The sequence below is a fragment of the Dermatophagoides pteronyssinus genome, unplaced genomic scaffold, assembly GCF_027571235.1.
Source record: "Dermatophagoides pteronyssinus isolate colony J.1.1.1.1 unplaced genomic scaffold, Derpt_VIB-CSIC_2022.12 sq0001, whole genome shotgun sequence".
NCBI lineage: Eukaryota > Metazoa > Arthropoda > Arachnida > Sarcoptiformes > Pyroglyphidae > Dermatophagoides > Dermatophagoides pteronyssinus.
Genome location: NW_027461525.1, coordinates 553,306 through 610,204, shown reverse-complemented (window position 1 = coordinate 610,204; position 56,899 = coordinate 553,306). Strand labels below are relative to the sequence as shown.

The 56,899-nt window shown below is 29.4% G+C and overlaps 13 protein-coding genes and 1 long non-coding RNA gene across 15 annotated transcripts; 8 read left to right on the top strand and 6 right to left on the bottom strand.

Moving 5' to 3' along the window:
* The first annotated feature begins 2,502 nt into the window (after positions 1–2,502).
* LOC142645036 (uncharacterized) lies at positions 2,503–3,440 on the top strand. Its single transcript, XR_012846212.1, has 3 exons — positions 2,503–2,717; positions 2,853–3,036; positions 3,093–3,440. It is a non-coding gene; the product is annotated as an uncharacterized LOC142645036 (long non-coding RNA).
* A 12,640-nt stretch (positions 3,441–16,080) lies between these two features.
* On the bottom strand, positions 16,081–17,259 carry LOC113790294 (uncharacterized). Its single transcript, XM_027339942.2, has one exon. The coding sequence runs from the start codon at positions 17,198–17,200 to the stop codon at positions 16,322–16,324; it is 879 nt and encodes a 292-aa protein (XP_027195743.2). The 5' UTR covers positions 17,201–17,259; the 3' UTR covers positions 16,081–16,321.
* A 438-nt stretch (positions 17,260–17,697) lies between these two features.
* LOC113790305 (uncharacterized) lies at positions 17,698–18,757 on the bottom strand. The gene has a single exon (XM_027339952.2). The coding sequence runs from the start codon at positions 18,660–18,662 to the stop codon at positions 17,880–17,882; it is 783 nt and encodes a 260-aa protein (XP_027195753.2). The 5' UTR covers positions 18,663–18,757; the 3' UTR covers positions 17,698–17,879.
* A 134-nt stretch (positions 18,758–18,891) lies between these two features.
* On the top strand, positions 18,892–34,561 carry LOC113790304 (uncharacterized). Of its 2 annotated transcripts, XM_075822598.1 has the most exons (8): positions 18,892–18,989; positions 19,049–19,841; positions 20,027–20,138; positions 20,307–20,797; positions 21,629–22,048; positions 24,394–24,460; positions 26,099–26,455; positions 26,874–26,992. In XM_075822598.1, the coding sequence occupies exons 2-8, from the start codon at positions 19,736–19,738 to the stop codon at positions 26,914–26,916; spliced, it is 1,596 nt and encodes a 531-aa protein (XP_075678713.1). In that variant the 5' UTR covers positions 18,892–18,989; positions 19,049–19,735; the 3' UTR covers positions 26,917–26,992. The 2 variants fall into 2 exon arrangements, with proteins under 2 accessions (XP_075678713.1, XP_075678714.1); XM_075822599.1 differs by lacking the exons at positions 24,394–24,460; positions 26,099–26,455; positions 26,874–26,992 and adding an exon at positions 34,463–34,561.
* Positions 26,945–29,663, top strand: LOC113790293 (uncharacterized). The gene is made up of 2 exons (XM_075822595.1): positions 26,945–28,719; positions 28,799–29,663. Exons 1-2 carry the CDS (start codon positions 26,945–26,947, stop codon positions 29,427–29,429), a joined length of 2,406 nt encoding a protein of 801 aa, XP_075678710.1. The 3' UTR covers positions 29,430–29,663.
* On the bottom strand, positions 30,611–32,576 carry LOC113790301 (uncharacterized). Its single transcript, XM_075820131.1, has 3 exons — positions 31,152–32,576; positions 30,933–31,078; positions 30,611–30,864 (listed from the first exon to the last, which is right to left on the bottom strand). Exons 1-3 carry the CDS (start codon positions 31,828–31,830, stop codon positions 30,631–30,633), a joined length of 1,059 nt encoding a protein of 352 aa, XP_075676246.1. The 5' UTR covers positions 31,831–32,576; the 3' UTR covers positions 30,611–30,630.
* Positions 34,534–35,872, top strand: wol (Dolichyl-phosphate beta-glucosyltransferase wollknaeuel). Its single transcript, XM_075822605.1, has one exon. The coding sequence runs from the start codon at positions 34,671–34,673 to the stop codon at positions 35,778–35,780; it is 1,110 nt and encodes a 369-aa protein (XP_075678720.1). The 5' UTR covers positions 34,534–34,670; the 3' UTR covers positions 35,781–35,872.
* On the bottom strand, positions 35,799–37,083 carry mRpL46 (mitochondrial ribosomal protein L46). The gene is made up of 3 exons (XM_027339949.2): positions 36,743–37,083; positions 36,536–36,675; positions 35,799–36,467 (listed from the first exon to the last, which is right to left on the bottom strand). Exons 1-3 carry the CDS (start codon positions 37,000–37,002, stop codon positions 35,878–35,880), a joined length of 990 nt encoding a protein of 329 aa, XP_027195750.2. The 5' UTR covers positions 37,003–37,083; the 3' UTR covers positions 35,799–35,877.
* Positions 37,084–37,750: 667 nt separating this feature from the next.
* On the top strand, positions 37,751–43,223 carry LOC113790295 (uncharacterized). Its single transcript, XM_027339943.2, has 7 exons — positions 37,751–38,328; positions 38,418–39,031; positions 39,110–41,104; positions 41,775–41,987; positions 42,059–42,281; positions 42,355–42,816; positions 42,881–43,223. The coding sequence occupies exons 1-7, from the start codon at positions 37,919–37,921 to the stop codon at positions 43,095–43,097; spliced, it is 4,134 nt and encodes a 1,377-aa protein (XP_027195744.2). The 5' UTR covers positions 37,751–37,918; the 3' UTR covers positions 43,098–43,223.
* Positions 43,224–43,284: 61 nt separating this feature from the next.
* Positions 43,285–43,847, top strand: LOC113790296 (histone H3). Its single transcript, XM_027339944.2, has one exon. It carries the CDS (start codon positions 43,365–43,367, stop codon positions 43,773–43,775), a length of 411 nt encoding a protein of 136 aa, XP_027195745.1. The 5' UTR covers positions 43,285–43,364; the 3' UTR covers positions 43,776–43,847.
* LOC113790297 (uncharacterized) lies at positions 43,806–44,920 on the bottom strand. The gene is made up of 4 exons (XM_027339945.2): positions 44,611–44,920; positions 44,330–44,535; positions 44,104–44,258; positions 43,806–44,040 (listed from the first exon to the last, which is right to left on the bottom strand). Exons 1-4 carry the CDS (start codon positions 44,681–44,683, stop codon positions 43,977–43,979), a joined length of 498 nt encoding a protein of 165 aa, XP_027195746.2. The 5' UTR covers positions 44,684–44,920; the 3' UTR covers positions 43,806–43,976.
* A 60-nt stretch (positions 44,921–44,980) lies between these two features.
* Positions 44,981–45,532, top strand: LOC113790298 (histone H4). The gene has a single exon (XM_027339946.2). The coding sequence runs from the start codon at positions 45,057–45,059 to the stop codon at positions 45,366–45,368; it is 312 nt and encodes a 103-aa protein (XP_027195747.1). The 5' UTR covers positions 44,981–45,056; the 3' UTR covers positions 45,369–45,532.
* A 283-nt stretch (positions 45,533–45,815) lies between these two features.
* Positions 45,816–46,428, bottom strand: LOC142645693 (histone H2A). The gene has a single exon (XM_075822630.1). It carries the CDS (start codon positions 46,344–46,346, stop codon positions 45,972–45,974), a length of 375 nt encoding a protein of 124 aa, XP_075678745.1. The 5' UTR covers positions 46,347–46,428; the 3' UTR covers positions 45,816–45,971.
* Positions 46,429–46,617: 189 nt separating this feature from the next.
* On the top strand, positions 46,618–47,218 carry LOC113790292 (histone H2B). Its single transcript, XM_027339938.2, has one exon. The coding sequence runs from the start codon at positions 46,697–46,699 to the stop codon at positions 47,069–47,071; it is 375 nt and encodes a 124-aa protein (XP_027195739.2). The 5' UTR covers positions 46,618–46,696; the 3' UTR covers positions 47,072–47,218.
* The last annotated feature ends 9,681 nt before the right edge of the window (positions 47,219–56,899 follow it).

The following is a 56,899-nucleotide window of genomic DNA, read 5'->3' as shown; positions in this document are numbered from 1 at the left end:
GAATCGAATCTTGTATACGAACCTCACATCTCTTTTTGCTACTACCTTTTTTTCAAAAAAAAATTTTGAAATTCCGGAATTTTGAAATTTTGAAATTTTCGTTTGTTTCTCTTTCTTTCTTTCTTTCTTGCAAATGGATTACGTAATTTATGAATTTTTTTTTTTTACTTTTTTTCTCGTTTGGCTTTCATCAGATTCTGAATGATTTTTTTTTGTTCACAGAATCACGAGAATCAAATGTTTATGTTTTCATCGACCAAAAGAGAAAAAATGACCCGTCGTTCGCCATATCGAAAGCAAAAAAAAAAAAAAAAAAAAAAACGATAAGAATTTCCAGAATTCTGTGTATGTGTGTGAGTGTAACACACGCTATTTTCGACACATATGGTATTTGCTGGTTTGCTTGTATCAGCTGGTGGTGGTGATGGTGATGATGGTGGTCATCATTCAAACATCATCATTAGTCGAGAGAGAGAGAGAGAGAGAGAGAGAGAGAGAGGGAAAGAATATCGCAAGTTGAGGACAAAGGACGACGACCTATCGACATGACACGAAACAAAGCTAAACTTAACGAATCTGAATTCCAACAACAACAAAAAAATTCCTTACAATCTCCGAAAGAAAAAAATGTTTCACCATAATGAATGGTTGAATATAAAGAGAATCGTTTCATTTTTTGTTTTTGTTTGTTTGTTTGTTTCCAAAGAATCGTTTGTCAAATACATCATTATTCGTTTACAAGAGCTTCAGTTTGATTTGATGATTTGATTTAGATATTCGAAATCAAACTTGCATGAAATTGTTGGGACAATTTCACACAACAGAATCATCACAGAATCAGCAAATTTGATAGCAGAATTTTTAGATAGCAGCCGGTAGTCAATTTTTTTCTGTTTTTTTTTGTTTGTTTAAAACGTTTGCAAACCGATATTTTTTTTCAACATTGCAAATGACAGATTCATAGTTGTTTTTCATTCAAATTTTCTTCTTCGTTTTTTGGATCGATCCATCCATATCTATCCAAATCTCCATCTCTATCTTTTTTCGATGGCAAGATATTCATCTGGTTTTATTCATTTTGATATGCACGCATCCAATCGATATCAAAAAACAACAACAACAACAAATGTTACCAACTATCACTCTCAACAAAAAAGAAGCATTCCAAATCAAAAATTGTGAAAAAAATGGATGTTTTCGATCTACCATTGTTTTGCTGTTGTTTATATTCAGTTTTTCAAACAAACAAAGCAAAAAATGATGCTTCGACTAATTCAGTCAAGTAAGATTCTTATTCACTGTATGTCTATGCAGAAAAATTTCATTTTATTTTTTGGTTTTTTATTGGGTGTGTGTCCGTATGTAAAACTTGAAGAAGATGTTCAGTTCAGTTGTTGTTTCAATAGTTTTTTTTGTTTGTTTGATGTTCATTTAGTTCGTGTTGTTGCATATAAACAACCATCGACGACATAGCATAATATTTCGTAAGAAACGATCTCAAGAATTTGTTTACGAAAAACAAACACATCAAACAAGCAAAAACAAAAACAAACAAACTTGGATGAAAAAGCTCGGATAGACATAAAGGTCAATCGTTTGGAATTGTTTTGTGGGCAAAAACTTTGAATGGTAAAATTGTTATGGGTCATAGGGACAAATGATGGTCAGGTTACATATCGGTTTTAACCATAAATGTAGACTAAATATAGAAGTTTGTTTTTCTGACCATATATTCAGACATGGTTAGTTTACATTTGGAAAAATTGATGATCATCATCATGATCATGAAGTTAATATAAATCACACACACACAAACATCGAAAATATACAAATGTGATCATCAACCCACACAGCGAAATCAGACATTTTTTTTGTTTTTCGTTTTCCATCAAATCAAATGACCATAACGAAACAAACGAAAAAAAGCTGAATGACATGGCTACCAGAAAAAAAAATTATTGACAAGATTGATTACTTGTGATTTTCAGAAATAAGCGAAAGAATTTCTCACTACTGGTAGATTCTACTTGTTTAAGAAAAAAATGAAAATTTTTGGTTGTTACAAGAATTTTTGAAATTGAAACTGTGAAATGTTTCTTTCTATTGTGACCTTTATGGCTATTTAAGTCATGTCAATAATGATTTTTCTGTGTTTCTGTGCCTATTTCTACAAAATTGGTTGTGGTTTTTCTCGTTTAATTTCATTTTAAAATGATGTTTTTTTTCGTTTGGTCTTAAAAAACCTGATGGATGAATCCCTGCTGATTGCCAATAATAATAATAAAAATATCGATCCGTTTAACAAGGAAAAAACCAAAGAAAACAAAACAAAAATGGATGTTTAACGGCTGCGTTTTTTAATGGCAAAAGCTTTGGTTTATTTCAGTTGTCATCATTTGTTTGTCCTAGAAAAAAAGTGTCCTACCCTTGTTCTTTGATGAAAATAAGATCCGTGATTGTTGGTTGGTTGGTTGTCGTTTACATTCAACAATCATCATTGAATTGAAATGAAATGAAATGAATGGAATGTGTCGAAGAGAAAGAAAGAAAAAAGCAACTATCATCATCATCAATGACTGCGAAATAAAAAAATAAAGGTAAAAGACAACAACAACACACATATGTTGCACCTAAGGTCAGGATTGAAAGATTGGAAATTGGAAAAAGAAGAAGAAAATTTTAAATAACAAAAAGACTACCTGCCGATAATGTGAAAAGTAATTTTTATTTTTAAACTTTTTCCATTTTCATTTTCATTCATTGAATGTCTCTATGGTCTTTTTTTCTTTCTTTTTGTCCCTCTTTCATTTAGGTCTTCTGGTATTTTTTTATTTCTACCTTTTATTCAGTAGCTTGCGGCATTGAAGAGGCAGATTTTTTTTTCTGTTGCTGTTGGCCGACGATAACGATCGTCAACGAGATGGCCCTGTGGACACAAGCCGTAACCACATCATCATCATCATGATTATTACCTTAGTCAACCCGATTTTCATCCATAAAATGAAGATCGAAAATCCTCCCATATAAAAAAAGCCGGTAAATAGAAACAAAAAAGTGAAAAAAGACAATAAAAATATATATTTTTACAAAAGCAGGATCTCAGAGGATTGGCTTCATGGTACTGAACATTGATTTGATTTGATTTTCCAATGATGATGATCATAATCAAAATATTTCATTGAATGCTAAATCAGAGCAAGGAAAAATCTCATTCATTCTGGTGACATCTTTTTGAAAATGTTTTAAAAAAAGAGAAAACAAGAAATGATTTGGTTCAACAATCGCACACACACTGTATTCATGATTCAACTTTTGGTTTGGTATGGTTCAATGATAATAGACAAGTATAGTCGTTGTATACGAAAAACAATGACATCAGACCTAATAACTATAGTGAGAAGAAGAAAAAAAATCAATTGATTTGATTGATTGATCTTGATCTTTTGACCATCGTAATCATCATAGATTCTATGATGATTCGACAAAAAGTCAAAATTTTGATTTTTGACTTTTTTTTCGAAAAAATTATTATCATTTCAAAAACTTGTTGTTGTTGTTGTCAATTGGACGGACAATCAAAACAGATCAGAAATTTTTTTCCAATTTTTTATTTTTCATTCAAAAAATAAAATCGAAATATTGCGTGTCACTGGCTAACAAGCGAGCGAAACATTCCCAATATATCCTTTTCATTTTGAGAAAATGAAAAACCAATTCGATGACCAATTCATTCAACATCGACAACAACAATAAAAAACAAATTATCAACACGAATATTATTCATTCATAATTTGGAAAATGGAATTTTTTCAACAAAAAAAAACCCGAAGCCGATTGACTGAAATAGTTAATCTTCAATCGGCTTATTAACTTTCCATTTTTATCATCCTTCAAATCATCATCAATGTTTGAAAATCGACTTTTTTTTTACATAACAATAATGATCTTCCGAAAGTCAAATCCGGATTTTCTTCCAAGAAGATGAGAACCGAAAAAAAATTCAACAAACTGATGTCATTCAATGACACAAGGTCATATATTGTGTCAAAAATCATACACGTGACAATGTTTTTCTGTTTGAAAATCTGTATGTTTGTCGATAATGATAGTGATAATAAGCGTTGAATTCACACACTCACAGAGATGATAGTTCATCAGACAATTCATGGGTTGTTTAAATAAATGATAACGAATCATCATCATCTGCCCTATGAATTAACTAAGGAACAATAAGAAAGATTTTGACAACCATAAAACGTTCATTAATCAATCAAAATTATAATTGAAAGTTTTTCGTTTCTCGATTTAGATTAACGGTCGAAAAATGTGAAAAACTGTAACTGCGTGTGTTTTGTTTGATTTTATCTATTTATATACCGGCAGCAGCCGTATTCAATGATTTTTCTGACGAAATTCAATTGAAATCAATTGAAATCTAATCAAATCAAATATAAAGTGATTATAAATGAATGAACAAAAAAGGGGTAATTCCTCTCTTTTGATTTATATTGATATTATTAAATTCAATTTAATTAACTCGTTCAATTTCGTTATAAATGTGTACGATCAAAAAGATAATAATGGTCAAACTTGAATCAATTTGACCAACGACTACTGTTTGCAAGCGTGTGTCTGCATTGTATCCAAATTGATATCACAGACCATGCAGACACACGATCGATTTCGATGAGAATTGATTGAATCCAATTGTGAATCCTAACAATGCAAAACAAAACAACAAAAGAAAATAGAAAGGATTTCAGAATCATTTTCACTGTGTTTTCCCGAGAAACAATGATGATGATGATGATAAAAATCTTGGAAATTCAATTAAAAATAATCCAAATCGATTAATCAGAAATAATCAGGCTCAGCTCAATGCGATTATTCAATTTGATCAAAAATTTCTGATTGAATCAAAGATTTGAATGAAACCAAATCTGTATTTTTCTATGAATTATTCAAATGAAAATTTTCAAATTTTTTTTTCCTTATTGTTTCTTAACGAGGTTATGTTCACTCATTGAATTACCCATCATTGGAAAAAAATGACGCTGATTGGCCACCGTGATGATGATTCCAAACAAAAAAAAAAAAACAACCCGGCTGTCATATTTCATGTCATGTCCTGTTCTGTCATCGTCATATCATAACATCTTCGTATCCGTAACAAGGTACTACTAACCTAATTTCATTTTTTAATTTCATCATTTCATCCTGGCCATATTTACCCAAAAATCATCATCAAAATTTGTTTTTTTTTTTGTTAACATATTTCATGATCAGATTGACGTTAATTGATTTTCATTTTTTTTAATTCCTAAATGAACAAGCAACAATTTTTCTTCTTGATTTTTGTTGTTCATATAAATAACCAAACAGGATCATCATAAACAAGATCAATCAGTCAATCATCAAAAAAATTAGCTTTTTAAAATTCAATTAATTTTTCTTGATCAAATGAATTGCATGTTCATGTTTTAACCCCAGTGAAAATCGATTCAAATCGAATAAACACCTTTAAATCGATATTGAACCTTTTCAAATGAATAATATTCTTTCTTTTTGGCTGAAAAAATCACAGTTTTTTCACAGCTAATCTATCATTCATTAAGGTTAAACCATATAACGAATACAGGTAAAAAAAACAAAGAAACATTATTATCATTTAGAGTGGCACACACACACACAATTACATAATCATTATCATTATAACAACAACGAAAAAAACCATCCATGAATGGATGGGTGATACAAAACAAAAATGAAACCAATTAATCTTAATTTGGTTATTATTATGGATCTTCAGTTGCTTGTTGTTGTTTATGGTAAAGTATGGAAGGCAAAATAAAACAAAAACATTCATATAACCAGAATGTAGCAAAGCTATTAAGTAAGTAATATTAATTAAAACTAATAGGTTTATCTAGCTAGCTAGGGAAAAAACATAACATTTCCATATAGTGTGTTATGGATAGTGCTTTAGTTGGCTGCTTCACTTGTAGAAAATAAAATTGTTGTTGTTGTTGTTGTTGTGGTATGTGTTATGTAATGGGGTAAACAAGTTTGTTTGTTTACCTTGAATTAATCCATAAAAAATAAATGAAATGTTATACAATGTTGTTGTTGTTTTGTTCTTCTAAATTTAAATAATTAATATCATTTGAAAATATGAGAATTTTCGCCTTGAATTAAGGTGTAAAAGATGAAAGATTTTTTCCTGCTTTTTTTCAAATTTTCCAGATCAAATCGTTTCAAAGGAAAAAAATCCATTCAAAGTTGTTGTCGATTATCGATTGTCGTACTGCAAGCAAAAAAACCATTGATAACCAAAACAAAAAGACCATACATAAATTGGGAGAATTGGACAATTGAAAATTTTTCAGCATAAATATTGTGCATGTAAAAAAAAATTTCCATTATTTTTGCATTGAAAAACATTAAATAAATGTGTGTGTGGATGGATGGCCGTAAAATGCTAAAATGGAACCACATTTATTATTTTGTCTGGCCTTTATTTAGCCAAAAAAAAAAATAAAACGACCGGTAATATTTAACACCAACAAAAAATAAATAAAATTCTATGGTTGAATCAAAACAAAACAAAAAAATCCATCAAAAAATTTTCCATTTGACTGGAACAAAAGATACAATGGTGTATGACTCTTCTCTCTTGAAAATCTAGTCTACCGTTATCGTATACCAATATCGCTTTTGTTGTTGACCGGGCCCATAGAGATCCTATTTACCTAGCTTTTTCATTGATTCATTCAGCCATTCGGTCTACTGTTGTTATTGTTGGATCAGTTTATTTATGAGTCTAGTCTCGTCAAATTTGAATGCTGTATTTTTTCGATTACAGTTCTTATTGAAAATCTTTTTGCGTTTTTTCCAGCAACAAATGATAGACTGGAATCGATACAATTACCAAAAAATAGGGCCTCGAAATGATACAATTTTTTTTTGTTTCAGTTAATTCGATACAAATTACAAATCATTATCGGTAATTAGTGAAAATAGTGAAACAAAAAAACACAAAACTAAAGCAGAGACAAACTCTTTCATTTGATTATATCTTTGTGCGATCGAAATTATCATCATCATAATCGTCAAACAGAGATTGAATAGTGATTGTGAACACATTTTGAATGAAGATTATTATATTTAGTAGTTGTAGGGAAAGAAAAGAAGAAAAAACCCATTATAAATAATTATCTTCACATTGTGAAAGACCATATGGACGAGAAAAAATTTTCTTGCCAAAAGGAATCTGAATCGAACGACTAAAACGACGACGACGACAAGACCAGACTAGATTTTTTTTTTTTTTTTTTTTGGTTATTCTAATGAGGAAAATATTTTCATTTTCGTTTTGGCAAAATAATTATTCAGACATTCAATATAATGATAATAATGATCATTGATGTGAAATTCATCAATGAATGTTGGACAAATTATTGCCATTGTTATTGTTGAATCATTGTTGTAATAATCATAATAATCATGTCATTCTTTACTATTATGGTTCGTGTTTTTAACACTATGGTTGGTTAATAACAAGTTTGTTTTTTTTAAAAAATTGAGTATAGAGGGTTGTGGAACATTTGATATTGGGAAAAATAATCGAGAAATGAACCTGGAGGGCATCATTATCATCGAGATGTTCAAAGATCACTCAGATAAACTAATATGTATAGAAGAAGGTCGTGGAAACAAAAAAAAATTTTACAATGTTTAAAAAATTTGTAACAAAAAATGTAAAATCAGAACCAAAAAAATTGAAATAAAAATCAGCGCCATCTATTTTATCGATCGATTAAACAAATTATTTGTGAAAAACAAAATGATTCGTGTTTTTCATCGATTTAAATCCATTGTCATTTCAGCAAACAAAAAAGATGCTTGATACCATGTTTGGCTGTTTCATTTCGAACAATAAGAAGAAATTTTATTGAACAAAAAAATTTTTTTAATCTTAAAAATGGAACATCGATAATAAAATGTCCAAATAAGTTACAAAAGGCCAACAACAACAACAACAACAATCAAAGATTATCATATTTGGTTGATAAATTGACAGAACAACATCATCATTTTTTAGATTTAAAATTTCATCGGGTGGGTGGACGACAAGATGTTTTTTTTGGGCAAATGAATGATCATAATGATCATCATCATTCATTTTTACTTAAAAAAATATGAAATCTTTGAATTTTAAACGAGAAAAACTGAAAAAAAATCAAATCAAATTTTCTATTCTAAATGGATATCATCAATTGATCATTGATAGTGATGGCTGGGTAGGTGGAATGAATGGGGGGTTATTTTTGAATTTTTCCTCCATTAAAAATTGAATTTTCGAAGAAAAAAAAACATTAAAAACCCACTGTTCAAAATTCAATTACAATATGTAAGAAGAAGAAGAAGAAAAAAAAAGTCAAGAAAATGATGATGATAATGATGGTGCCCGGATGATAATCAGATCAGATTTTTGTCTTCTTCTTCTGATCTGATCAAGTTATTCTTCGGGGCAAGATTTATCATCGAATGAATGATACCAGAAAATGCCAGAAAATGGACCATTTAATATGAGAAAAAAAGCACAAGGCAATAAATTGGAATCCAGAAAAATAATAATAAAATTTTCCTGTTCATTCCTATGTCATTGACTTTGACTTCTTCTTCTTCATATTTTCCATTCTATGATAAATCTTGTTATCATATATTTTTTTTCAGGCTCCCCCTGTGTTAAAAGTATTATTCATCATCATTGATGATAATGTCGTTATTTATTTCCCTTTTCCCCTTCAAAATCTTCATTATCAAATTTTCGTTATTATAATAGCCCTAAATGATGATGATGATGGAAAATAGAATGACAAAGTTTGAATGTTCTGCACGTTTTTGTTTCTCTCTGGCCATTATATTAGTGTATGGATTCTGGATTCTGGATTCTAGAGTTTCAACCAAAAAACAAGAAGAAAAGAATATTATACCAGAAAAAAATGACGCCCGTTTGAAAATGCATTGTATAATGGCAATGATGGTATCTTAATATTATTATTATTATTATCATTATAAATGTGGTACTCTATACTCCTTAATACCATCATTTTCATTTTATTGATGGCCAATGTTGTTGTTGTTGTTGTTGTTTTTTTCCCCTTTTACTTCTACTTCTTCATAAAAATAAATCAAATAATTAATGCCGATCACGATGAATCATTATCACAAAAGACATTCATTCATTCACAATTCTACGGGTTTCCATTTTTGCTTTTGTTTTATGAGTTTCATCAGTTCAGTTCATCATCATCATCATTTGGGGTCATTCATAGCTTTTTTCTGTACGGAATTTAACATTTTTTTATTTCATTGGATTGTTTTGCCAGCGAAATTCTTTTCATTTTATCAATGAAAAGACAATTAAAACATGAAATGAAAAATGGCTGATCAAATGAATATTCAGTGGAATTTACATTCCTAATCTGACATTATTATTATTAACACTTCATTACTCTAGTTTTAATTTGATTATCGAAAAAAATGGTTACCATATTTAAAATAATAATCGATAGTGACAATCAAATGATGATCATCATTGATTAATATTCGTTGGGGTTAACTTAAAATTCTTAAATTTTCTCAAGAAAAAATTGTGTCAAGTGTGAAACTTGACAACAACAACAACTGCAAAACAGATGAAAATGATGAAAAAAGAAACTTGTGTTAATCAAAAACACTTGACATTTGAAAGATTGTTGTTCATTTGACACACACATATTGACACAATCAGTTTTTTCTTTTCGCAAATTTTCTTTTAATTCAATTTCCAACAAGAAAAAATGTTTATTAAATAAATTAAATTCTTTCGCTTTTTTCTATCCATCACATTGCTACATTGCCATATTGCTACATTGCTGTTTTTTTTTGTTTTCAGTTTCTTTCAGTTGTTGTTGGAATCGTCCATCGAACAACAACAACAACAACAATAATTATTTACTTTATCAATAATAATGATGATGATGATCGTTAAAAAAATCAAAGATTCTTGTCACAATAAACTTGTTAGCAAGAAAGAAAGAATAGCAAAAATTTTCTCTCTGTTTAAATCCAGAAACTTTTTTCTTCTTCTTTCCACCACCACCAACATATTGTGTTTCCAGTGAAAATCAAATTAGATTTTCCAGTTTCATTGTAACATTATACAGACGGGAAAAAGAAGAAAGCAGAAAAGAAAAAAACGTTCCAACAATCAAACGAATAGTTAAAACTTATTGATAATGTTAATGTCACATCAATTAAATAAGTTAAGATAACATTGTTGTTGTTGTTGTTGTCTTTGAATTACAATGATCAAAATTCGTTTGAACAACAACAACAATAAGTTCTGCACAATGTGATTTTTCTAAATCACATTCAAACTTTTTTTTGAAATTCTATTTTGTTTTCAAACGATTCTTATCGTTCCAGTGCAAATACCATGGTCAATTTCATTTGACAATTGATCTTCTTCGATAGAAATTCTTTTTCAAGGAAACAATTCTGTAATAGTAAATCCTTTACTATCTTTGTCATTCTCTCTCTCTCTCTCTCTCTCTTACTTTATTGTCAATATTATCATTATCAATGGATGTATCATTCGCTATGAATTCTTAATTTTCCTTACATGACATTTCATTGTTTCACATTTTGCATTCTTGTTTCTTTACTTCTTGGTCATCCGTAAAAGTTTTTCTTTTCTTTGCTTGTTATCTAATGATACGATAACAACGAGGAAAAAAATCATTCATGTCCATTATTGTAGCATAGATGTTGAACAAACAAACGAAAGAAAAAAATCCATTGTCCACCCGAAAAAAAAACTTGGAAAAAACAGTACTGGTATTTCGACCCAATCTCAGTTAAATTAATTATCATAAATTGTCTTTTCTCAACCGGAAAATGATAAGCTTATGATTTTTTTTCTCTGTTACTGTTTCAATTTTCTTGCTTTCCATGTTTCGGGCGTTACAATTTGTTTTTACCTTTTTGTTTTTGGCTCGAAGAAAAAACAGAAAAAAAACGGTCGCTCCCAATCTAATCATCATCATCAATGAGAGGAGATATTGATTGATTGTTTGATTGTTTCGAATCAACCAAATAAGAAGAAAGAAAGAAACCAAATCATCATTATCATATGATGAATTGAAAAAATATGGAAGGAAAATTTGCTGTTTTTTTATTGGATTCCATCTTGGAAGCATCGCAAATCTTTTACGTGGAAAAAATCAAGAATTATTGGACACCTGCAGATATCATTGATGATGATCATCATCATCATGGTCATTGTGGTTGAATCGCATGGAAATCGATCAATCAATCGGTGGAGGCACGCCAAAAAATGAAAATTTTTGTTATTTTTTTTTCATTCAAAATTTTATGAAATTCAAATCAAAAAACCAAAAAATTTTCAATGAAATTTTCCGCCATATGACTTGATTTACAATCTTGATGAATTTTTTGTTTTTTGTTTTAAATGACTTTCCTTGAATTTGAACTTAAACATCCACAACAAAATGACAAACATTATTATTACACATAGACAGACATTATTGGCGACGACAAGAAGCTCGAATTTCATTGCAAGCAAGCAAAGTCTTTTTTTCCAAAGAAACATCATAATTTTTTTTCCACCTTTTTTTTCCAAGCAAACTTTGTTTGTATAAGCAAATTCGTTTCGTCAATCGAAACAAATTTTTCTTCTTAAAAATTTGATCAAAAAACAACAACAACATTTACATTACAAATTACCAAAAAGGAACCAAAATTTATGGCCAGAAATCAACCGAAAAAACCACGGCCCAAAACGATGATCATCATTGACGAATCAAATCAGCATGAAGTAACGACATCGACAACGAAAAAACAAACAAAAACAAAAACAAAAACAAAAACAAAATAGCCGAAAAATGATGATGATGATGATGGAAACAAATATTTGAAGAGAAAAATCACATAACTACAAATCACGATTTGTAAATGTGCATTCTGTGTCTTTTTTTGATCAAGAAGATTTTTTTTCCAACAAAAACGAAAGAAAAACAAATAAAGAAAAAAAAATAACATCATAAAATGGCTAAAGAAGTTTGCATATTATGCAACAAAAACAAAAACGAAACGAAAAAAGATTTATATTAACAGCCAACGGGCAATGATTCTGAATCCAAATCATCATTGATCACCAATTTTCTTTCTCTTTCTTTCTCTCTCTGTATATGACCATAGCCAAATGACCATTTAAAAAAAAAAGATTAATAGGTTTTTTTTTTCGAATGAATGACAGATGAATCTGAAGATTTTTTTTTCTGATTGATAATCACCAGAATGATGATGAACAGATGATGGTTTGATTTTTTTTTGCGGTGGAAGAATTAGCTTTTTGGATGTGATAATTATTTCTACCTGGAAAACAATAATGGGAAAATTTTCCTAGCTTTCCCCAGAAAGTTTTTTTCTCATCCTTTTTTTTCAATTGCGAAAAAAAATACAATAACCGAGTGTCCAACAAACTGACCAACCAACCTTTTTGATCGGATTTTTTGATAATGATAATAAATTATATATTTATGTGACAAACAACAACAAACCATCAGGAAAAAAAACAAAAAGGTGACAACAATAATCATCATGATCATCATCAAGATGGCGATGAATGTGAAAATAAATAGATTCCGGTCATTGTAATTACTGTTTAAGCTTGTGATGGACATTTAAAATTCAAAATTCTCATCAAATTTGTGAGATTTTCAGTTTTTCTTCTGAAGTTTCTAGTCACCATTTTCTTCCTTCGTTCATTAATGATGAGAAAATTAAGAATTTCCTTGAAAAAATTTAGCTAGATTTTTTTTTTGACCAAAAAAAACCATAGTTGAATTCTGTTTAGTTTCACAAAGAATTTGGTGGCCATTTTTTTCTTCTCTTATCGAAACATGAATCGCTTGCTTAACCATGGAACCGTTTTTTCCTATCACCAATTCAATGTTATGTTAGGTTTTTTTTTGATTATTGTTCATTGGGCATATCCAATAAAACGTCAACAAATGACCGATACAAATCCCTTGTGTGTTTTGAAAATGAAAATAAGCCTGGTTATTTTATCCAATCATCATCATCATCTATGATGAAACCCGAAGAAGAAAAAAACGGTTAAAATCGATTTCAAAAACAAAAAAAAAATTGATGGATCCTATTCACAAATCCTCCTTCTTATCCTCTTTCAAAAAAAAATCCCCAAATGAACAGTTAAGGTTAAGTCGTGCGAATCCAAAAATGCGTTTTTTTCACTGTTTCTGGTCATTTCATTTTATCCAAGTAGGGAAAATAACACCGGTTTAGACAAAGTAAGCCAGGAAAAAAAAATGTTTGACCAAACAAGAATCGATCTCCACCCTGTAAATGTGTGTGTTTAAAATAATCAATGAGAGAATTGCTTGTAAATCGAAAATCAATATAGGGAAATAAATTAAATAATAAAAAACAACGAGGAAAACCAAGTGAAGAAACAAAAAAAAAATTTTATTATCGTTTTGGAGCCAAAAATGTATCAACAACCACCAACGCATACGGATAATATTATCATGTATTTTACTCTCGGGTACTGTATTCGGAAAATCCCTTCAGTTTTTTCAGTTTTTTATTAAAGCCAAAATGTAATAATATGAAAACAAAACAGGGAGAGAGTGGGGTTGAGAAAAAATGATCAAATTAAAATGATTCATTCATATAATATTGGTTTAGCTGGCTGTTTGTATTTTATTTTTACATTCAAAATCTATAGATTTTTTTTGAGATACGAATGGATCGTCCCGTAAGTTTTCTAGTCCAGAAACGATGAAAATAAAAAATTTAGCTGAAAAAAAGCTAAAAAATCACTGAGAGTGAATGATGTTTTTTTGGATTTTCGTGTTTGATCAGTGATGATCAACCAAGCAGAAACAACCTTACAGAAATGTATTTGTTTTGTTTTTTTGGCCATCTAAACTTGAAGTGTTGATGACGACGACTATGTTGGTGAATTTTAAATTTTTGTTTGGTTTTTGCTTTTCACACTAGCAACAAAAACAACGAAAATGAACATCTCCTCCTGGATCTTTTCTTGGTCGAAAAATGTAATAATGGTGATCATCAAACTGATTCTGAATCCACCGCCACCACTGGAATATGATTTACCACCAATGGTGAAAAAAATGAAATGAAAAATCCAGTCACAGTTGTAATTTTGAAACAAAAAAAATTCAAACAAAATAAAATGGATTTCATGATGAACTTACTTCTAGCTCTCTTAACACACCACACAGGCGTTAAGATAAACTATGAGAATAATTTATTATGGAAAACAAAACTTAACCCAAAAAAACAATAATGTGTTTTTGGTTTATTGGAAATGAGAATTTTTTTTCAAAATTAAAAATTGGGATTCTTTTAACGATTCTTTAGTGTCCAAATGGTTGTCCTTGGTTTTTATTCTTGTTGCCAGAGAAAGAGAGAGAAAAAATGAAAACTTTTATTTTTTCAGTTTTGTTGTTGTTGTTGACATTGTAACAAGCAAAATTCTTTAGTTCTTGGTTCTTTAGCATCATTGTCGTCGTTGCTCTAAATCCAAAGAACATGAAAACTTTTTCTGTTCAATTCTGCATTCTGTATGATACTTTTGATCGTATTAAAACTTGAAAGAGAAATATTCGCTGTTTGCTTAGCCATTTTCTCATTGTGATTCCAGAAAAAAAAACTTTTCATTTTAAAGAAAAATATTTCATAGAAAAAAACCGTTTTTTCTTCAATGTAATTTCAGATTTGACAAATTTTCTTTGGAAACAGATTTTTTTCGCAAATCACATCATCCATAATATCGATTATCGTCGTTGTTGTTGTTGTTGTTCCAGTTTCAGTTTGTTTCTTCCAAAAAAAAAAAAAAAAAAAAATCAGAATCATTTGTCATCCGCGATATTATCATCGTGATGATGGAAAAAAACTGATGATAATGATGATTAGAGAAAGAATTCACCAACAAAACAAAACAACAACAATGAAAATCAGTCAACCATCACCATCAGTTTTTTTTCGTCGTCGTCAACGAATTTAACAACATTTTTTGTGTTTCGCTTTGTTTTGTTTGCAGTCAATTAAATTTTCATTCGATAAACAAAACCAAAAAACAAATGAAATAACAAGATAATGTCATCATCATTGTTTCATTCATTCATTCAAAACCCGAAAATGAAATTACCAGAAAAATTTATCATCACAAAAAAAACAGAGCAGCAGCAGCATCAAGCGAAAAAAATTATTCTTTTTACTGGTTTCTGGAACCATAGAATTTTTGGTCAAAACACACACACACAAGTTTGACAGACAGAATGATAATATTCTATTGCTGGTTGATAAAAATGATGATCATTGGCCTGGACAATGGCGAGTCTAAATAGTATTTTTTTTCTTCTTTTGCATCTCTGATAAACAACCAACCATTTGCTGATATTATCCAACTGACCAACCAGCCAAACCAAAAACACATGATGACATTTATTGTTGAATAAAACACACACACAGACTATTTATATTGATTATGTCAAAATGAAAATGAAAAGCTTTGAATAATAATAATCCCAAAGCAAAAAAAAAAACCAACCGCAATGATAATATCAACATTAACGAAGAAGAAATTTTTTTTGTGGTCAATTTGCTGTTAACACATGCAAGCAAACAGTGTATTTCCCAGTAATGATCATTATCGTTTTTTTTCATGTTGGTTTTCCATTTTTTTGAATCCGAAACTAAATTTTAAAATATTTATTGGAATTCCACATTTGGTAATGATCATCATCATCTGAATGTTTGGCAAAATTGACAATTTTTATGATTATTACAGTTTGGAGGGGAAAAAATCTCATAAGATATTCGACTTATAAGACTTTAGATTCATTTTGAAAAAAAACAAAAATTTTTCAAACGAAATTTTGTTTTTTAGATAAAAATTATCGACGAAAATTAGATAAATTAACTAATAATCATGAACGGGAAAAAAACAAGCAACGAAAATAGAAGAAAAAATTTTTAATTAAAGCATCAACCATCGAAATATAATGATTTTGAGGAAACGAAATTTTGGGGGGTTAAAAAAACTATTCAGGTTAACTCGGGTTATAGACACGCACACACATTCAGGGAATCCATAAAGAATTGGAAAAAAAATTCATGAAGTTTTTGTTGTTTGTTAATTTTCAAGCTAAAATATGTTTGTGTTTTTTTTGTTGTTGTTGTTTGTTGTTTTGTATGTTTTTCAATATTGATAATAATGTTGTTGAAGTAATTTCTGTAATGATGTTAATATTTGATAAAATTTTTTAAATGGTGAACGTTGACATTGTGATTGACGGAATGTTTCATCACAATCAGCCCAACCAAGACCACGTAACATTGCCATTGTATTATTATCATCACTTGCAACATTTAATTGTTCAACAGCTAAACGAATATAAGTAGCAACACGTGGCCAATAGCTATTAATTTTTTCACCAATTTCACACATAGCACGTGATTTACATTCTTCTTCACGTATATCCAATAATTTAAATGAACGTTCTGGTACTGATCGTATTGAATTGGAAATTGTATCATAATCAATATTATGTAATGATTCTAAATCAATAAATGATATTTTTGCATTCGGATCAATTTGCCATGGTGCAATCAATGAACTTGTATAAATAAATCCCGAAACCAAAAATGAAATCATTTTTATAGCACCATATACAATGATACTTGGTATGAATGTTATCGGATCGATCATACCATTCATACCGAAACCATTTTCTTTTGCCAGTTTTTGTGCTGCTTGATACATTTCATTTGTTTGTGTTGTAAATTTTGTAACCATATTCATCATATTGATAGCCGAATTAATGGGTGATTCTTGTTGCTGCTGAAATTGCTGCTGATATTGTTGTTGTTGTTGCTGTTTTGGTTGTGAAAATTGTTGTTGTTGTCGTTGTTGACGTGGTTGTCTGACTGATGGAATCGAATTCTGTATTGGAATTTTTTCATCATCAACATCCACTACTACCGGTTCATCATTTGTTGTAACAATTTCATCGGATACACAGAAATTCGTCGTCAACGAGACGATCAAAAAAGTTGAAAACACTATTGAAAATTTCATTTTTTTTTCGATCAGAAACAAATTCACCTATCAATGACAATGGTAAACAATGAAATGATCAACCAAATAAGTTTTGTTCATTGATTTTAAATAAAAACTTTTAGGTATCGAATCAGAATCAGCAGGAATCAGATGACCAACCCGAATAAACTATTTGGTTAGTTTAGTTAGTTAAATCAGTTCAGTTCAGTTCAGTTAGTTAGACACACACCTCTTCAAAAAATTTGGACCTAGCTTGATAGCCAGATAAAAGAGCAAAGATAAGACAATTGGAGCCGAATAGAAACATTTTTTTTTGTGTGGGAAAAAAATCCTTTCAAAAAACGAAGAAAAAAAATGATTCTTGATCGATGGTCAAGACCTTATTGACCATCGATCAATGGCGTTGTCAAAGTGTGTGTATGTGACATGTTTTATGGCTCGTTTTTTTCTGGATCAATCGAATTGCCAATCAATAAAAAAAAATGTTTTATGGCTACCTGCGGTTTTTTTTCAAAAAAAAAAATTTCAATTTGACCAATGATAAGACAAAAATAGGTATTTTTATTTAGCAAAAGAAGAAAATATTACAAATATTTTGGATACAAAAAACAAAAAAAGAAAAAAAGTCTGTGTTGATGGTGTTCAAATGTTCAAAATTGAAAATTTTCTTATTTATCAAGTTTGATCTGGGAAATGTTTATTTATATTGTTGCTGTTGCTGTTGAAATTCAAAATTTTGACCATAAAAATTTGGCGGAACAAATTGAAATTGTGGAACAAAATTTGGATGACAATAACCACCGTTAGGTGGTATTCCATTTGTAGAATTATTTCGATGTTGTTGTTGTTGATGATTATAACAATATTGATTTTGCAGTGGATGTTGTTGTCGTTGTTGCTGCTGTTGTTGTTTAACATTTTGTTTATTTACTTCAAATATTGATTCATAACAAAAAATTATTGATTTAATTTCATCAATTGAATATGTACGATTTGATGAATTATAACGAATATTATGTATTAATGAATCAAATTCTGCGGGCAATTTAGATAAAAATAATTCCATTGTAATATTTTGATCAAAACGTATACCATACATATGAAGATGTTCGATCATAGTAAAAAATTGTGTACAATATTCACGACTTTTACCCATTTGACATTTCAATCGTATAAATGTTATTAATGTTGATTTAGAACGTTCAAAATATTCATTTAATTTAAGCCATAAATTTTTTGCACTTCTTTCCGATTGAAATTGTTGTTGTAATTCACTACATAGATATTTATAAATGAATAATAATGCTTCGGCATTTATTTCCGATGGTAATGTTGAATCTTCTTGTTCAGCCCATAAAATTTTATCAAAATTTTTTTCCAATAATTTTGCTATCATTATATAACGCCAATGATTATAATTGAAATAATTTAAAATTGGAATTTTTTCATTTGCATAACGATTGTTTGTTGATTGATCCATGATTGATGGATTGATTTGATTGATAAAACTTGACGACAAAAATGAATGAATTTATAATCGATCGACATGCGATATCATTATTTTTTTTCTTCTGATTAATTGAGCAAACAAATTCGAATCACGCATGTTTGATTCGAAAAAAATGAACATTTTTTTTGTTGAACAATATTTTGCTACAATTCATAAACTACGTTATATGTGTTTTTCCTTTTTGACTTCCAATTTATTCGGAATTTCGGAAATATGATTTGATTATAATCAAATTTATTTATTAATAACCGATATTAATTGAAAAGTTTTCAAATTCCAAATGAACGGTTAAGTACGGTACGGATATTCGAAATTTTCTTAGCTATAAAATTAATCATCACTATTCTCCGGTAAAGAATATTTCTTATTTTTCTTGTTTCATTAGGTAGCAAACGAACTAATGTCATGGCAACATGGCCAACATTGTTTATTTGGTATTATTGAATACAATGTTTGGTCGGGAAAATGGTGGAATGGAAGAAAATATCCTGTAAATCACTATGGTAACATATTCGAATGGCATGAATGAATTTCATGATATTTTTGGTATGGGTTTTTTGTGCAATTCCAACAACAACAACAACAACCCACCAAAAACAACAATAATAATAAATGAAAGACCTTGTCTTTTGGCAATCTAAATGATAACAAACAAACAAACAACAACAAATCGTATATCTCATTCTTGAATCAACTTTGGATTCTCAAAACTAAACAAACAACAGAATTCGGGTCAACAAAAACATAACATAAATGTTTGACATCATCATAATCAAATGTTTTCATCGATGCCATTATATCCGAGACATAATCATAATAATATCCGTAAAAAACGACTGAAGATATCATCATTATCATCATCAGATCAGTTCGAGTCAATTTAGAAATTGTCCACAAAGTGTGAAAATAGCATCTCATTCATTTTTTTTGTTGGTCTGAATAAAATGTCCAAATATTTATCATGATGTTGATGATACAACAATAACAACAACAAGAAAAAGAAAAATTCAGATAAAAGAACCAAGTGACAGTGATGATTGCTGATGAAAACAAAACATAATAATAATTCTATCCATAATCCTAATAGCCATACAAGAAGAATCATATTGAAAGAATTGTCAATATTACCAACCGATTTAGATACTGAAGGTATTTAACTGATGTTTTGACATGTTTTTTTGTCGTTTTCTTCCTTACTAGCGATTTTTTTTTAGTGATAACATTCATTATCTTAGTTAGCAATTCTTAGTTAGAATGTCATTTTTTTCGATTTATGTTATTTGATATGTGTCATGTTTTGTTTGTTTGTTTGTTTGTATTGCCAAAAAATATAGATGTAATATTTTATGCCAAATTAATTGGAATCGATCCAATATCCGAACCGGAATTATTGTGGATAGCAAAAGCTGGATTGCTTTCATCATTACCATTCAATTGGATTGCAGTGTACGTGATTAACTTTTGTAATTTTTTCTTCTATGGCTGTTTTTGGTTATTATGAATCACCCAATTCTCTATTGATTGATTAATCTTGTTTCAATTTTTTTTCTTCTTTAATCATTTCTATATTCTCCCCCTTCCCTATCCAATCTAATGATATTCTTCTTCTATTAGTGAAGATCGAAAAGGTCGACTTTATTATTACGATCAAAAAAATCAAAAATCTAGCTGGGAACATCCAACCGATTCATATTATCGTCAATTGGTTATACGATATCGAAATTTATATTCGGATATTCAGGCTATTTCCAACAGCAATAATCGTACATCAACATCATTATCATCATCATTGGCTACAACTATAGCTGATCCATCTTTTAGCCAAAACAATAACCATAATCAGAATCAGAATCAAAACGATCGAACAATCAGTATTAGCAGTGGAATTGTTACATCGAATTCAAACGAATCATCATCATCATCATCATCAATTTTAAATGTGAATCATCAAATCATCAATTCATTTGACAACGTAATGAATGATTTTGCCATCAATAATGACCATCATTTTAGTTCGCCTTCAATTGCTAATTTGCATTTTTTCGATGACGATGATGATGATGAAAATGCAGAAGCTGACAAACAACAACAAACCAACTCTAACCGTATGTATTTTATTGATGAAAATCAAACAAAAACCAAAACAAACGTACAACATACGTATTTAAGTTCATCATGATGATAATGATGATCAGCCAGTAAGAAGAAACCTCGAAAACTACAAGTTTTTTAACCAACCAAGTTAACCAAGTTGCCACCGTTTCATCTTTAGCCAACCAAAAAATGACCACCACCCGTAATTTTGAATGCTATGGTGGTCAGTGAAACTATACAAGTTCAACGATTGCCTTACGGCTATTTTGATGGTCATCTTTGATCATCATCATCATCATCAGACTTGCCTTCATAACAAAATGATCAATTTTTTCTCCATTTAGGTCTCTCTTTCTTGGCTGTATCAAATGTCATTTGAAATGAAAATAGAGGAATGAAAACACACACACACGCTAATTGCTTTGATCATTTGGAAAAACTTTCAAAAAAAAAAATTTAAATTTCAACTTTTTTTCCAATGTTTAATGGTTCATCATCATAAGCAGAAAAAACGAACGAAAAAAATCAACCAACTGATCATTATCGTTGGTTTACCACTAATTTGATTTTTTTTTCTCGTTGATCATTTCGTTCAAAAGAAAAAAAATGTCCTTACCCAAAATCAGCATAAACAATGTCTCCATCGATTCGTGATGATGATCGATCGATTTTGATTGCGATCGATGGAACCGATCACGGATTGATTGATTGGCTTTTAGCTATTTAGATTTTTATTTTGTCTGTTTGTTTGTTTTTACATTTTCCAATTTCTACTTTTTTTTCTCCTTTTAAATCCTTTTTTTCATTAATAATTACCTCTTTTTTTTGGTTTGAAAATATAGAAACAACAAATGCGGATAAATATCGACCATCGATGGACGATAACGATGACAATGACGATAATCCTGAAAAATCTAAATCATCATCATCATCATTAGAATCGGTTGCAATTGAAATTGAAAATTTTGATGATGAATTGATTGAAGAAATTGATGATAATGATAATGATGTTGAAGAAATTGTTGAAATTATCGATAGTATCGATAGTATTGAAGAAGAAATTGTCGAAGTAACTGATGATGATAATCATAAAAATCAACATTCAGATAATGATGATGATGATGGTGAAGATGATGAAAGTATAGCTTCATTAAAAGCCGTTGTTTTAATGAAAAAATCAACAAATAACAATGAAAAAGATTTACAAACAACAACAACAACAATAGCTACTATCGAAACACCAACAACAACGACAAACAAAGGTAATTTTGAATTGATTTCTTTTGTTTGTTTGTTTGATTCTTTTATTTTATTCAAAAAGTAAAACAAAAGCAAGAAAAGTTTTTTTGATTGAGATTTACGGCTTCGAATAGCAAAAATAGCTTCGAAATTGGAATCTTAATTTAATGGAAAAAGAAAGAAAATTTAAATTACTTGAAACTGATCCATTTTCATGCATGATGATGATGATGATAATGATATGGCAGCGGCAATATTGAAGATTTCATTTCATTTCATTGAGTCTTATTTCGGGTATCAATTTCAACCATCATTATTTTTTTCCAGTGAATATCGTAAAAGACAAACAAAAAAAATCCAAAAGTCTTATTGTTTTTCTTTTCAGTTGTTTGTTTTGGTAAAGGTATTTTTCAAAATCATTTTCTTCAATGCACTATAGATCGAGATAGTTTTTCGGCTATCACATTTGAAAAGATTTCGAAACCCCTTTGTTTTTTTTCTGAATGTGAAATGCGTTGTTTTCATCGTCATCATCATCATCATTTGTAATTGTCTCGTAAATCTTAATTATGTTCAAGCAAAAAAATAGAGATGCTAAAAGCTTATCGAATGTTGAAAGTTTTTTTTATTCTTCTTTCACTTTTTGATTTCAAACATTAAATTCTTCTTTTTTTCCTTGAACTGATATTTATGGCTGTTACACTTTTGTTTTCGTTTTTCCTTGCGAACAAAAGTTTCGGATGCTAATTTTTTTTACCGATAACAAAAACTAGAAGAGAATGAGAAAAAGGGAATAAAAAATTTCTAATTTGAAACGAAAAAAAAACATTATCTGTGCCCGAATCGAAATTCTAGCCAAAGAAAAAAATCGTTCATTCGACCATCAAACAAGACCTTGTACAAAATATATAAATCCTTGCTATATAAATTCTTGATTTGATTCTTGCCTTGATGGGTTTTTTCTGCAAACATCATTTACCGTTCATTTTCAGTAACAAAATGTTTTTTTTTGGCCAATTAGCCAAACATTACCTAACACTTTTTACTGGCCTGTTATTATATTGGTTTTTTTTGGATGTGTTTTTTTTACACAAAACACACACCAAAAAAACTAATGACCAAATTGGAATGAAACGAAACAAAAATCTGTTTGTAATTAACACCCATCAAGGGAGACTTACTCTCCATAGAATAAATAGATAGCAGCAATCTAATAAAATAGTAAAGAAGAAAAAGATTTTCTCATTTTGAAAATTATTGGTTTGTTTCGGTTCTGAATGAATGGAATCCCCTTCAACGAAACAAATTAAAACAAAAATAACAACAACAACTATTACAGATGATGATGAGCTTTATGTTTTCCAGGGAAAAAAATACCATGTAATAACAACAACCAATGTTGACCAGAACAAAAAAAAAAGTGGTTCCAAAATAATAACCATCATCATCATCATCATCATTGGATTGTTCTCATTGGGATCATCATTTAGTTTTGCAACAGCCAAAAAAAAAAAAAAAAAAATATTAACCGATTTGATTCGGCCTTTTCTCAATCGTTTTCATATGTGTGTTTGCAGAAGAATTGAGAGTTTGCTGTTTGCGTGTAGATTTTCAAAATATCATCATGGTTTGTTCCAACAAACCAATGTTGATGATTATAATAATAATAAGTTAATAGCGAAAAAATAATTGACATTCTTAGCCGACAAGAAGTAACCAGAAAAACAAAAAACGAAAATCTCCACTTTTCTTTGTCATTTTGGTTATTCCACCATATAAACCGCCATTACCATTACCACTTATAAACATAGATCATAATTTATTTATATATAAAAATCTCATTCATTCATTTAAACATTCTCTTGGGTTCGTTCATTCTAATTTAGTTATCATTTTTTTTTATTCATTATGAAATTTCATAAGTATAAACGAAACTAAACTAAGAAGAAAAAAAGATTCAGGCCATTTCATATAAATGAAATGAAATATTACCAATTACTAACATCCTGTAGGAAAAAAACATTTGGTATCATTTTACCATTATATTCATTTCATTTGATTCCAATGTGTGCTTTTTTTTTCCAATGGATGATTCTAATTGAATTTCCATTATGATCATTTCATCTATATAAAATGTTTATGATACATATTTTTGCAAAAATGATCACCTCAGTGTGTTCAATGTGTAATCAATCACAAATATTTTTTTTTTGTTTTTGTTTTTAAAGAGAAATTCTTTGGCTATCCCTCGAGTTCCATTAAAAAAGATGATTCTTGTTTTTTTTTTTTGGTTGTTGGGCTTTTTTTATTTTTGATTTCTTTTGGTTATTGTAACTTTTATTTTTTCTTGTTTTTGAAATCTATAAAGATTCGAAAGAAGACCAAGATGATGATGATGATATAATCTTTAGCGATTTGATGGAAAATTTGATACACACAGAGAGAAATAATTTAGGCTTTTTTAACTTTTTTTGACTATTTTTGTTGAAATAGCTTGATCATGTGACACAATTTTCAAAATTTCACTCAAAAGTCGTCTGTTGAAACCAATCGAATACAAAATTTGTTGAAATAGCGAAAAAAATCATTAAAAATTGAAAAATTTTCTAAGTCAAAACCAAAAATTGAAAAATTTTCTAAGTCAAAACCAAAAATTGAAAAATTTTCTAAGTCAAAACCAAAAATTGAAAAATTTTCTAAGTCAAAACCAAAAATTGAAAAATTTTCTAAGTCAAAACCAAAAATTGAAAAATTTTCTAAGTCAAAACCAAAAATTGAAAAATTTTCTAAGTCAAAACCAAAAATTGAAAAATTTTCTAAGTCAAAACCAAAAATTGAAAAATTTTCTAAGTCAAAACCAAAAATTGAAAAATTTTCTAAGTCAAAACCAAAAATTGAAAATTTTTCTAAGTCAAAACCAAAATTGAAAATTTTTCTAAGTCAAAACCAAAATTGAAAAATTTTTTTAAGTCGAAAGCCAAAATTGAAAAATTCCCTTAAGTCGAAGCCAAAATTGAAAAATTTTCTAAGTCGAAAGCCAAAATTGAAAAATTCCCTTAAGTCGAAGCCGAAATTGAAAAATTTTCTGTCGAAGTCGAACTTTAAAAATTTTTTATGTTAAAATCAGACTTTGAAAAATTTTCCAAGTCTAAAGCCAAAATTGAAAAATTCCCTTAAGTCGAAGCCGAAATCTGAAAAATTTTCAGTCGAAGTCGAACTTTAAAATTTTTTTCAAAATCGGACTTAGAAAAATTTTTAAGTTGAAATCAAAAATTGAAAAATTTTCTAAGTCGAAATTGGACTTTGAAAAATTCTTGAAATTGAAATCGGACTTAGAAAAAATTTTTTAGTCAAAACCAAAAATTAAAAAATTTTTAAGTCGAAATCAAAATTTGAAAAATTTTCTAAGTCAAAATCGGCCTTTGAAAAATTCTTGAAATTGAAATCGGACTTAGAAAAAATTTTTTAGTCAAAACCAAAAATTAAAAAATTTCTAAGTCGAAAGCCAAAATTTGAAAAATTTTCTAAGTCAAAATCGGCCTTTGAAAAATTTCCAATATGAAAGGAGAAATCATTTAGGTGATAATTCACCAACAATATTATATCTTAACAGTTTATTCCTGTTTAGTTAGATCGAATTTTGGTTGGGTTTTTTTTAAAAAATTGGTTTACGTTTATGGAAATTTCAATCATAATGGAAAATGTGTTGGTCACGGGTTCGAATCCTCGCAGCGCCTTAATAAAAAATATATGTAAATCAGGTATTTTCAATTGAGAATTAATTGACTTTAAAAGAACCAAAGGGTAAAAAAACAAAACAGTTCAATAAAAGAATCAAAAAAAAAAAAAAAAAAAAAACATTGGGAAAAAAGAATCAAAAAAAAAGAATCGAAAAAAAAAGAATCGAAAAAAAAAGAATCGAAAAAAAAATCAAAAAAAAAAATTTTTTTCGCTCGTTTCTTTTTCTTTTTAAAAAATTTAAAATCAGTGCCATCTGTCGATGAAAAAAAGGACTGAGTTTTCGCAAAGGGTTGTCCTTAAAGACTATAACCGAAATTTTTTCCCTCTGTGCAGGAAGATGTATTCAATGAAAGTAATGACCGTACAGGGAATTATCAACAACAACAAAAACATGAACAACGACAACAACTACGACCTCAATCAGCTCGATCATCATCTAAAATAACAATCACAGCAAAAACATCAATAAATGAAATTCTGTTGAATCAGCAACCAAACGAATTATTATCAACAACAACAACAATACAGAAAACCGATAACATCAGCAACAATCGTAAAACACGTAACAACAATACACCATCATCATCATCATCATTGTTGGAAGCTGTATTTGAAGAGGATGATGATGATGATGATGAAGAAAATGATGGTGGTGGTGGTGGACAATCACCATATGAACAAAAAAAATGGTTAGTGTTTGTCATAATTCTAATTCCAATATTTTGCCAAAAAAACCACAATTTTTTTTTGCACAGCAGCAGATTCGATTCCGTAAAAATTCAGTATCTTTACATTAATAGCAAAAGTTATACCGTTTGGAGCACGAACAAGGGGGGGGTGTTAAAGAAAAATAGTTATTAATTATTACAATTAATCTTTATTAAACTTGGAAGAAAAAAAAAAGTTGTTTAGTTTTTGCTCTACATATAGAATTTGAAGCTAGTTTAGTTTTACATACACATTTGATAATAATAATAATAATTTTTTTTAACAGTGTATTTTTTACGAACGTTCCACGTTTTAATATCCTATTCTTTTGCTAATGTTGGATAATAAATTGCATTTTTTTTCTACTTTATTTTTCTTTTTTTCGTTGGCGTAAACCAGGAGAAGAAGAACACGAAGGAGAAGAATCTCATTCCAACGATAATAACAGTGAAATCAAAACTGATGATCAAATGAGTCAAATGGGATTCATCATCATCAAGCCAACAGTAACAAACAGTGAAAATAGTCAAAAATATTTGAATGAAAAACTAAAAGATACTGATATTAAACCAGCCACTATGGCAATATTATTAGATAATGTTGAACGGCAACAAATTAATGATGGAAATCAATCATTGAATGGCAGAAATGAAATGAACAAAAATCCTAACGACGACGACGAACATCAAGATGATTCCGTTGTCGATGACGACAAAGTTTTCGAAGTTGATAATGATGATTATGAAGAAGAATTTGAATCAGAATCAAATTCCATTGAACAAAATGAATTGAAAAACAATAACATTAATGATTTGATACAAAAATCATTTGATAATGAATTTCAACAACGTTTTCAAACAATTACTGAACAAATGCAAATGGATATTGTAAATTTACGTGAAAATCTTCGACATGAATTGAATGAAAGTGAAAAATTATTAAAAAAACAAATAACTAATGAAATTCTTTTGGTAAATGATCGAATCGATAGGATTCATATACAAACAAATAATAAACAGGAAAAATTATCCGGAAAAATCGATGATCTTAATTTGTCAATCACGACGATTCAAAAACAACAACAACAACAAACGAATATAGTTGAAGAAATTGGTAACAAAATATTCACAACTAAAGTAAATTCCATACGAAATGAAGTGGATGAAAATTTGAATGAAAAATTACAACGAATCAGTATGAATTTAGATCGAACAATAACGAATGAAATTGAAAAAGTTTCCGAAAATATTGAAACAAAATTGCTGACTAAACAGGAACAAATGTTACGAAAAGAATTATCATTACAAATATCTGAATCAATGAAACAATATGAAAATCAAATGAATCATAGATTATCATTGGATCGAATACGAAATGAATTTCGTCCATTTATTGATCAATGTCGATTAATGTCCGATGAAAATCAAAAAAGTATTGAATCATTACGATCAATGATTGAACAGGATAGAAATTTTGCTCAAAAAAACTTTCAACGAATCGATATGAATTTGACACGATTATTGGAAAAAGATAAGGAAAATTCTAATATGACTGCATTGATGAATCGATCCGAATCGGCGTCCGATTGCCATCAGCAACAACAACAACAAATACGTGATATGATCACTGAAGAAAGAGAATCATTAATGAAAAGATTGAATGAATTGGATACGAAAATTGAATCATTTATGCAACAAATTGATTCAAAATTGAATCGATTCGAAACAACAACAACAACAACAATTCAAGGTAATTCTATGTCTAAAGAAACGAATCCTAATAATGTTTATCATAATTATAATAATGATGATCATCATCATTTGAGAACATTTCCAATAACAAAGTGTGAACAAAATTCTAATTCCAAACTAAAAAAATACCATAATAATAATGATCATTTGGCTCATCAAGATGATAATGATGAAGCGATTTCGCTCGATAATAATGCTGCTACCAATATTGATTCAAAACAAATTCCAGTAACTAATGATAATAATGGAACATTAGTTCGATCATTGAATAAAAATGAAACTAATGAAAAACATTTACAGCTAATAGAACAGTGTAACAATTTGAAAAATTTTTTACAAGAATTTTATGTGAAAAATACTGATGATGGTGATGATGATAAAAAGATGATAAAACCACCGGCCAAATTCAACATGGCTAGAAAAATGAAAACAAAAAACTACAATGAACGACGACAACAACAACGATCTAATTTGGAATTTAAACCAAAATATCGGTAAGTTTTTTTTTTAAAAAATGATTGATTATTAGATTTGGGCAAATTTTTTTTTTCAATTTTGTTTTTTATCATTCAGATCAATGTCCAATTCAAACTCATCATTACAGTTATCGTCTTCGTCATCAACTGCATCAACATCATCAAAAGGTCACGATCATCATCATCGTCGATATCGACATAGACAGGGTAGAGATTTCATCGATACTTATATACTTCCAAATGAATTGATGATGAATCATCATCATCATCATCGTTCAAATTTACCAAAGAAATTTGATTTAAATTATAAAAATCAAAATCAAAATAAACAAGCACAACATCGTGTTCGTATGCAAACAAATTCATTGATTTCATTGATCAAACAGACAACTAATCAATTAAAACAAGAATTGAATAATTTGGATATGCTTGGTGATCGGTCTGATGATGTTGATTTGCATACCTTGATGGCAGGCAGATCATCAGTCAATCATCATCATGATAATGATGATTTGTGGTTGCCATTATCATCATCATTAAATGGCAAAACAAATCGAAACATCAATGATGATTTGTTTAAATTTACCGCAAGGGATGATCAACAACAACAAAAAAATCATGATGATCAAATGCTAATGTTACGTATGAAATCGATTCGTAATTCAGTCAATGATCGATTGATGAAAATTTCAACAGCTATTGAACAGCAAAAAATTACACAAATTTAAAAAAAAAAACATCAAGAAGAAGAAGAAAGAAAATGAAAAAAACAACATTCAATCTAATTGCTTTTTTCAGTGATTTTGAAATTCCAATGCAAAATATTCTTAACAAATCGAAAAATGACCAGATTCTTTTTGACTATCAGTGTGGAAAATTTATTTAATTTACACAAAGCAAGCAAACACATCCCCCCACCATCCATGTCTGTAGTCAATTAAAATTCTTTTTGAATTTCTAAATGAATGAATTCATTCATGGTGAAGACAGCAAATGATGGTAAAAGCAAACATATCTTTTGGAAATTGTGTCAGCGATTTCTGGATACTTTTATCCATTTCCAAAGTGAGGAAACAGGGGTAATTTAAACTATGCAAACATTTACCGAATACGAAATGTTTTTCTTAATGCATTCGAATGAAATGAAAGGAATGAATGAATGAATGAATGACAACAACAACGAAAAACAAGTAAAGAAGAAAAAAAAATCTAATTAAAAAACCGCCTGGGTCCGTCTTGGTTAAGCCAAGAAGAAGATGCAGAAACTTTTTCGAAATATTTTTGAAAAGGAATACCATTGGAAAAAATCTACGTTCAAAAAAAAAGAAAAGAAAATATTCTGGATTCTTCAAAGTAAAAAAAATGAAGATAAACTTTTCATTTCTCATTTCGTTCCAACACATTTTATATTTTATTTTTTTTTCTGTTTTTGTGATAAATTTCTAGTCATTTATTATACGGTTATGTCTATTAAAAGTAAAAAAAAAAAAAATGTTTTCAAGAACAACATTTTTTTTTCTTCAGTCTTTTGAGATTTGAGAAACAAAGCAACAAAAAAAAAAAATGTTTCTATATATGAGCTGCCATGTGTACATGATTCATTTTTAGAAACATATTCTTTTCTTCCATTTCTTTATTCGTAAAATGAAAAGTTTAATTAATTTTAAGTAAAAGTAAATAAAAAGTTTCTTATCCCAAGATTTCTCTTCGTTCATTCATTCTGAGTGTTTTTTTTCAAAAAAACTTTTTGAAAAAAACATTACATCAACACTGCCATCTAATGAATCATTTTAAAACTAAATGTTTTAGTTTTCATCACTAGATGGCAAACATGTCAAGATTTTCAAATTCAACAAGGAAGAAAAAAAAATTTCATAATTTTAATTAATTTTTTTTAAAAAATCCTAAATTATTAATTCTCTTTTAAAATCACATATTAGCTGTAACACTAATGGATGATTGAATATCGGAAACAGTATTATCGCAAACAGATGTTGTATCGGCAAATTCGTCAACAGAAATGGATGAATTTGAATCAACAATATGATCGACAATTTTTTGTCGACAATAATGACCAAGTTGTGTACATTTTTGACATAAATGTTGTGGATGTTCTTTACTTTGATCACTAACATCCAAACCATCCGGTTTATCCAATGGACGCTAGATTGAAATACAAAAAAAAATGAGAATTTTGTGTTCAAATCAATAAATTCTAAGACAAAACCAACCTGTTTATGTGGATATACCATTATACGACAACAAACACACATTTGTCCACTATTTGCCCATGAATTACCGGACATCCATTTACGTTGACAAGATGGACATTTAAATTCACCAAAACAACGTTTTTTACCTTGATATGGTGTCAATCCTGTGTGTGTGTGTGTAAAAAAAAGTTTCGATAAAACAAATTATTATCATTGTTCGAATGTTAATTTTTTTACCATCAATTTTTCCGGTCAATGATGATAAATCAATTATTGGTGGTGGCTGTTGTTGGTTAGCAGTTGATTGTGTTGCCAATTCAGGTAATAAATTTGTTTGATTATGGTGGTGATGATGATGAGCATTCAAATGATGATTTGTTAATAATTTTGGATCAAATAATTGATCTAATGATATTGTCGATAAATCAACAATACCATGATGATGATGATGATGACCTGATGTTTGCTGTTGAAGTGATGATTGCTGTTGTTGTGTTGTTGCAATCGTTGACGGATAAAATGTTGTCGTTGATGGCAACGGAAATGTCTGAAGATTTGTGGATGGTGTTGTCGATGATGATGATGATCTTGATGATGATTCGGCTGTTGGTGATAGAAAAAATGTTGCTGGATTATATTGATGATGATGTGATGAAGCAGCAGCAGCTGCTGCTGCTAAAAAAGATGCTGTATGATCGTTAGATTGTGTTGATAAATATGGATGATGATGATGTATGCCCGGAACAATATGATTCATAAATGCCATATGTTGTTGTTGATTTGGATAGGATTGATGCTGAATTGATGTCGATGTCATAGGCATATAAGAATTAAATGTTGGATGTTGAAGATGAAGATTCGGTTGAGGATAATTCAAATTGACATTTGAATTCTGATCCTCAGTGGTAATATTCATATCTGAATGATTAATAAAGCCGATTAACTAGATGAAAATCTTTTCAATTTGATGGCCAAAACAAAGAAAAAAAATGAAGTTTTTTTATAATATCACAGACAATTTAAAATGTCAAATAAACTAACTGCTCAAATCAAAATGCTGAACATTATAATCATCAAAGACAAAATTTTCAACAAAAAAAACAATAAGTTTTGAAAATTTGAACAGACTAGTGAAATTACAAGTGAACAAAAAAAAAAATCAGTCAGAATTTAGCATAGACATCAAAATGAAATCAACAAGTTCAATTCTTTGTTGTCTGTCTGCCTGTTTCTCGGTAGAAAAAAAAATCTCGATTTTCATCATCATCATCATCATCGTAAAGAGCATCGTTGATGAATGATGAAACCTCGTGTGCGTTATTGTTGTTCAGCATAACACAACGATTATTATCCTTCACCATCATCATCACAACAATGATGATGATGATGATGATGAAAAAAATCTTTACTTAAGACATCCATTGAAAATACTACCAATCATATCAAGTAAAGTTACTTCGTGGATCTCTTCTTCTTTTTTTTTATTCGATTTCATTATATCCGTACCATATATAAAAGATGTTGAATCGAAAAAAAGTTTCTTTTCATTCAACTACCACCACCACCATCATCAAATGATTGTTGACGATATAATAGCCGTTGTTTTCTTTCGTTCATCAATGCAGAAGAAGAAGGATTCGTTTTCGTTTGCGGTTTTTTTTTGATGATGATGATATGATTGTCGATTGAAAAAGAAAAGAAAGTGAATGTTGAATTTAATGATGTAAAAAAGTCTCCCTTTTTTTTTTGCTAATGATTCGATAGAAGAAAAAACAAAATTCAAAACGTTATTATTGTATCGTTCATATTCAAAAATGATGATTACCTTTTCGAACAAATTGTTGACATTTTTAATGTTTATCATCATCAACAAATAGTTGATCCATGGATGATTTGTTTTTTGGTGTTTCAGACATTCTTTTCTTGGTTGAAAATCGTCATATGTTTTTTGGGTTGTTGGATTGTTCTTCGTAAAAAAATGCTATTTTTACCCAAAAGATGAAAAAAATGATTAATGATGTTGAAAAAGGAAAAAAAGTATGAATGTTTATTCGGCTAAACAAAATGAATGATGGATGAAAATCCAGTATGTAGAATCCTGTCAATCAATCAATCAATCAATCAATTTGATTTTGGAATTTCAAAGAAAAATAAAAGTTTATTTAATTAACATCATTAAAAATCATCCTTTCTTTTTGTAATTCTCGAATCTATAGATTTTTGTATTTGTTATTTATGATCATCTTTTTTTTGATTATAAATCTTTTTCCAATTTATTTGTAATTCACTTTTTGTTTTTAAAAAAAATTCTGAATTATGTTATTCATTCTCTCTCACTGTTGCTTTGTCAGTGTGGATGATTCTTTCGAAATTCAACAAGAAACTTGTTCAAAGTTTTTACTTTTTTTTTAATTGTCTTTTTTTTCATTATTTCATCCATAGCCAAAAAAGAAAATTTCAATTTCTTTCAAACAAAACGATGATGGTTTTTTTTTTCGGTTGTTGCATCAATAAAGATGTATGCGTGGTATCAGTTTCATCATTTAACAATCAAGTTAAAACAAGTGGGAGAGTGTGAGAGATAGAGCGAAATAAAAACACTATTATTAGCCATTCATTCATTTAAATCAAAATTCCTTTTTCCAATGTAGAACACACATTGAAAAAAAAATTTGTCATTCATGAATCAAGATCTTTTTCTGTTTTTTCTCCTCTTGATAATATCTTACATCAATCTTTGAATGATAAAATACAGAATCTATCTATCCGGATTCATTTTTTTTTCTTGGTTGTTTTGTTTGAATTCATCAGACACAATGCCTCGTCATTAAATTTGTCATTTACTTTTACTTTACACATATAAAAAACATTTGGCGGTAATGGCTGAATTGAATTGAATGAACAATTAGTTTAGTTTGCGTGGAAAAGTTGTTTTTTGTTGTTGTTGTTGCTTTATATTCATTTTTTTTTTTGCTGATGTTCATCAAATTCATTATATTCAAAAAAAAAACTTTTTATTGAAAGTGAAAAGCAATGGAGACAGAGAAAAAGAAAAAAATCCGGAAAATATTTGTTGAATTTTATTTCCTATTTTGCCTGAAAAATATATGTTGACAAATTAGTTTTTTTTTTTGATACAAAAAAAAAATCCTTACAAGCAAAGTTATCTGACACCTTTGTTGAGTGAGGTTAGGTTGATGACTATGGCTATGATTCATAGTTGAGTGAGGTTAGGTTGATGGCTATGACTATGATTCATAGTTGAGTGAGGTTAGGTTAGGTTTTTTTTTTTTTTTTTTTTTTTTTTTTTTTTTTTTTTTTTTCTTTTGTTTTCATATTCTCTCTCTTTGTGTATTCATTCATTTTCTATATTTAGATTTTTCAAAAGGAATTCTATTGTCTAATGAAATGAAAAAATATTTTTTGTTGCTTGTTCAGCAATTATAAAAAACAAACGGAAAATTCAAAAAAAAAAAATCAAAATTGTTTTCGCAAAAGATGGCGCTAAGTAATTGTTTTTGTTTTTGTTTATCATGTTTGACCAATAGATGGTGTTACATTGGATTGAAAAAAAATTCCTGGTTCGATATCAAATGATATATTCATCACAACAATTTGATGACAAAAAACAGACATTGCACACGTGTATTATTTTGGTTTTTTCTTCAGGTATCCAAATAAAAACACGATTCAATAGAATTATGAAAATTTTGGCCATTGTTAATTGAAAATCGAAGACAAAAAAAAAAACCTAACATGACGTGCTTTTTTCATCAATTTCTAACCATAAATAATCTGATTGCATTGTTAACGATTATAATCATAACAATCATATTTATTTCGATATTAATTCGTTTGACAACCGATAAATATCCAAGAATTTTGATTTATAAAGATGAAAGATTTTATTTGGATCCAATTTCTGGTGAACGTCATCCATTACCACAATTGGGAACAATATTCCTGAGTAAAAAACATTCGGTTACTTATCAAGATATTCAACCATCAACACATTATTTATCGGTAATTGTACCAGCTTATAATGAACAAAATCGATTACCGACAATGTTAGATGAAGCTATTGATTTTCTTGAACAAAAATCCTTTAAATATGAAATCATTGTTGTTGATGATGGAAGTCGTGATAAAACCACCCAGATAGCATTAGGTTATGTACAAAAATATGGAACGGAAAAAATTCGTGTCATAACATTGGTAAAAAATCGTGGAAAAGGTGGTGCAATTCGTATCGGTATTCTGGCTGCACGTGGTGAATATTGTCTTTTTGCCGATGCTGATGGTGCAACGAAATTTTCTGAATTTGAAAAATTAAATCAATTTATTCAAGAACGACGAAAATCATATAGCAAAAGTGAACTTATTAGTAAAGAAAAAAATTTTGGCAACGGATTCGATCCTAAAATGTTTCCAATTGCAATTGGATCACGTGCTCATCTCGAAGAAGAATCCATTGCACAACGATCATTATTTCGAACATTTTTAATGTGGGGTTTTCATTTTGTCGTATGGTTATTGACTGTGAAAACTGTACGCGATACACAATGTGGATTTAAATTGTTTCCACGTACCGTGGCGCAGATTTTATTCACACATACACACATTGAACGATGGGCTTTTGATGTTGAATTACTTTTATTGGCTGAACGTTTACAATTACCAATCGGTGAAATACCGGTAGAATGGACTGAAATTGAAGGATCAAAAATTGTACCGGTATTTTCATGGATACAAATGGGTATCGATGTTACATTAATATTTTGGAATTATACAATCGGTGCATATTGTTATCCAAAACAACCATATGAAAAAATTTATGGTATCATTATGCAACAGCCATTATTATGATTTAAAGACCAAGAAGAATGAATGAATGAAATTCTATCTTTAATCATCAATGATAATAACAAATAAAATTTATTTTTTTTTATTTATACAAACATTCTTAATTAGCTACTTCAATTTTTTCTAATCGTTTTGTTAGCCTATTTATATTTCGACGTTTTGATGATTGAATCAATTTATCAATATTGATAATTTCATCCGGATAGATTGCTAATCCAAATTGTTTCCAATATCGTTCGGGTAATCGTTGACAAAGTTCATTTCGTGTTAGCCAACTAAAATCTATAGAATTTTCAGCTTTTAATATTCGATTACCAAACGTTTTATCTTGAATTGCTGAATGTTTGCCTTCTTCATTAACATCTAGTTGACATTTGAATAAAAATATTCTTGCACCTTGTTTTTGTCGTTCATTAATTAATTGTCGTGGATATCGATAACTATAAAATGCCGATGGACAATTACCCAAAAATTTTACAATAACACTGGGAGATTTATCTTTTTTAGATGGAAAACAATTTTCCAATGCACGTTCGGCTGTTTGTCGTAATGATTTATCTTGGTCCGGTTGATATTGTTCCTGTGGAAAAAGCCAATGTTCATTTGATCCTAATTTTGTTTTGATCACCAAATAAAGATATTTATCCAATGATCTATCAATAGATTTTTCATTATTTGATAAATCAGCTTCTATAAAATTAAGAATAATGAAAATAGATTTTAAAAACGTTTCTGAAACATTTTTTTTCAAAACATACTTGTAACCGAGCTACCAAATTGAAATTGTTTCATTTCTTTGATCGAAGCTTCTTCAAAATCTTGTGCAGTTTGTTTTGCTGCTTCTTCTAAATCTTTTTCACTAACATTTACACCAGATGCTATACGTTCGGCACGACGTCTATCCAATGAAAAAAAATGACGATTTCAAAACAATTCTACACAAATACAGATAAATTGAAACTTACAAATTTTCAAAATGTCTCATTTCATGATCCGAATAAAGACTATTGGCAAGTTCAATTTTGTTGAACATATTCTGTGCTCGTTTTTCTAGCCAATTCAATTCGGGCACAATCAATGGACATCGTTGTAGACAGATACCAGCAAATAAATCCCATTGTGATGATGGATTATTATTGTTACTTGATATGGATCGATTAAAAATTTTTGGACAAAATCGATCGATTCGAATCAATCGAATTGATGAAACACGTTGTAAAGACATGATTTCAATTTCACCAAAAAAAAATTGGAATTTTATTTCGAATGGAAAAATTGGAAAAAAAATCAACACATGATTCGAAAACTATTTTTCCATAACTGTGTCGAACAAGTGAAAATAGACACTAATGGGAAAAAAAATTCTTGTCGTTCATTCGAAATTCATTTTTTTTCAATTTATGTCATAACGTTCGAAAATTGCCAAAAAAATAATCATTCTTTTAAAAAAAATGTTTATTTAAAACTCAAAAAAGCGAGGGTTATTTTGCTGTCGTTCATCAATCCAGAACGGAAAAAAAATTAGTGATCAACTATTCAGCGACAAAGTCACCTAAATTTATTCGCCAAAGTACCATAATACTCTTCATATGATGATGATGATGATAATCAAGGAATAATAATAAAAAGAAAAAAAAACAAGATGGAAAAAACTGAATTCGTGCCAAGAATCTTGCCTTACACCAGCACTGTTAAAAACTGTGACATAGAAAGAAAATATTCTTGTTCAATTCTTAATATTTCATCTTAATATTATTAAAAAAAAGGTTTCTTTTTAAAATCCTTGCAATGTCTGTGTAGGAAAAATTACACGATTCTTCGATGATTACCATCTTGATGATGTATCTTGTGATTCAAACCGATTGTACCGGTACATTTTGTGAGTATAAGTTTTTTTTTCGATGACGACAATCACGATAAGAATATTTTCTTTTCGTTTTTTGTTTCCTTGATTTATTCATTCATTGCCTAAAAATGATTCAATGTTTTTTTTTTTTGTTTTGATTGCTTTCTTTCTTTTTTAACCAACAATTCAAAGTCGATTGAAGAATAAGAAAATACCTATTTACTTTGATCGTTAAAAAAACATGAAATTTAAAAATTGAATGGCCATTGTTAATTGTTAATTAATCATAATCATTATGGCTACTACTACTGCAACAACAACAACAACAACACCAACAAAATTGATGGACAAAGATGAACAATTACAATTGTGTATACAAAGATTTGTATCGGATACACAATCAATGATCAATCAATTTAGTGAGCTATTTATTGGTGAATTACGACGTTTTGCTGATGTTTGTATGGAATTTTCTGTTTCATATCGTACCGTACAAGAAGATCGACAATTTTTATCAGCTGAAAATAAATCCTTAAAAGATGAACTTGATGCTCGTACTGCTGAAGTTGATTTTCTTGGTAAAGAATTACGTGAAATTCGTGAAGAAAATGATGAATTAATACGTAAAATTGGTTGTTTGAATATTAATTCGGATGGTGAAATATCGATGATGATTAATCATGATCGACCAAGAGATTATGCTGTGTAAGTTTTTTGTTTTTGTTTTTCATTTTCAGATCAACAATTACTTCGAGATGATCGTTTGATCATGATCATTGTTTCTCTTTTCGTAGGGTGAATTCGATGCCTGCATTTCCACGACGATATTCCGGTGCCATTGGTTATGAACCACCAGCATCATCTGCTGGTAGCTATCATCATCATCATCGAGAAGAAATTCCAATTGAAGAAAATGCCGAATTCAATCTGAGTATCGAATCATCATTACCATCAATGAAAAATTCAAAAAATCAATTAATGCTTTTAACACCACCGATTGCTTTCAAATCAAATATTACCAATAATAATAATAATACCAATAATATAGATAGCTCCAATATTAAGACAGCTAAATTATCACCTTCTCCAACTCAAAGTAGTGATAATCATTCATCAAATAATAATCATACAACAATACGTTCACATTCACGTGATGACATATCAACAATTTATGCTCATTTATTGAATAATGATACTAGCGATTCAGGTAGTAATCAATTGCTTGGTTTGAATAGTGGCTCATCAAGGAACTCAGATCGATCACCATCATTTGATGAAATACATGGAATCGGTGGTAGTAATGCAAAAACAATTCAAATGGTTTATAATCAAACAAATGGATTAAAAGAACAACGAATATTATCAACAGCAGTTAGCTCATCAGCCGGTACATTCTACGATTGTAGCAGTATGTCAAATTTCGATAATTTAAATGATAATTTCATATACAATTCAAATCAACAACAATTAATTAAAACTGTTACAGATCAAATTAGACAACTGTATGGAAGGCCAACAACAACAGAAACAATTCCGGATCAATCTTCATCGATCAATACGGCTGCTAATAATAATGGACAATGTACAGTGATTGATGTTGAATTGAAAAAACATAATCCAACAGAAATAATCGTTCCTGATGGTCATCATTATCAATTATCAACAATTGATCCGATGTATACATTTATAGCTAAAACACCATCACCAAATCATTGTGATTATGGCCAACATTTGGATAAATATCTCTGTGATAATGATGTTAATAATGATAAAGAATCTGGTGATATTGATGAATTTTTGCTCAATGCTCCTCCTGTTCAACGATATAATTCGAAAAAATTATCAAAAAAACGTAAAAGTCGTCGTCGAGTTGAAGCTGAAACCAAGCGTGATGATGATGATGATGAACAACATTTAATACAACAACAGGATCAACAACAACAAATTTCGATAATGATACCATTGAAATCGATCGATTCGGTATCAATAATTCCATCACCGAAAATTGATCTTAATCGTTATCTATTGGTAGAAATTTGTCACATTATTTCACCATCACATTTTTATCTGATAATTAATGATGAAAAAATCGGCACGAATGCATTCGAAGATTTTCTTGAACGTTTTCAAAATTTTTATAAATCAATCGAAACAATCGAACAAGATGGCGGTTTAAATGCTGATGATGATATTGATGATGATGAACGTCAATTACGATTGTCAGTTTGTATGCCACCATCAAATCAATCATTGACCATTGGTTCATATTGGGCATGCTATATTGATGATGAATTAGATTGGCGTCGTGTACAGATTATTGATCGATCTAATCTTGATGAACATTATAATTCCGAAAATGATGATCATCATGATGATTATGTTCTGGTTAAAGATATTGATTCAGGTTATTCAAGCCTAGTACATGTACAAATGATTCGTTCATTAACTAATGAAATGGCAAAAGTACCGGCATTTGCAGTACGTTCATCATTAGCATTCATTTATCCACATCATCATAATCATCATCAGCAACAATCTTCTCATGGAACTAGTCAATACTATGATCAATGGCCAATGGAATGTTGTCAATTTTTTGAAGATATGACCTATGATCAAATATTGACAGCATCGGTTTTGCAAATAAATAATCAATCATCACTGGAAACAAATGCAAATCTGAATGATGAAATTGCTCATGTATTACTTTGGTGTACATCGGCCGATGATTATGAAATTTTTATTAATCGTAAATTAATTGAATTAAATTATGCAAGCAATGTAGCTGAAGATGATTCATGGATGGAACAATTTAATGAAGTTCTTAACAATAATAATACATCATCGATGATAGAAGAACCAAATATTGAAACATGTTTCAATATTCAGCTTGCAAAAACAACAACAAATGAAACGGCTACAACAATTGTAGCTAATGTTTTACCATCTACATTCCAAACAATAGAAAATAATGATAATGTTCAACCTGAATCGAATGGATCAATGGATCCAAACAATGAAAATGCTTGCTGTCCGATAGGTGTCAATAATGAATCAATTAATAGTAAAAAAATTAAAATCAAAACTAGAAGTAAAAAAAAGAAAGGTACATTAAACGAAATCAAAGACGTGAACAACGAATGTCTCGATTCTTGCATCAATCAACAACCAGTAGTACCGATACAGATGATTGGCGACGAAGATTGCAACGGCCACGAACCTTTGATGAATATTATCACCAACAACAATACGACGATGAAAACAATCGAAACCGAAACAAATCAATCACTAAGCAAAACAATGGCAGTGAACAACGAAAAGATGATAAAAAAGTCAATTTGTTCATCTTCAGACAGCCCTAGCCTAAACAACATCAAACATCAACAAAAACTACATACATTACCACCACCATCACCAACATCATCATTATCTCCATCATCATCACCTCATTCACCGAATAGTTTGCTACAACTATCCATTGAACGTAAGTGTCAATCAAATTGTAGAAAGAAAAAATCTTGAAAATTCTTTAGCATAGTGATTTTTTTGTTTCTTTGATATTAATCTAATTGAATTTGATATCAATGAAGGGATTCCAATATGATGCAATTTTTTTTCTCTGATTTCGATTAAGAATTTTGTTGATTCAAATGAATCCAATATATATGTTGAATGAATGAATTCATCAATAGCCGCTATCCGATTTTCTGACCGCTTTCTTATTATTTATTGTTTTTTTTTAAATAACAACATTCAAACCGTTATGAAAATGATTGACAAGGCAGATGATTGCAACAGCAACAACAACAACAACAAGATGATAATTGAAAGCTCAAATGAAACATCATCACCATCATTATTTTGGTTGGCTGCTACATCATTTTTCTTGTTCATAATCAGCTTTTTCATATCATTCGCATCATCTATCTCATAATCATCGGGATTGCCATCAAAATTTATTGAATTATTATGCTTAACAAATTACAATACAATCCATGCTGCTTTGATGAAAATCATTCAAAAAACATGTAGTAATTGTTTAGTGCTTTTAGACAACTTGATTATGATCACTACAAAACATCTCTTTTCTGGAATAAAATGAAAAAATGTTTTTTTTCAATCTGTAAATTCTTCTCTTTTTTCAATGAATTTAGCTAAAATTCAGATTAGTTTAGCCACCCATCACCATCACCAACACCACCACCAACACCATTCATCCTCAATTTCGAATGATAAAATCATAAGCCAGGAACAAAATGAAATCGATTATCTATTGAAACAATCGATTGATGATTGTGATGAACTAAATTCATCATCATTATTTGATTATTATTGTCGTTTATTACATCATGATTCAAGATTATCAAGTAAGTTATTTTTATGATGGTTATCCAAATGAATCTAATTAAATATTCAATTTTTTCTAATTTGTAATTAGATTGGATTTTACAAAAACATTCACGACATGTTACATTGAAAAAAACATTTATGCCCGATAAAATAAGCTATTTATTGGTTATAAGTTGTTATTTTGAACCAAATAAATTCATTGGAATATTACCATTTGGTGAACGTAAAATTGATAATGAACAATTATGTCAATTCGTAAGAAATATTGATGAATCAAATACACCATTCCGTCAATTTGTTAATGATATGACGTAAGAAATAAGAAAAATTTTAAATGTTGATAGCCTGTTTTCTAACTTATTTTTTTTCTTCTTTTATAACAAGTGAATTCTATTCGAAAGAATCATCATCATCATTAAAACTTTTACCCGAACAATGTATATTTGAACAGAATAATACAAGCAGTACAATTGTATTCTATGATCAACAAACAGGTCTGTTTCTTCGTGGTCATATTGTTGGTCGAGATATGATGAACGAATCACAAACTAATGAACAACAATTACATCCAGAATCAATGACACAATCAAAAAGTGCAAAAGATTTACCATTAAAAGTATCCAACAATGATAATGATGATAATCGATTATTGAAAAAGAAAAAAACATTATCATTAAAACGTCGATCATTACATGATTATACTACACTTTATATTATTTATGCTATTGATGCAGGCCGATATTATCAAATACCATTGAAACATATCTATCATTTGGATGATCGTTTTAAAATAACAAAACCATTTGCTATTGTATGTAAATTACATGGTTATCCAAATAATAAAAGGTTTGTATTGTATTTTCTATCAACTATCATGTGATGAATTTCTTTGTTTTTGTTCTTTCGGTAGCAAATTATCCAAAATCAGATCGATAATAATGGAAAAGAAAATTTTCGGTATTCGTTTTATTGATATTGATTTCAGTAGCGAACGTTTTGCTGTTGAATTATTTACACTTGATCTAAAAGATGAAGAATTCAATATTAAAATCAATAATCGATCATCAACAACATCATGGCGATTTTCATCACCATTGATTAGCAAAAATTTGATTCATCTTCTTTAATCTTTTTTGTTAATATTTTACATTGTTGTTTATAATAAAGGATTTTTTTTTCTCATATGAAAACTCAAAATCTAAATCCCGCCCACTGATTTTCCCTCCAAATTTGAATTTCGCGCCAATTTTTCATGACTCCGCCTTCATCAACTGCCTTGTCCTGATGAATGCATATAAAAAGGTCCATCAAACTTGCTCACGCTACTCATTCGTTTTTTGGCATTCTCTTCGGAAAGTTGTTTATCAAATCAAAAACAAAAAATAATATCGAAAATGGCTCGTACTAAACAAACAGCTCGTAAATCAACTGGTGGAAAAGCACCACGTAAACAATTGGCAACCAAAGCTGCCCGTAAATCTGCTCCAGCAACCGGTGGTGTAAAAAAACCTCATCGTTATCGTCCCGGAACTGTTGCTCTTCGTGAAATTCGTCGATACCAAAAATCGACTGAATTGTTGATCCGTAAACTACCATTTCAACGATTGGTTCGTGAAATCGCTCAAGATTTCAAAACCGATCTTCGTTTTCAATCATCAGCTGTAATGGCATTGCAAGAATCATCCGAAGCTTATTTGGTCGGTTTATTTGAAGATACCAACTTGTGTGCTATCCATGCTAAACGTGTAACCATTATGCCGAAGGATATCCAATTGGCTCGACGAATTCGTGGTGAACGTGCTTAAGCATTTTTACATTTCATTTTCATAATCCATTCATTCATTTACAAAACGGTCCTTTTTAGGACCACATTTTTATTCCGATTGAGATTTGAGCATTTTTTTAAAAAAATCATAATTTATAATTTTTGTAAAATAAAATCATTTTTTTGAAACAAAATTAAAAATTTATTTGAAAAAAAAATTGTTGAAATGATGAGCATAGAATCAAAATGAATTATCCGATTCCAAGGCCGGTAAAGATTCCGCTTTGTATCCAACATAAACATCCCTGCGAAATGTTTGAATCAATTTCATGATTGATGCATACAAAAAACAAAACAAACAAACTTACGGATGATATGATCGCAAATGATTAAACATAATTGGATGAGTTCTAAACTTTTTTCGATGAATCGTACAAATTTCTTCCGATGTTACTTTATTTCGTAATCGATTGTAAGCAATGACCAACGAATGATCTTGACGAAAAGATTTACGAGCTTCAATCTTTAAAAAGTAGACATTTGTAAATTGATAGACAAATTTCAAATACAAAACCGAAAAAAATATATACATACGAATGATATTCTGTTTGCCAATAATTTTGATTTTTCAAAACAATACAAAAGTTTTTCACAATCCATATAGTTTTCCATATTTTGTTCAATAAATTCCTGTACAAGATTCCATCTATCTTCCACCAATGTTAATTCGATCCATTTAGATTCATCGACATATTGTTGTAATTTGTTTATGAAATCAATATATTCGTTCATTATAAGTCCTAAATAATCATCATCATTATCAGGGTTATTTAGAATTTTTTTTTCAATAAAATTCATCATTAATAATGCCTTACCGGTTGTTGTTTCTGGTTTTTTTTTAATTTTATAAATAATTTTGTTGAATTTTTTCCAAAGTATCGTTTTCATTATTTCAACGTGTTTTAAACGTATTTTTTTTAATCCAATTTTTTTTTCTCTGTTTGTTTCTTCAGTGTTCAATCAATATCCAAAAGTTTGGAAATTAATTGCCTTCATAAGTTGTAAAACAATGATATCGATATTTTTGATCAAAAAAGAAAGTGAAGAGAATTCTCTTGAGAATTGTGTTGACGGTTGTAAATCTGGTTTGCGCGCGAAAAAATCCTGACAGTGTTGATATAAGCCCAACCCATTTTTTGAGTTCGACCGTGTTCCATGTCATGTGTATATAAATTCAAAGCATTGAGTTTCTAGCTATCATTCGTCATTTGATTTCCTTGCTGAATTTCTCTGACTTTTTTTTCAACAAATTTTCCCCAAAATGTCTGGCCGTGGTAAAGGTGGTAAAGGTCTCGGTAAAGGTGGCGCTAAACGTCATCGTAAAGTTCTTCGTGATAATATCCAAGGTATCACAAAACCGGCTATTCGTCGATTGGCTCGTCGTGGTGGTGTTAAACGTATTTCCGGATTGATCTATGAAGAAACCCGAGGTGTCCTGAAAGTTTTCCTTGAAAATGTTATCCGTGATGCTGTTACATATACCGAACATGCTAAACGTAAAACAGTCACCGCTATGGATGTTGTTTATGCTTTGAAACGACAAGGACGTACTTTGTATGGTTTCGGCGGTTAATTTCATTCTACCAATCATCATTCTCATTAAATCATCAAATCATATCCATCGCATTCAATCAAACGGTCCTTTTCAGGACCACAATTCAATTACGAATTAGAGCTATTTTTCTTTACCTTTTTTGAAAAAATTTTTTAAATAAAAATTCCATTTTTAATTCTTTACATGTTTGATTTGGTAAATTGTTGATGAAATCGAAAATACAAGTTTCAAGGAAGAAAAAAAAAACAACTTTGTTTACCTTTCGAACTCAACCAAAATTAGACAAAGTGGGCATTTTTTTTTTTTGGCGGTTTACCGGCCAGGTTATTGTTTTGCTTTCATATTTCTGCACTACAATACAAATCTGTCAATACAGATAGAATCTTGTCCAAGTGAATTTTGAAAAAATGCATGGATCGTGCAGTGTCATGGTCAAATGCATAGAAAGAGGATACAAAATAATGATTGAAATTTTAAAACTTTATTGCAAAAATGAATTTTATTGAAATAAAAATGCTAAAAAAAATTGCTCAAATTCGTAATTGGAATTGTGGTCCTTAAAAGGACCGTTTTATATGATGATGTGTATGTGAAATGAAATGATGGAAATGATAATGAAATTTAGGCAGTTTTTTCGGTTTTTTTCGGCAACAAAACTGCTTGGATGTTTGGCAAAACACCACCTTGTGCAATGGTTACACCGCTCAGCAATTTGTTCAATTCTTCATCGTTACGGATGGCCAATTGAAGATGTCGAGGAATGATACGGGTTTTTTTGTTATCCCGAGCAGCATTACCGGCCAATTCCAAAACTTCAGCAGCCAGATATTCAAGTACGGCAGCCAAATATACTGGAGCTCCGGCACCAACACGTTCAGCATAATTGCCTTTTCGCAATAAACGATGAATACGACCAACTGGAAATTGAAGACCAGCTCGAGATGAACGAGACTTTGCTTTGGTCTTGACTTTACCACCTTTACCACGGCCAGACATTGTTGATTTGGATTTGATTTGAGATGCGAGAAAAAAGCGAAAAAACAGAAAATTTTCGAATGTTAAGTTTTTAAATGTTCGAATTGGGCTTATATACTTTGTTTTTACTGAAAAAGTGGTGTTCGTAGCATGAGCCAATCGTCATAGGTCAGGCAATGAAAAAAAAACGCGCGAAATTTTCAAGCACCGCCTACAGCATGCTGAAACTAAGCGATATGATTGGCTAGTGTTCTGTACACCACTTTGAATCGTATAAATATCGTGTTTCGGCAACAAAAATATATCATTTCTATTTTGTTTTTGCTTAATTTAATTTTCATTCCAAAACAACAACAACAACAACAACAACAATGGCACCACCAAGCACTGGTAAAGCTGTCAAAAAATCTGGCAAAGCTCAAAAATCGGTTCGAGCCACCGACAAAAAGAAGAAACATCGTCGCCGTAAAGAATCGTTCTCGATCTACATTTACAAAGTTTTGAAACAAGTCCATCCGGATACTGGTATTTCATCGAAAGCAATGTCAATCATGAATTCATTTGTGAATGATATTTTCGAACGTATTGCTGCCGAATCATCACGTTTGTCTCATTATAACAAACGTAGTACCATTACATCGAGAGAAGTTCAAACGGCTGTCCGACTTTTGTTACCTGGTGAATTGGCTAAACATGCTGTATCCGAAGGTACTAAAGCTGTTACCAAATATACATCAAGCAAATAAATTTTCATCATTCATCATCATCATTTACATCATATAACAAAAACGGTCCTTTTCAGGACCACAATTCCAATTACGAATTTGAGCAATTTGCATTTTGTAAACTCGACCACTGAATTAATAAAATTGATTTTTTTTTTTATTTTGAAATCTTTATCCAAATTTAATTAGAATCAAGTGTGTGTTGATCCTAACCTAGCCATCTAGTGATCAAAAGAATAAACTCATAGTTCAAGGATTGCTCAAAAGATGGCAATGCTATTTATTTCGAATTGATTCGATTCAAAACATTCGATTTTGAAACATTCGAATTTCGATTGATATTTCATTTGATTCATCCAATTTGCTCGAAATCATCGAAATTTTAATGATCATCAAATGGAAATGCAAACAACAATACATTTTTAACCTGCCGTCTGCTATTAAAGACATTGTTGTTATAATGATGATGATCGATCGATCGATGGATTGATTGTCAATTCTCTATATATCATTTATCATCAATATCCGAATGTATAAATTATCAATGAAATTTGCATCATTGAAATAAAAAACAACGACGACGATGGTGGCAATTTTAGTAGCCAATGATGATGATAATGATGATGATGATTAGAATCGTCAATCATTAAAAAATGGCCATTGAAACAACAACAAAATGATTATCGCCAACGAAGAAGAAAAAGATGATGATTGCTGAATGTTGTTCAATTACATTACAATTCCCATTGTTGTCGCTGTCAAATTTTGTTCTGTTCAAAAACTGTCAGTCAGCCATTCTTTGCTTTGTTTTTGTTTTTTTGTTGTGTTTTCTCAGATCATCATTCACGGCAATAGTGATGACGATGTTCAATGATCATTATCATCAATGGTTTTTTGTATAACCTTGCACTTTTATTCGTGATGATCATTCATTTTCACTATACAACAAAAAACAAAACGAAAAAAGGGTTGCCCACTGTCCAATTATATTCTCTATTTTGATGATGATGATGTTTGATGATTGATTTGATTGAATTTTGAATGGTTTTTTTTGACAACATTTTTTGATTATTTAATTCTTCGATGATATTAAGATTTGTTTTGTTTGATTTAACACTTGGTTGTTCAAAAGATTTCATCTGAATAATGATTGGTAAAAAAAAGTAGCGAAAAAGAAAAGAGAAAAAAGAAAAAAAATATTCTCATGGTCATCGTGTGGCTTTCGATCGTAGATGGCAGCACGGGTTCCGTTTTTTTTCAAATATCATTGTTAATGGGATAAAAAACAATCATCAATAATCCACACATATGGTCGTTGTTTCATTTTTTTTTTGCTAATCAATCAATCAATCGATAATGTCGATTTTATTATTATTATTATTATCAATTTGACACAACTACGTAAACATCGCGGGTCATCGACTGATATCTGGTACACACACACAGCTTTATCATCAATCAATCAATCAATCAATTAGCCAAAAACAAAAACATTCTTCCAATAATCAAAAATTTTGGTTTCAGCATCATCATCATTATTGGAATTGAAAATATATTTGTCAACCAGTCAGCTAACCATCATCATTGGCTTATCAACCATTGACCTAATGAGATATGGAGAGAGAGAAAACTCGTTGAGAACAAAGCAAAACAAAAAAAAAGCAACGAAATTTGTTTCTTTTCTTGTTTCAAGAGGCTAATTCTGGCCCAGAAATGAAAAAAAAAAATATTTGCGAGAAAAATCATGAGAAATATATCAAGTACAAGTGTTTGTTTGTTTGTACAATATTTTTTTGGATTCCAATCAATGTAACTATTGAAAAACTATTGTTATTTCTCTTTCTATTTATTTAATGATGATAAAAATAATAATAATCGTTTTTTATATTTTCATCGTTATAACAATTCCTGGTTGGTTGGTTGGTTGATTTTCACAATTTTATTTTTTTCTGTTGGAAAATACACTGTATTCCTTATTGACAATCGAAAAGAAAAAGATCTTTGACCGAATTGGTGGTTATGGTTCACACGCTTTTTTGGTAAAAAGAGATATATGGATTACAAACAAACCAAAAAAGATTCATTTTCAAATCAATCGATGATTATCGAATATCAACACTGTATGTTTGGTTGGATGATTGGATGTTTTTTTTTCTTTCGTTGCAAGCACGAAACAAAAACAAATCTTATCTACCTTCTCATAAGGAAATTGATTTTTTTTCTGCTTTCTTTCGATTCAAAAACAAAGTCTGTCTGTCTGGCTGTTTGTTTGTTACAAAAAAAAAAGTTAAACAAAATTTATCAATCTTTAAAGTTAGTTAGTGGAAAGAAAAAAATGTTTGTCTTGTGATCGTCATAAATTTTCAAGCAAAAAATTTGTTTTCCCTTTTTCTTTTATTATTATTATATAAATCATAGATAAGGAAAATAAAGATTACGATGATGATGATGATGATGTCAAAGAATGATTACGAAAGAATATTGCGGAAGTATTTTTATTATTTTGAAGGATCTTTTTTTTGGACAAAATTTGAACCAACTAAGGGGTTAAAATTCCTCAATCCCTCGGTTGTTTGATAAACTAATTATGGCTGGACGAAAAAACATGATAAAAAAAACTATCAAACAAGAACAGACAGACAGACAGCAAATTTATTGGAAATCAATTAAATTTCATTCATATGAAAAGACATTAAATGATTTTTGATTTTTGATTTTGGTTTGAAAAAAAAAAAAAAAAATAGAATTGATGACATTAACCATAGCGGAAAAACCAGTTCAATCAATTTTTTTTGTCGATGATAACGATGCAAAACATAACGAGTTTTTTTTTTGTTAATCAGCTCAAAATATTGTCTGATTTTGGCTGTTGCCGTTGTTTTTGTCATTTGAATTCGAATGAATCATTTTTGTTTTTCGTTTTTTTTTTTTTTTTTTTGTTGAATAATCAACGAAACGAAGAAGAAAATTTTCATATCAAACATTTGAATCAATGAAAAATGTGAATAGGAACATCATTTTTCAAACATCATCATACTTGTTGTTTTTCCTCTCAAATAATAATAATAATAATCAGGTTTTTTTGTTTTGGCCACGATTTTATAATTATCAATGGCTAGAATGCCAGACTATAGTGATTGATTTGATTTGATTGAGTGAAATGTTTTTTTCTTCTTCTGGATGAGCCAGCTGGATTTTCAAATCAAGAGAAAAGAGAGAGAGAGAGAGAGAGAGTGAGAGTAAGAATCAATTTCATTCAAAGCAAAGACTGTGGTATCAATGGGTTATTCTTATTCTCGAAATAAGCCTTTATTTTTTTTCTCAAGCAAAGACCTTGACTTTTTTCTCTATATCAAACTTTCTCAATTTGATTGCAATCTTGATTCATAAAAAAAAGAAAACTTGAAAAACAATTTTGTTTGTCAGGTGGTTATTAGGTGATTATTATTTCGAAAGGTAGGTAATGGATGTCTACGGATTGAAAATAATTGGCCAAAAAAAATAACCCTGTGATATGTTGTAGAGCCGGTTTTCTTCGCTGCGGTTTCGGTTTCATTTGGAAAAAAAGAAATTCTTCAGGTTGTTTTGATGATAATAGCGTGTGTTTCGTAATAATCATATTTTTTTTTTTTTTTTGAATAAAAAAATAAATTCCAAATCTGGTTTTCATCATCAATTTGAAATCAAAAGGTGGGTAGTGAGAAAACAGCGAAGAAGAAGAAAACGAAATCTGTTCACAAAAACAAGAATAGATTTTTCATTCACTTATTTTGTTGTTGGCTGAATCCAATTTGAAGGTCAAGGATTTTCTTTTACTTTCGTTTGCTTTTTTTTCAATGGTAGTAGACGGGTATAGACATTTTCATCAACATCACCAACCCCACCATCATCTATTAATGTCATTTTTTTTGTGAAAATCTTTTGGCTTTCTAATATTGATGCATTTCATCCCATGTGATCATCATCATCATCATAATAATAATCATCTGTCATTCTTTTTGCGAAACAAAAATATTAGGAGAAAATGGAAGAATTTTCGAAGCTTTTCTGTTCTGTATTTCGAATGTTTTATCAAGATATGAATGAATTGCGAAAAATGAATGAATGAATGTAGGAATGAATTTTCACTTTTGATCCGAACGACGATTAATATTTTTGACGGTTCTTATAGGAAAACAAAAAGTTGAGTTTTCTGGCATTTCTGACTTTTTTTCATTTCTGGTAATCCATTATAATCCGATCTAAGATGGTGTGAACATTTTTTTTTTCAATGGAAAAAAATGTTCATGTGATTTGTCGGTGACTGGCCTTGTAGAAATCAAAGAATATTTTTTGCAAAAAAAAAAAAAGAATATGCTGGCTTCTGCTTTTTAACCCAGAATAGATTTGGCAGTTTTTTTTTAGTCAAAGTGACAAGAAAAGAAAATTAATCACTTGTTTGAACGTTGACAAATTTTTTTTTCACAACAACAAAATGCGGAATTTAAAAAAGAAGAAGAAAAAGAAAAAATTTTCCGGCTTTTGTCAATTGCGAAATAATGTTTATTTTCTCGGGAAACTTTTCTCGAGAAATTCCATTTTGAATATTTTCAAAGATTTTTTTTTTTACAAAGTAATTTCAAATCATAAAAATTGTATCCAGTGATTAAATTAACTTTGAATCTTTACAGCTACAGTGTGTTTACGTGTTTACTTGTGTGTGTCAGGATTCACAATCATCATCAGCTTAAATGATGATAATTTCTTCCCAAAAAAAAATACATCTGATCGTATCGCAGAGAATGAAAAAAAAATATTTCCTTTTTTCTTTAGCAGCACACTTTCAGATTCTAATAATAATAATAAAAACAACAACAACAACAATGCTTAATCGATAACGATGCAATAAATCAATGTATCGATATTGATCAAGCAATCAACAATCATCATCATCATCATCAACATTAACATAACAAGATTCATTAATAATCAATAATCGTTTCGTTTCTTCATCATCTTCTTCAGCGATTTTCTTGCTTCTAAACTTATTCGCTTACCTCCTTTGCAATCCAAAATTCATTAAAACAGATGAAAACTTGACAAAAAAACGAATTAATCACATTTTCAAATCAAAAAAAGTGATAAAATACATAAACAAGCAAGCAATGAACGTCATTCAATTACGTTTTAGCATTTCATTTTATTTCATTTTTCTCTCTTTCGCCATTTACATTGCAAAATGCTAATCGATTAGCATTTAGCATCATCAAATTAGGATTTTTGTAATGAACAAAAATTTGATCTGGATATTACAAAAATTCAATTTCTTTTTCGATTCTTTTCTCCAACTTCAAATCAATCAATCAATCACTGAATCGTGATAAAAAGATTCTCCTTTGCTTTTCGATTAATAATATGATTGCATTGTGTAGAAATAGCCACTTGTTGTTATTTTTCCAAATACACTTTCTCCCCCCTCCTCATTGATTTCATCGAAGAAACTTGTGATTTGTTTCTTCTCCTTTCTCCTTTTCGTATATTTACATACACACAAACATTCAATTCAGGTAGATTATCACCTGTTGATTTTAATTAATTTGAATGTTATGCGATTGATGTGATGTGAATAAATATAGAAAATTGATAACTTTTTCGGATCGATTCAGATGTTTTTCTCTTGATTCGTTTTTCAAAAAAAAACCCTTTCGTTGGATGAATGTGTTAAAAGGGGCAAAAAAAATTAAAAAGGAAGAAAGTGGGTGAGAAAAAGCAATAACAAAATACATTCAAAATGAATGAATAAATAAATAAAAAGCTAATCTGAAAATGGTAATAAAAAAACTAAACCAAAATGGATGACACATACACACACACACACACCGTTACACAATCACTTCAGTGTAATATCTATCTGTGTGGATGTTTTTAAAAATGGAAAATCAAAATGCCAACGAAAGAAAGAAAGAAAATTTGGTTCAATTTGACACACAAATGGTGTCTTTTACATCATTCTCTCTCTCACATATTCAGGATTATAATCGTAAATTTTTTTTTGTTGTTTCTTTTTCCACGAATTTACCATCTACCATCTGTGTGTTATGCAAAAAAAGATGTTTATTATCATCATCCATTTATCGTTCTCGTTCTCGTTTTTTTTTATCAGTAATTTTTTGGTTGATGTTTTTTCTGTTTGTGGAGGGAATTGAGATGATAACCCACAAAGAAGAAAAAAAAAAGTCATAAACATTGACTTAATCTTTAGCGAGAAGAAGAAACAACAACAACAAAAATCTAAAATAAATTCCAGAAAAAAAAGACGACAAACACCATCATCATTAATGAATTGGATGAAGAGCCTACGCGAATTTGAATTAACGAAGAAGAAACGAAATGATAATTTCCAAAATTTAGATTACCTGTTCCAGTATGTCATTCGACCAAGGTGTGTACAAAATAGCAAAAAAAAATCGAATCGGTTTGGTTTGGTTTCTTTGTAAGTTTTTTCATTTTGATTGTTTCACAATGATAATAATAAAGTTGGTTTCTTTTTGTTTCCACTATTTTCATCAAATGACCATTATTTTTTTTTTTTTTTTAAAGACCTTGATGAATCCAATTCAATATTTCACACTCTCTCTCTCTTTCTCAATTCAATAAATTTATTCCATAAATTAGGTGCGAAAGTTGGAAACTATAGAAAATACAGGTAGAAAGCTTGAATAATGATGATGTGGATTGCAAACAAAACCAAAAAGTTGAATTTGGTTTGCTACAAAAAAAAATCATTTTTTTTTCTGAAAAGAAAAGAAAAACAAAGATACAAGGCCAGTTCAGTGAATTATAATTAGTTGGATGTTGATGTTTGAATTTTTCAGTTCTCCCACACTTCTGTCTGTCTGTCTCAATGTATATTGATTGCATAATGAAATTGACTTTTCAGCAACAACAACAACACCGACAACAACAAAGAATCTATTTTGAAAAGAATTTGAATTTGAAAATGTATGTCAAAATCATTCGGGCGACATTCAATTCAATTCATTCACATCGACCAACCGACCGAGAATGAAAATGAAATGAAAGAAATGAGAAACAAAATTTTCAATTGTTTGAATGGTGATGATGACTATTGAATTGAATTGAAATGAATGAAAAAAAACCAAACCAGGTGAAACGATTCAGGTACAATTTGAAAACAACAACTATACTTTTATTTGAAAAAAATGCACCAAAATGTTACCAGAAAAACAAAACTGAAAAATTTCTACCAAACTAAATATAGTAGACCATTGTTTAGCATTGAAAGCATGGATTCTTTTTGCCTTCACTGATGATGATGATGATATAATAGCGTCTTTTTCTCATATGGAAACAGAAAAACAAAAACCATAAGATGGATTTCGGTATTAAAACTTTTTTTTTTTTTTTGTAATTTTACAGACGAAAAACTGAAAAACAAAATCAGATAAAAAAAACTAAAAACAAAAGATATCTGATGATGATGATGATGAACCTAAAAACGTGACTTATTTCGACTAACACTTGATTCTATTTTTTGCTTTGCTTTTTTGGATGTTTCGTTCATGACATCATCATTTATTTGCATGTATTTGTCAATTTTCAACAGGATTTTCTTTCTTTCGTTTCTTTGCTTTCAAGAAAAAAAAATTGGCATTCATCAAGTGCATCTCATTCACAATTCACATTTACAATTCAAAAATTTGATCAGATGGTAGAAAAAACAAAAACGTTTTATCTTCTGTTTGTTTGCTTGTTCGCTTGTTATTCAATAGCATTGAACCGTAGATCTATTTTAGTTTAGGACAGTGAATGAATGCAAAAAATTTTTGCTGACAATGAATTCTTGTCAGCTTTTTCATATATGAAAATCTATTCATAAATCTTTTTTTTTTTTTGATGATGGCGACACATCAATCGTGTATTTTCCCTGAATATAAAATTAGTTTGTATCCAAACATCATCATCATCATAATAATAGTCATCGATAGTATCGACATTGTAAAACAACATTAAAAATTCATCAGAATTGATAATTTCGTTTTTATTATCGATTTTTTTTTTGCTGCTGCTGATGTTTTTTCCACAGAAAAAACAACAACACAACACAGGTAGTGTTAAAACGTTTTTTTTTCTGTCGTGTTTTGCACCTTTATCTTCTTCTTCTTGTTATTTTTGGGGAAATTTTATGACCAAAAAATTTATCAGATTTTGTTTTCGAATAAGAATCTTTCAACAAAAAAAAAATCCACAATTTTGACAACAGTTTGTCATTATATGCAGCATACCACACACACACACACGAATACACACGAAGTTTTCATGGCACAATGATTTGGGCCAGTCAAATGAATGAATATGATTGAAGGAAAGAAGAATCCACTCATTCATTATACAAATGGCATTATATAATTACTTTGTAATTTAGATTAAGGTGTCATCGGCTTTTTTCTCGGTTTTTTAATTATTTTATTTTTTGTTTGAAAAAGACGTTTTTTTTTCGTTTCTTCAAAAATTCTTTTTTCATTCATTCATTCATGAAAATCAAAATTCAAAAAATTCAAAACAAAAAAAAAGGAAATTATTCGGTCTGGTAAACTTGTTTTTTTTTTTTTTGAAAAAACAAAATGAAAAAAAATGAAATTTGGGTTTTTTTAAAGAAGAAGAGATAATACCTACTTGCACCAGACAGAAAAAAAGATATCGATGTTCTTTGATGACCTTCAGTGGTAAGATCAAGAAAATACATCATCAAGTCATCATTATGACCAAAATGATGACTTGATGATAATCCAAAGCTAATTTTGTTTGTTGAAAACGACCTTCAGACGATTCGGTTGGTCTGATATTCAAAAATTTTCTTGAAAAAAAAAGATCATCCATATGACATTTTTTTCAAAGTAAAAGTTGTTTTTTGAAAAGAATTTTTCTTTGCTGTTGGTCGGTCGGTTGGTTGGTTGTTTGGTTGATAACCACCACCATCAGCGAATTGGACATATTTTTAGCTTTCATAAAACGCGCAATTTAAGAAAAGATGATAAAAACGGCGGCTTATTTCATTTTTGAATTTTGGTTTTGAATTTTTTCCTGCGCCAAAAAAGCAAATGATGGACTCTCTTGATTTGAACCACAGAAAAAAGACACACACAGGAAACACGACTCAAGGAAAGTTTTTCAAAAAGATTTTCATTCAGCCAGTCAGGAAAAGTGCTTGTTTTTCTTGAATTTTATCAAAGAAACAACAACAACAGGTTAGGTCAGGTTATCTGTGCAAATAAAAGAAGAATATTTTGGAAAAAACACCCACATAAATATAACAAAAAAAAAAATCTCATCGATCTATATATCAAACAGGCAGGTAAATTTATCAGGTAAACAAAACAAATATTTGTCAATCTCGTTTGATGATGATCTCAATAACGGAAAAAAAATTAATTTATCAGTTTTCGTTGTTGTTGTTGTTGTAATTTCGAGATTATATTTGGGATATTTATAATAATAATAATAAACATAAACGATGGGAATTACAAACTAAACGAAAATTCATTTTTGTAAAATGTTTATCATAAATCAACATTATTGTTGTTGTTGATTATCCAAACAAACAAACATTTTATTATCCAAATAATTTTTTTTTATTAATCCAAATGGTTTTACCTGGTTTCACCTGGTTTATTATTTTTTTTCTCTATCTTTTATTTTTTATTTACAAACTGTAAATATGATGATTATAATCATAATAATGTTTGTCCTATTATAATGATGATTCTTACCAGGATTCACTCATTTTCATTTACAAAGTATATTATTCTATGGAAAAAAAAAATCATTGAATGAATGAATTTTTCTTGT

Coding starts and splice junctions, on each gene's coding strand:
- wol (XM_075822605.1), top strand. CDS start 34,671: ATGACGTGCTTTTTTCATCAATTTCTAACCATAAATAATCTGATTGCA.
- LOC113790295 (XM_027339943.2), top strand. CDS start 37,919: ATGGCTACTACTACTGCAACAACAACAACAACAACACCAACAAAATTG. Junction 42,282..42,354: donor CAATTTGTTAATGATATGAC/GTAAGAAATAAG, acceptor TTTTATAACAAG/TGAATTCTATTCGAAAGAAT. Junction 42,817..42,880: donor GGTTATCCAAATAATAAAAG/GTTTGTATTGTA, acceptor TTCTTTCGGTAG/CAAATTATCCAAAATCAGAT.
- LOC142645693 (XM_075822630.1), bottom strand. CDS start 46,346: ATGTCTGGCCGTGGTAAAGGTGGTAAAGTCAAGACCAAAGCAAAGTCT.
- LOC113790294 (XM_027339942.2), bottom strand. CDS start 17,200: ATGAAATTTTCAATAGTGTTTTCAACTTTTTTGATCGTCTCGTTGACG.
- LOC113790292 (XM_027339938.2), top strand. CDS start 46,697: ATGGCACCACCAAGCACTGGTAAAGCTGTCAAAAAATCTGGCAAAGCT.
- LOC113790305 (XM_027339952.2), bottom strand. CDS start 18,662: ATGGATCAATCAACAAACAATCGTTATGCAAATGAAAAAATTCCAATT.
- LOC113790298 (XM_027339946.2), top strand. CDS start 45,057: ATGTCTGGCCGTGGTAAAGGTGGTAAAGGTCTCGGTAAAGGTGGCGCT.
- LOC113790293 (XM_075822595.1), top strand. CDS start 26,945: ATGAGTCAAATGGGATTCATCATCATCAAGCCAACAGTAACAAACAGT. Junction 28,720..28,798: donor GAATTTAAACCAAAATATCG/GTAAGTTTTTTT, acceptor TTTATCATTCAG/ATCAATGTCCAATTCAAACT.
- LOC113790304 (XM_075822598.1), top strand. CDS start 19,736: ATGAAAACAAAACATAATAATAATTCTATCCATAATCCTAATAGCCAT. Junction 19,842..20,026: donor AACCGATTTAGATACTGAAG/GTATTTAACTGA, acceptor CAAAAAATATAG/ATGTAATATTTTATGCCAAA. Junction 20,798..21,628: donor ACAACAAACCAACTCTAACC/GTATGTATTTTA, acceptor TTGAAAATATAG/AAACAACAAATGCGGATAAA.
- mRpL46 (XM_027339949.2), bottom strand. CDS start 37,002: ATGTCTTTACAACGTGTTTCATCAATTCGATTGATTCGAATCGATCGA. Junction 36,676..36,742: donor ATGAGACATTTTGAAAATTT/GTAAGTTTCAAT, acceptor TTCATTGGATAG/ACGTCGTGCCGAACGTATAG. Junction 36,468..36,535: donor ATTTGGTAGCTCGGTTACAA/GTATGTTTTGAA, acceptor TTAATTTTATAG/AAGCTGATTTATCAAATAAT.
- LOC113790297 (XM_027339945.2), bottom strand. CDS start 44,683: ATGAAAACGATACTTTGGAAAAAATTCAACAAAATTATTTATAAAATT. Junction 44,259..44,329: donor TGGCAAACAGAATATCATTC/GTATGTATATAT, acceptor TACTTTTTAAAG/ATTGAAGCTCGTAAATCTTT. Junction 44,041..44,103: donor CATTTGCGATCATATCATCC/GTAAGTTTGTTT, acceptor AACATTTCGCAG/GGATGTTTATGTTGGATACA.
- LOC113790296 (XM_027339944.2), top strand. CDS start 43,365: ATGGCTCGTACTAAACAAACAGCTCGTAAATCAACTGGTGGAAAAGCA.
- LOC113790301 (XM_075820131.1), bottom strand. CDS start 31,830: ATGAATATTACCACTGAGGATCAGAATTCAAATGTCAATTTGAATTAT. Junction 31,079..31,151: donor ATTGACCGGAAAAATTGATG/GTAAAAAAATTA, acceptor ACACACACACAG/GATTGACACCATATCAAGGT. Junction 30,865..30,932: donor TGGTATATCCACATAAACAG/GTTGGTTTTGTC, acceptor ATTTCAATCTAG/CGTCCATTGGATAAACCGGA.